Source organism: Cajanus cajan, chromosome 5, assembly GCF_000230855.2.
Source record: "Cajanus cajan strain Asha chromosome 5, NIPB_CcT2T_4, whole genome shotgun sequence".
NCBI lineage: Eukaryota > Viridiplantae > Streptophyta > Magnoliopsida > Fabales > Fabaceae > Cajanus > Cajanus cajan.
Window position 1 is genome coordinate 11,968,424 of NC_138521.1, and position 72,089 is coordinate 12,040,512.

A 72,089-nucleotide genomic window follows, 5' to 3' on the forward strand; every position below is an offset into this window, starting at 1 on the left:
TCCTCTTCCACAATGTTACCAAGGATTTAGCAATCTTGGATAACTAACTATTTGCCCCTTAAACGTTGGAATCACTTATTGACCAAGTCAAAACTAAAACCAAACATTAAAAGACAAAAAAAGCCACATAGTGGAGTCAAAAAGCAAATAATTAACACATATATATTATCAGTAAAGAAAATATTTGATATAATATGTCATGTTGTGAAATCTTTACAGACTCCCATGGTTAGTCGTAATAAGATCAAAAATGGCTAAAGATAGTTTCTAATACAAACAAAGAAAGGAATAAAGGACCTCGTTATCTTAGCCTTCTAGTAGGCAAGAAATTTTGTAGCTTGTTACCATTCCATGTAATGGACAAAGAAGATAAATTAACACAAGGCATATTGAGCCTAATTATCACATTTGTAAAGCCAAAATCTCCGAGACATCTTTACAAGATCAATTATTTAAGCCGCATCACCTTTTGCTTTCTTGGATTTATGCATATTATGCACTATTTTTTACAAGAACAATTGCATTATCATAGATACCTTGCCTAGGAAAAAAACTACTCTTATAAGGACCATTAAGATTGTTCAAGAGAGGCCAGATTTTGTTCTCCCAAACATGGATGATGATCTTATATACACTGCTATACATTTGTTCCTATTTATAAAATTCAAAATGAAAAAATTGTTTATTCTTTTATATAAGACTTAATTTATATTATCTTATATATCAATTATTTTTAAACTAAAATATCTTTAACTAAAGCACGTTCTCTTAATTTAAAAAAAAAATGTATTAATTATAAATATTTTAAAGAACATACACTCTAATCAGTTAGGTGAAAAATGAGTAATAATTAGAAAAGATAAATAGTATATAACATACAATATAATTGGTTAAAAGATATATTAGTTTAATTAGCTAGAAAACAGAACTAGTTTAAGTATAATTTTAGATATATATATATATATATATATATATATATATATATATGAAAAATTTATTGTTATCAATTAAATTAACTATTTTTCTTAATCTTGATGATTTAGGTAATTAGACCTTATATATATATATAGAGGAAGGAAGGTAGTATACAAGCTAATAGAATGAAAATTTTTAAAGATACTTGGGACAATCAACCTTATCAAGGAATAAAGACAATAAGAGTTTATGCCAGAAAAAATTAAAAGGATTTTTAAGTCAATACCTCGAAGAATAATTAGTTTTTTTTATTTATTAAAGTTCTAATAAACTAGTCCAAAGCATTATACATTATGTTAGGATTTATGATAACTAAGAAAAGTTAGTTTACATCATTTAATTTTACCTTCATTTAAAAAATAATTTATTTTTCTAAATTAATCTTTCTTAAAACTTGTTATCAAAAATAAAAAAGAAATACTCATTTTGTCTCATAATAAGTGTTTTCTCAAGTTGTTTTACACATATTAAAAAAAGTTAATAAATAAATTAAATCAAATAGTGATTTTTAAATTAAAAAAAAATTTATAATTATTCTTCTTTGCTGGAAACAATACAATACAATAACCACTTTTTCAAGAATATTATGAGGAATATAAATGAAAAATATATATAATTAATATTACATTAAAAAGTTAATATAATACTTATTTTATAAATTATTTTTACTTCAAATCAACACTTATTATAAAACAATAAAAGGAGTATTAGAAATACAATTTCAATTAAATGAAAAGATATTTTTGAAGATAATAATATTAAATAAAGTAAAATTAGTTAAAATTTATTTTTATTCAAATACAAGGAGTATTAGTTATGCATGGGAATTAAATCTCTTTCATATATTTAAAGGAGCTAAATTACTAGTAAGTTGACCACCCTTTACAAGTATGAGATAAATACATATTATAAACAAAACTCAAGCTTTATTCTTAAATAAGTTGATGTATAAAATTGGGTGAAAATCAACCATTCTTCTTAATAAAAATATATAGCCAGCAAGTTGCAAGGCTTGTATTTATTAGTATTTGTTGCATGGCGACTGTTCATTAATAACAGTATCTTGGAAAGTCAGACATTGTTTCCTTGTGTAGCTGTTCAGCCGACCTATATTAATAATTCAGTAAAAAAAAAAAATATGCGTAGCATACAAACTCTATCCTTTTGATGGGGCAACTTCCTGTGTTTCTTCTCTAGGGAAAAAGAATATTGATGAAGAAGAAAATGCTTTATTATACGAATATTTGATATGAAATCATAGACAAGCTTGATTTTGAGAATTAATTTAAGAGAAATTATTTGGATTTCAACAGGGGTGGCTAGGGGAAGGAGCGATTGAGCGAAAGAAAAATTTAATCAATGGCCCGCAAACATCTAATTGCAAATTATGTATTAATTAAATACATATAAAATAAGATTATTTTTACACATTTTATGAAAAAATGAAAGGGAATTTCTTAAAGGTACAAATTAAGGAACAATAATAATAATAATAATAATAATAATAATAATAATAATAATAATAATAATAATAATAACTACTGTGATATATAGTATAATATCTCATGATTTTCAATGCAACTTTAACACAATCTTTAATATTCTCTTCATTCTATAATATTTTTTAGCTTAATTTTTTATATAAATAAAAAAAACTAATAAATAACGAAAGAGTATTAATTCTCTTTGTTGAAAATATACAACATAATAATTGAAAAGAAACATTATTAGAGATATAAATAAAAATATTTAACATTACATTAAAAAATTAAAATAACATTTATTTTGAAAAAACAAATTTAGCAATTCCTTAGGCATTATCCTAATCAGTAAATAATCAGTGAAAATAATAAATTATCTATGTCTGTATTATGTTCCCCACCCACCCGCCTTAAGCATATATTGACATTTAATATCACATTTATTTGCATCAATTCCTTGTTTATATCAAATGAATTATATGACATGGGACATCAAACCCAAGACCAAACTTATAGGGAAAATATTTCATCATGCATAGCAGACAAAGAGACCAAATTCTCAGGGTTATTCCCATTTTTGCTCCGCATTTCTTGACGTCAAAGGTTGGGGTTTGTTAAGATTTTAGCTCAATTGAAGGCAACAATCAACAATAACTGGTGTTATCATGTCAGCTTTTAACATAATTCACTTGGGGTTCTAGTATCACATTTTTTTATTTATTAAAATAAGTTTTCTTGATAGATATTTATTAACAATAGACATCTCATTTAACATTAGTTTTTAGTAATTCATCTTGTAAATCACTTTTAAATTTATTTCATGTTATTAAATCATAAATATCTAATGAGCTATATTGAATAAATTGTCTAGTGTAGGTATGTTGATTTTTATCATTAAAATATTCAATTTCATCATGATAATCATCTTCATTTTTACTATTTTCAACTAAAATATTATGCCCCTCATTATTCTTATATAGTTCTTCTAAAAAAATTTAACTTCAAAGTCTAGATTATCTATATTTGCATCATTTCAAAGAAAAATTATAGAATGTTTAACAAAAAAATTATTAATTGAAACACTCTGATTTATATACCTTGTTAATTAGTTATATGAAATATATTATTATTAATTGTTGTTTATTATTGATGTTGTTCTACAACTCTAAGGGTCAAGGGATCCTAAAGTTTTAAGTTGTTGGTGAGATAGTTTTAATTAGGATCAAGTTGGTTTAACTTAAGGAAAGGTATATAAGATTTTTCTTAAAATATTAATCTCATAATAAGTTCATATCTTCATAAACCAACTATAGAGAAGTTAGAGAGAGAGTCTGAAACTTGAGAAAGATTCTTCCTTTCTAACTCCATAGAATCCTTCTAAACCCTTCCCTTCCTTAAGTAACAGAGGTAGATTAGAGATTCAAGCTTCAAGAGCTAAGAATCTCAAGTTGAGACGTTGTGCGATGACCCTAAAAAAACTTTGGATTTTTTCCTCTTTAATTTCCCTTGATTTCTAATCATGTAAAGGTAAGGAAAGTTATGATTGATAAATTGTTGAATTGTATTGCTTGTATGTCGATTGAATGCATCATTTGATAGTTGTTTTGAATTGGATTAGGGAAGGTGATGAGTGTCTTGAGTTTTAGTTTACTTGAAAGAGTTTTGAATAGAACTTGGTGATTTTGAATTGTAGTGGTTGCATGTAATATATGGTGCTGAAAATGTGTTGTATATGTTGATTGCATGTTGAAACTCAAATTGCATACTAGATTGGTTTGGATTTCATACAAGTTTAAGTCAAAGGAAGATTCTTCCAAGTGCAAAAATCTTCATCACATCGAGCGTCCCTTTATGGCATTAAACGTGGTTCAAGTTATGAGTTATTTTTCTTGATCATGTCGAACGTGGAATTGGTAGAGCTAGATGTGGGTCGATGAGGATCTTTTTGACTTAGTTATACTGGGCGTGAAAATTAGATCAGATGTCAGCATGATTGTTCGAAGACTTCTCTGACTTTGTGACATTGGATCCAAGATGAGTGACATCAAGCATGATCAAGATGAATAAGCTCTCTACTTGAACGACGTTAGGCACAAGTTTAACGATATTGGGCATGAATCAAGTAGAGGCTTTGTGCCTAAGTGAAGTCGGGTGTGGGTTTAGTCATGTCATGCGTAATTGACTCATAGGCTCTTTGACTCATCCCTGTTGGGCTTAGGTGGATTGACGTCATCTGGCGTGGGCAAGTCAAAGACTTTTTGCCTCAATGACACTAAATGCAAATAGAACAACACTAGTGTGATTTTTTGAATGAAAAACTTGTTTAGAATTTGTCTAACTATTGAGAACATATGAAGTGTAATGTTTTCTTACATACCATGTGATGTTGTGCGACTTTAAGTCGTTATGCATTGATCTAGTATAATGTGTAATGATGTTTTAGCTAGAAACATTATAAATTCATGTATATTGTGACATTTTTTTTAGCAAAACTTATATACAATTGTTATCATAATCTTAATACTAATCTTAATAATACTAAATTCAAGATAGTCTCTCATCCTATTTTCTCAACAAATCTCAAACACATTTTTTCAAACAAAAATGAAGGCAGACATGAAGTAATTACAACTAATTATAAATTCAAATAATTTAGATGTAAATAATATAAATCTATGATGGAAATTATTCATTAGGAATAATTTAGCTCACTACAAGAAAAATGATTATTATCTACGGAATATTATCTACGGAATTTTTTCCGTAGATAATGTTTAGTTATCTATGGAATATTATCTACGGAATTTTTTCCATAGATAATTTTTAGTTATCTACGGAATATTATCTACGGAATTATTTCCGTAGATAATATTTAGTTATCTACGAAAATTTCCGTAGATAACTTATCTACGGATTTTTCCGTAGATAATTTATCTACGAAAATTTTCGTAGATAACTTCACCCATAGATAAATTTCGTAGGTAAAACATTTTATTTGAAATATCAATTAACATATTTATTTATCGTTTCATTTTAATTTATTGTAAAATAATTAAAATATTTAATTTAGCATCATTAAAAAAATAATCATTATAAGATTTAATTTTTTTAAAATTTAATTATTTATTATAATACTTTTAGTCACCGTATCGACCAAAAAATATATATTTTTAATTAAAATATATTTTAAATTTTAGTTAATTCATTATAATAGTTTAAAATAAATATTTTTAAAATTGTTATTAGATAAGTTATCTATGAAAATTTTCGTAGATAAGTTATCTACGGAAAAATCCGTAGGTAACTTATCTACGGATTTTTCCGTAGGTAACTTATCTACGGATTTTTCCGTAGGTAAGTTATCTACAGATCTTTACGTAGATAAGTTATCTACGGAAATTTCCGTAGATAACTTATCTACGGAAATTTTCGTAGATAACTTATCTACGGAAATTTCCGTAGCCGTAGATAAATTCCGTAGGTAATACATTTTATTTGAAACATCAATTAACATATTTTATTATCTATTCATTTTGATTTATTGTAAAATAATTAGAATATTTAATTTAGCATCATTAAAAAAATAATTATTATAATATTTAATTTTTTAATTTAATTATTTATTATAATAATTTTAGTCACTGTATTGACCAATAAATATATTTTAGATTAAAATATATTTTAAAATTAGTTTTGATTAAAATATTTTAAAATTTTAGTTAATTCATTATAATATTTTAAAATAAATATTATTAAAAATTGTCATTAGATAAGTTATCTACGAAAATTTCTGTAGATAAGTTGTCTATGGAAATTTCCATAAATAATTTATCTATGGATTTTTCTGTAGATAAGTTATCTACGGAAATATTCGTAGGTAACTTATCTACGGATTATTCCGTAGATAAGTTATCTACGGAAATTTCCGTAGATAACTTTACCCATAGATAAATTCCGTAGGTAATACATTTTATTTGAAACTTCAATTAACATATTTTATTATCTATTCATTTTGATTTATTGTAAAATAATTAGAATATTTAATTTAGCATCATTAAAAAAATAATTATTATAATATTTAATTTTTTAATTTAATTATTTATTATAATAATTTTAGTCACTGTATTGACCAATAAATATATTTTAGATTAAAATATATTTTAAAATTAGTTTTGATTAAAATATATTTTAAAATTTTAGTTAATTCATTATAATATTTTAAAATAAATATTATTAAAAATTGTCATTAGATAAGTTATCTACGGAAATTTCCGTAGATAAGTTATCTACGGAAATTTCCGTAGATAACTTCACCCGTAAATAACTTTCTTAAGTTACATATTTGAAACATCAATTAACATATTTTATTATCTTTTTGTTTTAATTTATTGTAAAATAATTAGAATATTTAATATAGCATCATTAAAAAAAAGAATCATTATATGATTTAATTTTTTTAATTTAATTATTTATCATAATATGTTTAGTTATCGTATTGACCAAAAAATATATTTTTGATTAAAATATATTTTAAAATTATTTATGATTAAAATATATTTTAAAATTTTATTTAGTTCATTATAATATTTTAAAATAAATATTATTAAAAAATTTCATCTTAAATTTTTTATTTTTATAAATTAATTGATGATAAAAAAATAACATACTAATATATGGTTTTAAATTTGATATGAAAATATTAGGATATAATTAGATAAGATTTTAAATTAGTATTTTATTAATGATTGATAATTAGAAAATAAAACAAGAATAAATACATTTTTTGAATTTTATATCTTAGATTGAAGATGAATAAATATATTAATTTAATTAATAATTTATTTAAAATGTTAAAATTTAATTTATAAAAATAATATTTTAAAAGAGAAGGGTTATAATAATATTAATATAACTTTTATTAAATGTGAATTTTATAAATTCAACCGTTAGATTAAAAGTTTTTTACTCTTAGCTCATATATACAAAATTTTATAGTAATTTAAGATGATTTGATACTTCATTCTTGTAAAATAAAATTTACGTAATATATACATTTCAAAATATACTAAAATATGAACACTTTGATTACCTTCAAGTTGTGTTCAATTTTAACAAAATTTGATATAAACATATAAAGTGATATGAACTTTAAATCTAACGGTTGAATTTACAAAATTCACATTTAATATAACATTATTGAGCGGTGTAATACTTAGTAAAAGTTACATTAGTGTTATTTCAGCCCTTATCATTTTAAAATATATAAATTATTATTTAAACTTTTAAATTTATAATAATTAATTTAAATTGTATCATAATATTAATTTTAAATAGAAATAAGTAGATTGTTAATTATACAAGTAAGTATATTTATAAATAAATATTAATTAAATATAATATAATAATTATTATTATTGGTAATATAATTATTATATATTTTTATATTTTTATAGCAGTCTGAACATACCAAAATGAGAGAGATCCAAAAATAGTATAAGTATGAGATTGTACTTAAATGAATTAATTTGTACTACTTATATTGATAACATGCATTAGCTCTTCTGTAGCTTATCTCATAAGAACTCCACAGTTAAGCGTGCTTGACCTGGAGTAGTATAGGGATGGGTGACCTTCTGGAAAGTTTCCCAGAAAATGTGCAATAAGGACAAAACATGTTGAAAAGTGAAGTGTAATGAAATAGCATCCTTGAGAGGCCAAATATGAGGGTTATTACATTAATAAATTTATTAAAATTAAATAAAAATTTCCTGAAAGTTATCTACGGATAAAATCCGTAGATAACAACTTTTGTGAGTTATCTACGGAAAATTCCGTAGATAACATTATCTACGGAAAATTCCGTAAATAATGTTCCGTAGATAACGTTATCTACGAAAAATTTCGTAGATAACATTATCTACGACCATTTTATCTACGGATTTTTTTCCGTAGATAATTGACATTTATCTACGGATTTTTATGTTTATCTACGAATTTTTCCGTAGATAATCTTGATTTTTCTTGTAGTGGCTATAAATATTATCATTTCACAATTCCTAAATAATTAACATATTAAAGTTATTCACAAAAATTAAGGCATGTGTTAAGTAAGCATAGCCAAAGAAAAATTCAAATCATTTAGCTATAAACATTATAAATTCATGTATGTTGTGGTAGTTTTTCCTAACAAAACTTGTAGCCAATTGTCATTCATCCTCCTAATTCATTTTCTATTTCACCTTCTTGAACTCCAATTTTGAACATATTAAACATAATTATTTAACTTGGCATTATTTTGATTTCACTATTTGACTATTTTACTAATTATAATTAAAATCAATTATAAATTAAATTCATTTAGTTATAAATAATATAAATTCATAATAAAATTTATTCATTAGGAATAGTTTTGCTTTAACATTATAAATTTACAATTCATGAATAATTGACATATTAAAGTTATTTACAAAAGGTAAGACACGCATTAACTAATCACACTAATGATATAAATTCTAACCATTTAACTCTAAACATTATAAATTCATGTATGTTACATAATTTTTTCCTAACAAAACTTTCAAACAATTGTTATCACAATCCTAATATTATCTTAATAATAATAAATCCAAAATAGTCTCTTCTCTTGTTCTCCTAACCAATCTCAAATATATTTTTTTCAAATAAAAATTAAGATATATATTAAGTAATTACAATCAATTATAAATTTAATTTAGGCTAAAATCCTAATTTAGTCCCTTATAATATTAAAAAAAATTAATTTGATCCCACTTTAATTTTTAATTTTAATTTAGTCCTAATTTATTTTACAATTTTCAATGTGAGGTATCCGTTCAAATTTCACAAAAAGCGTTAAAGGTTCGAGAGATTCTCACCATCTCTCATAACAAAAAATAGTAGGGATTTTTTTCTAATGGTTTCAAAGACCCGCCACAAAATATTATATTTCTGGCGGTTATTTTAACCGCCACGAAAGAATCTTCTACAATCCTGTTACGCCCGATGGCTTTTTCCTCATCAGTGCAAGCAAGGGTACACTCTCGCCACCACTTTTACTTTTATGGATCTGAAATTATTTTCAATTTCTGAATCTCAGGGTTCCTTACTTTCACTTTTAGCTCTCCAATTAAGGAATAAACCGTTTTAGGGTATTGTTGCCGCCGTGAGACGCAATTAAATAATGACACTCCATTTTGACGTGCGATTATAATGGAAAATTTCATGTGTTTGAAGGGCACAAAGGGGCTGTGTGGAGTTGCTGCTTGGATATGGTAGTTAGGAATCACATGAGGCACTCAGATTTGAAGGTATCACTCCCTTGCTGTCATTAGTTCATTACTCTACTGATAGCTTATGTAAGAATGCATTGAATGGGTCACTGCCCCATGAAAATGACTATTTTCAAACTCTTCTATAGGACACAGCAGCTGGACCAGCTATACAGGTATATGCCTATTTGTTTATGCTTCTCTAGTGCACTTGTGCTTGTGCTTCTATTTTGATATTGTTGCTTAGGTATAAAATAGGATCATGTATTTGAATAGATAAATTTATAGAAACTGATTCAATGAACTGAGACAAACCCAAATCGCCTAAAAGGTGCTAGAGACTTCATTCCGAAGGAAACACAACTGAGCAATGACAAAAAAACAATTTTGTGGCAATTTAAAACTGTCATAAATGTTAAATCAAGAAAAATTTTGTAGTGTCTTTTCCCACCTTTTAATCTCAGGTGGTTCCAGGTCGTGAGAATCATGGCCTGATTTGGAATCACGTGCGTGATTCTCTCGGACCTTTAACATCGTTTATGAAATTTGGATAAAAATCTCACATTAAAAATTTTAAAATAAATTGGGACTAAATTGAAACAAGTAGGACTAAATTAAAATTTTTTAATATTATAAGAAACCAAATTAGAGTTTTAACCTTTAATTTATTTAATTATAATCTTAATCTTAAGGGAATTGCTACCGCACCCTTAGAAATTAAAAGATTTTTGTATCTTCACTTACACTTGGCCAATAAGCTTAAAAAATAAAAGCCAAAAAGCAGGAAACCTAAAAACAATGTAAAAATTAAGGGCACACGCAGATAATTTTTAAAATATGAATATAATACATGAATTAATGATGAAAAAAATTGATAAAAACATAATATTAGAAATTGTAGATAAAATTGCATATTTTACCTGCAATAAAAGAGAAAAAGAATTAGAAGAAATTAATAATACAAAATCTTAATAATACTAAATTCAAATAGTTTTCCACCCTATTTTCTTGACAAATCTCAAACACATTTGTTCAAATTAACAAAAATTAAGGTATGTGTTAAGTAATTATAACTAATTATAAATTCATACCAGTTAGTTGTAAAAAAAATAAATTTATGATAGAAATTATTCGTTAGAAATAATTTTGCTGTAAACATTATCAATTCACAATTCCTAAATAATTAGCATATTAAAGTCATTTACAAAAATTAAGGTATGTGTTAAGTAATCACACTCAACTATTTAACCATAAGCATTATAAATTAATGTATGTTGCGACAATTTTTCCTAACAAAATTTGCAACTAATTGTTATTTATCCTCCTAATTCATTTCATTTCACCTTTTTGAAATTCACTATCTTCTTTGTCCATATGACCACTTCTATGTGTTTAAAAAATATTTTTTTAACATATTAAACATTATTATTTAAGTTGGTATTATTCTAGTTTTACTATTTGACTATTTCACTTTTTATAATTACACCCAATTATAAATTCAAATAGTAATGTTTTGAATGTGAATAGTTTCTATTAAAAAAATTATAAATTCAAATCATATTAATTGTAATATTAAAGTTAAGGCATGCGTTTAACTAATTACAGCCAATGATAAATTCAAAATTATTTAGCCATAAATATTATAAATTCATGTATATTGTGACATTTTTTTCAAAAAAAACTTGCAACCAATTGTTATCAAAATTGTAATCTTATCTTAATACTAGTAAATCCAAGATAAACCCCCATCCTATTTTTTCTCCAAATTTCATATACATTTTATAAAAAAAAATTAAGACATGCGTTAAATAATTACAACCAATTATAAATTCAAATTATTTTATTATAATCTTAATCTCAATCTTAATAATATTAAAACGGAGGATAGTCTTCCGTCTTGTTTTCTCGCCTCATCTCTAACACATTTTTTCAAACAAATATTAAGGCATATTAATTAACTACAACCAACTTTATATTAAAATCATTTATTTTTAAATAATATAAATTCATGATGAAAATCATTCGTTAGGAATAATTTAGCTTTAAACATTACAAGTTCAAATTTTTGAATAATTTACATAGTAAAATCATTCACAAAAATTAAAGTATGCGTTAAGGAATCACAACTAATAATAAATTCAAACTATTTAACCGTAAACATTATAAATTGATGCTTGTTGCGGCAGTTTTTCTTAACAAAACTTGCATACAACTGTTATTTATTCATCTTCCTAATTCATTGTCCTTTTTCACCTTTGTTAACTTTACTATCTTCTTGTCCATATGATATCTTCTATGTCTTTAATATATAATATTTTGAACATATTAATCATTATTATTTAAGTTGGTATTATTTTGATTTCACTATTTAACCATTTTACAACCTATAATTACAACTAATTATAAATTCAAATCATTTAGTTGTAAATTATATAAAATCATATTTGAAGTTATTCATTAGGAATAATTTAGTTATAACATTATAAATTCACAATTCCTAAATAATTGATATACCGGAAGGGTCCTATCGGCCACGTGGACCAACACGTGACGTCCTATCGGGCATCGGCACAAGGGACATATCGGTCACGCGGACCGACACGTCATGATCTGTCATGATCTATCAGATATTGACACAGCCTGGATACGACTTCGGCTCGGCGAAGGCCCGAGAACTTGGGAGAACCCAACCTATTTCCTATTGGCTCGGCCAGGCCGAGAACGAGGAGGTTGTATCGGCCATTCCCTATCGGCTCGACCACGGGCCGATAGGGTCAAAGCAGTTAGGACAATGATCATGATTAACAAGGGAAAACGCACAATTAAGGCATAATCAGCTGATTAGCATCGTATTACCTAATTTGGTAAATGTTAGAAGAGGCCCACCACACTCAGGGCCCATGACAGGTAGTATAAATAGGTAAATGGAAACGAGGTATGTCACTGTTCATTTATTACTCTCGAGAATTGTGTTTGTCCTGACTTGAGCGTTGGAGTACCTTTTGTAGGTACCTCCCCCCTCCGAAGCATCCACCTGAAGCTCCCGTTCGGCCCTTCTCCCACCAGAAGATTACGAGTGTGCCCTTAGACAGGTACATTTTGGCGCCCACCGTGAGGCCGAACCGATAGCTTTGAAGAAGCGGACTGATTACTATTTTGAAGAGACAAGTATCATGGGAAGACAAGGAGAACAAACACTGAAGACCGCCGATTCGAGGAGGATCACCGATCCGAGGCAGACAACGCCGAGGCGGTTGAAGAGACCAACCTGGCCGAAATGGTTCGACAGTTAAAAGAGTCGATGCCTGCTATGAAGCCACAAAGAGAGAAAGACCGGGGAAGAAAGGAAGAAAGCCATAGAAGGGGAAGTCTTTAAGCTCTTGGATACGGGCTTCATCCGAGTGGTCCACTACACTACGTGGTTGGCCAACGTCATCATGGTGAAAAAGTCAAACAGCAAATGGCGAATGTGCACCGATTACACAGACCTAAACAAGGCATGTCCCAAGGATGCTTACCCGTTGCCGAACATAGACCGATTGGTTGATGGAGCAGCCAACCATAATTTCTTGACCTTTCTTGACGCATACTCCGGATACAATCAAATCCGTATGCACCCCCGTGACGAGGACAAAACGGCATTTGTCACGGAATCTGCCAACTATTGTTATCAAGTGATGCCGTTCGGCCTAAAGAATGCGGGGGCCACCTATCAGCGGCTCATGGACAAAATCTTCCATGAACAGATCGGGAAAACATGGAGATTTATGTGGACGATATGGTGGTTTAATCGGCTGACACACTTTCCCACGTGGCCGACCTAGCCGAAGTTTTCCATGCACTTCGAAGACACCAAATGAGGCTTAATCCCGATAAGTGTGTATTCGGCGTTTCAGGCGGCAAATTCCTTGGTATCATGTTATCGAGCCGAGGCATCGAGGCAAATCTGGACAAGTGTCAGGCCATCATAGACATGAGAAGCCCAATCAACCTAAATGAAGTCAAAAAATTGGCGGGCCGATTGACATCTTTGTCTCGCTTCCTACCATGCATGGTCGAAACCTCCAAGCCGATCGTCGCCCTCTTGAAAAAAAACAAATCGGTTTCAATGGACAGATGAATGCGAAGTGGCTTTCCAACTATTCAAGGAATGACTCGGCACCCCACCTGTGCTGACCAAGCTGATCCCCGAACGGGAAGTAGTTCTGTACTTGGCAGTTTCTAGCGAAGCCATCAATGCCGTCATGATACACGAAGAAGATGGTCAGCAACAACCCATATACTTCATTAGCCAAGTGCTATAAGATGCCAAACGCCGATACCAGCTCTTGGAAAAGGTGGCCCTGGGACTCATATACGCGGCTCGACGTCTTCGACAATATTTCCAAAGCCACATAGTGGTAGTCTGAACCGATTGCCCGATTGCTAAAGTACTCAGAAAACCGGAATTGGCCGGCCGAATGATGGCATGGTCAATCGAACTGTCCGAGTTCGATATACATTTCGAACCTCGGGGCACCATCAAATCACAATGCCTAGCCAATTTCTTGAATGAACTATCCCCACCAAGGCACTTTGAGGATGGCGCCTGGACCATGCGCATGGACGGATCCTCCAACTGCCAAGGCAGCGCCGGCATCATCCTCGAGAGCCCGTCCGGCATTACCTTGGAACAATCTTTGCGCTTCGGCTTCCGAGCATCCAACAATCAGGCCAAGTACGAAGCTTTGTTAGCGGGAATGAGATTGGCAGCCGAGATGGGTGTTAGAAAAATCATCTGCTGGACCGATTCAAAGGTTGTCACGGAACAAGTGAACGACAACTTCCAAGTCAAAGACCCCAACCTGCTCAAATATTACCATCTTTTCCGGGGAATGAGCAATCAATTCAAAGAGATACAAGTCAAGCACACACCGCGTGGGAATAATGAGAGAGCCGACCAGTTGGCACGGCTAGCAAGCAGTCGCAAGCTGGGATAGCTTCGGTCGACGATACACCTGGAGTTGCCCACCCCAAGTGTCATACAAGAATGCATGCCGGTAGACGAAGCTCCAAAATCATGGATGACTGACATTCTGAAATTCATTGGTAACAGCATGGAGCTGACCGATCTGATCGAGTCCAAGAAGCTGAGGACGCAAGCCGCCCGATATTCCATCGTGAGCGGGGAACTATACATAAGGGGATTTTCCACCCCCTTGTTAAGATGCCTTGACCAACAACAAGCCGATTACGTCATCCGGGAGATCCATGAAGGCATTTGCGGGTCCCACTCTGGAGGAAGGACACTCGCCACCAAGGTACTCAGAGCTGGCTACTATTGGCCGACCCTAAGATCCAATTGCACCGAATTTGTCAAAAAGTGTGTTCAATGCCAAAAACACGAAAATCTCATCCATGCCTCGGCCGCCGAATTACATAGTATCAGCTCCCCTTGGCCATTCGCTTTATGGGGCATAGACATACTCGGGCCATTTCCTATGGCAAAAGGGCAAGTCAAGTTATTAATAGTAGTCGTGGATTATTTCACCAAGTGGATAGAGGCCGAGCCGCTTGCCACTATCACTGCCACTAATGTTCAGAAGTTCGTCTGGAAGAACATCATCACCCGGTTCGGCATTCCATACGCGATTATCTCCGACAACGGGCTGCAATTCATGGATAAAAAGTTAACACCTTCATTGAGAACCTCAGCATTCGGCACTGGTTTACATCCGTAGAACACCCGCAGTCCAACAATCAGGTCGAAGCAGCTAACAAAGTTGTCCTCACCGAGTTGAAGAAACGGCTCGGCACAGCCAAAGGAGCCTGGGCCGAAGAGCTCCCTGAAGTCCTTTGGGCGTATAGATGCACGCCCCAATCAAGCACCAAAGAGACTCCGTTCCAATTGGCATACGGCACGGACTCTATGATACTGGTCGAAGTGGGCGAACCTTCATTCCGACGGACGCACTTCCACGAAGAGTCCAATGATGGCGTTATTCGAGCCGAGCTTGACGTCTTGGACAAAGCCCGAGAGAAAGCACAAGTCATCGCTGAGGCATGCAAGCAGAGAATGACTCGACGCTTTAACTCCAATGTTAAGCCATGAAACTTCCAAGAAGGCGATCTTGTTTGGAGGGCAGCCAGATCGGCCCGCCGCAACCCGACCGAAGGCAAGTTGGCGGCGAACTGGATGGTCCGTTCCGGGTACGCCACACTATTCACAACAGCGCATACAAATTGGAAGAACTATCCGGCAAGGCCATCCCACAGACATGGAATTCTACCCATCTGAAGACGTATTACAGTTAGGATTCGATTCATGTATATACACTTGTAAATGTCTTAAGATGCACTCTTTTCCTTGAACCGATCTTTTTTGAAAAGGGGTTTTTGGTTGGCAAGGTTTTTAACGAGGCATCAACTCATCAATGAAAGTATAGTTCAACCATTCATGATTCGATTTAATTATACAAGTCTTCCCTCCCGAGAACCCTCTCGGCCAAGGATGTGGCTTTTGATTTAATTATACAAGTCTTCCCTCCCGAGAACCCTCTCGGCCAAGGATGTGGCTTTCGATTTTATTATACAAGTCTTCCCTCCCGAGAACCCTCTCGGCTAAGGATCTCTCGGCCAAGGATGTGGCTTTCGATTTAATTATACAAGTCTTCCCTCCCGAGAACCCACTCGGCCAAGGATGTGGCTTCCGATTTAATCGTTTATCGGCCACGAATGTAATATGTTTTTAATTACGGTACTTAAGTATTTGAAAAGAACAGATTTCATTACGAAAGAGCTCTATCGGCCCGAAAATACAAAATTTCATTAAAAGGGGCTTTGTCGGCCCTTGCTGACAAACAGTGAAAATAAAAACAAAAAATACTAGGTTTCGGGTTCCCCATGGGCCGGCATTTCCTCCTCAGCAGCTTCTTCCTCAACCACCGTTTCCTCGCCACCAGTCGGTCCGGCCGAGTGAAGAACCAGCGCTTCGGCATCAGGTTTATCATTCGGGGGAATTTGTGTCAAGTTGACATATTTCCCCCAATAGAAATCCATGGAAATATCGAATTGAAAGTCCGAAGGGAAGCTTCCAAAGCACCTGGCCTAGCGTGCCGCTTGTGAGAAACCGGCCTCGTGCTGAGAGAGAATCTTGCTTCTAGCCCTCTCTCGATACGCGTCGTAAGCCTTCTTCTCGACCTCCAGCTCGCCCGCTAGCTTAGCTGACTTCTCGGCCTCGGCCTTTAGAGAATTCTCCAGCCGTTGCACCTTCAAAGTCAGGTCATCGTTCAGACGGCCTCGCCGGTCCATCTCGGCCTCATATTTCTTGTCATTCGCCTGCGCCTCGGACAGAGTAGCCAAAGCCTCCTGCATGGACCTCTCCGACTTAGTAAGCTTTCGACGCAGCTCCTCAGCCTCTACACTCGGCTGCATCATAATGCTATGAGCCAAAGCCAAGGCACGAGCTTGGAATTCGCAGAAAAAGGTCCACTTGTGGGCCGAGCTCATTCCGCTCAGCATCGCCTGCCCCCCCTCCGAGGTCAGGTCTTGGCTCAAATAATCCTGAGCACTAACATTGGAGGCCAAGAAGCTCAGACTCACCAATCCTTGAGGAGCCACGAGCACAGGCAACCTCTGTTGTTTCTACCTCCACGACTCGGCCTCGGCCCTCGCCTCGTCGGCCTTCCTCTTGGCAACCCTCGCCTTGTGCGCCTCTTGAGCATTCTTCCCCTTCGACTTTGGTTGGGGTCGGGCCGTTGCGTGGGCTGGAGCCCGATTCTCCTACTGCCCAGTCGGCACCGGCATAGCAGCTCGGTCCCGGATCAAGTTGCAAATATCCAAGTCATCGCTTCCGCAGCTCGTCATAATACCTGCACAAATATTATTCAAAATCAATGATGACGCATGAATTTAAACATAAGACAGATGCTATACCAATTAAATCGTCAACGGCTATGTTGATTTCATCAGCCGAACGAGTTCTCGGCACAGCAAGGGCCGAGGCAGTTTTTCCAAGACGTTCAAGTCGGCTCGCTCCTCTGAAGACATCTTAGACTTAGACACCACGTCATACTTCCTCGGCGTCCGAGTCCAATACAAAGGGAACAGCGCATTCCCCTCGGCATCAAAGAAGTATTTGTTGTCGGTGCTAGGCCGGATCATCACCTTGAAGAATCCTACTTTAAATCCCTTGTAGGATGTAGTAAACGGCTGAAGCAAACAGTGTTCGCCCCGGAATAAGGAAAGCCATTTCGCTTTCCTCGTTGGCTGAGAGGCGTAATAGTACAAGAACAGGTTGGGCGTCGGCTCGATGCGAAGTGCTATACACAGTTGCCAAAACCCCTGCATCGCGGCCCAACTATTCGGATGAAGCTGCGTCGGCGCTACATTTAACAGACGGAGCACGCCCATAAAAAACTTGTCAAACGGGAGAGTCACCCCCAAATCCCAAAACAAATAGTCATATACAAAAAAATAGTGGTATTTACACTTCTCCCGGCCCAAAAAGACAAAATCAGAATCTGGCGACCCGTCATTTCGGCATGGCTCGAAGAAGAAACCTGACGACACCTCATTCTCCGGAAGTGTAACAAAGTTCTCGGCATCAAACAGCAGAGCAATTGAACTCTTGTCGGTATAACGTGAAAAAATGCTACCCACTTCCCCGTGCACCCATCTATAACTGGGGACTTGTATGGGGCCGAAGCGGCGAGAGGCCGCACCGACTTTGCGTGTACTCGGTCGGCCTTCAAATATAGCAAGCGAGGAGGCTTCTTCCTCACTTACCGTCTGTTCAAACTCCTCAATAATTTCAACACTCACTGACTTGTTCAATGCCGAAGCAGAAACCTCGGGCCGATCCAAAGACTCACGCGAGCCCGTATCGGCAGATCCAGTCCCGGTATCCCCAGAGGAGCTAGCCTGTGAAACCCTATCATCCATACCCCTTTCAAAATCAGCCATGGAAACGTACCTTGAAGTGAAGTCGGTTTGGTCCCCCACCACGCCTATTTATAGCGTTTTCAGGGGACGCACACCAACCGTCACACCCCTATGAACAGTTGGATCAACTTGATCCAACAATCCACAAGCCACAACTTTTCAAATTCCCCATCATTAGTGTCCAACGGTTACCAACCCAATGGTTATAACCCTTCACGTTCCCACAATTAATACCCAATGGTTACAAACCTAACGGTTACAACTCCACATTTCTACCCAACTGCCACAACTGAAACATCACATTTATCCTTTGCGTCGTTCACTCCTCAAGGCTGGGGGGCTTGTGTACCGGAAGGGTCCTATCGACCACGTGGACCGACACGTGACGTCCTATCGGCATCGACACAAGGGACATATCGGTCACGCGGACCGATATGTCATGATCTATCAGATATTGACGCAGCCTGGATACGACTTCGGCTCGGCGAAGGACCGAGAACTTGGGAGAACCCAACCTATTTACTATCGGCTCGGCCAGGCCGAGAACGAGGAGGTTGTATCGGCCATTCCCTATTGGCTCGGCCACGGGCCGATAGGGTCAGAGCAGTTAGGAAAATGATCATGATTAACAAGGGAAAACGCACAATTAAGGCATAATCAGCCAATTAGCATCGTATTACCTAATTTGGTAAATGTCAGAAGAGGCCCACCACACTTAGGGCCCATGACAGGTAGTATAAATAGGTCAATGGAAACGAGGTATGTCACTGTTCATTTATTACTCTCGAGAATTGTGCTTGTCTTGACTTGAGCGTCGAAGTACCTTTTGCAGGTACCTCCCCCCTCCGAAACATCCACCTGAAGCTCCCGTTCGGCCCTTCTCCCACCAGAAGATTACGAGTGTGCCCTTAGACAGGTACAATTGACATAATTAAATTCATTCACAAAAATTAAGATATTTGTTAAGTAATTACAGTCAATAATAAATTCAAACCTTATAAAATCATGTATGTTGTAGCATTATTTTCCTAACAAAGCTTGCAGACAATTGTTATTTTAATCTTAATCTTAATAATATTAAATCTAGGATAGTCTCCCATCTTATTTTCGTGTCTAATCTCAAACACATTTTTTCAAACAAAAATTAAAGCATGAATTAAGTAATTACAATCAATTATAAATTCAAATTATTTAGTTGTAATCTTAATTTTATCTTAACCTTAATAATACTAAATATAGGATAGTCTTTCATCCTATTTTCCTGTCCCATCTTAAAAATATTTTTTTTAAACCAAAAAATAAGACATACGTTAAATAATTACAACTAATTATAAATTCAAATCATTTAATTATATATAATATAAATCCATAATGAAAATGATTCATTAGCAATAATTTTGCTATAAACATTATAAATTCTAATTCTTGAATAATTGACATATTAAAGTCACTCACAAAAATTAAAACATGTGTTAAATAATCACAACCAATGATAAATTTAAATCATTTAGCCATAAACATTATAAATTCATGCATGGGGCAACAATTTTTCCTAACAAAACTTGCACTTAGTTGTTATCCATCCTCCTAATTTATTTTCCTTTTCAACTTTTTGAACTCGGGTATCTTTTTTGTCCATGTGTCATCTTTATGTGTTTAATATGTAATATGTTAAGCATATTAAAGATTATTATTTAAATTGGTATTATTTTAATTTTACTATTTCACTTTGTTATCTAAAATTATCTAACATTTTCATTTAAAACTATCGACATAAAAGAATTATATAGATCTAAGGTGAGGTGGAGGAGAATCTATTTTTTTATTTAAGTTTGCAAATGACTTTTAAATAAACAGTGAATCGAACAGGTAAAACAATTAGTAATTTGTAATAATTTAATATAAAACATAAAACATCAAACCTAAACTATACTAATATTGTATTGTAATCTTGCTAAATAAAAATAGCAACTTATGAAATATTAAGTAAGAACACTAAGAAAATATTTTAAAGGCTTAAACCCACTCTCCTTATAATTTCATGAATGTGCAATTATAGTTGCTCCAAAATTTTTATTGCAAATTTTATCATTTTAGTTCCCAAAATTAAGCAACATCATTCCACGATTAACATACCATCCTAGATCAAATCAAAATTGTTTACGTGTGTAATGATACTACTTGATAGTTATTTGATTACATAGAAAAATAGCAATGTTAAAGATTAAAAATAAAATAATTTTAATTGATTATAAATTGTAATTGAAATTAAAAAAAAAGTAAAGAAAAAGAAACATAACATATATGTAATGAAAAAGCAATAGTGTTTAACATGACTAAATAACCTTCAGACAATGTCACTAATTAATGGATACCTCAATATTATTTATTTAATTTTATATATGTTAAGAATAGACCAACATTACTTAATTTTAAAAACTGAGGGAGACTAAATCTGCAAAAATAATATTTGGAGCATTAAAATTGCAATTCAAGAAATTATAAAAACCAAAAGTGGATTTAAGCCTATTTTAAATTATGCTAAAAAGCAGTCTACACTTTATTTGATATTTTCCATATATTTTCCTGGTAAGAGGCGAACATGAACATGTTCAACAATTCAGAAAAAGGGGAGAAAATATTTTTTGCATCACCCTTTGATGCTAATCACATCACCCTTTCCTTTTTTTTCAAAAATGAAATATTTCAGAATGTATTAAACACTCTTCTGTAACTAAATCTCCAAAAGTGATGAAGAAAACCAAACTGTGTTACTAACTAAAAAAGGTTATACAAAAGGTAATTCCCAAGGGAGACTAGAACAACTTTCGTTAGCTTGGCCCATATAAATTAATGTACATGAAAACCAATAACCAACTGAAATCCCTTTCCGGTCACATCTTTATGAACTAATACTTTCACATCATGGATGGAAAAATGAAACAATGAAAGTACAGATTCTGAAACAATTTCATACGCAAACCAAGTTGGTGGCTCCATCACTTTTGTACATGCAACACAAACTAAGTATTCTAAAGACATACTATTGTGAGCCAACAACATATACTATGAAATTTTTAACAAATCACGGTTGACACAAAGAAAAATACCAATAACAATATGTTCCAGATCGAGGTTGCATTGCATTATTATCAGAAAGAACATGGCTAAGGAAGACTCAGACCATATATGTCATCCCAACTTGAATGATATTGGTGTGAGGCACCCTCATGTTTGCTGTACCTCCTCTGCAGTTCTTTCTGAGAAATGCATAGAAATAATTTATCAGCAATTTCTTAACGAAAAAAGAGTTCTTCTTTGCCCTCACATCCCCATGTCCAAGCAAATAGGTGAATCCTGATTCCATTGCTTCTCTAAGGGCTGAAAGCTCGTATTCAAGACCCGGATCTTCTTCTGATGGCATGTAACTAGATGGCAATGCTGATGCAACTTCTTGAGAGGCAGAAGAAATTCCTGTTTCTTCCAATTTCTGATCATGCATAAGTGGAATCCTAAGCTCCTCAGCCACAGTACCATCAGGAAGATCAGAATCTCTTGTATTCACAGAGACAACATCCACGTCATCAGTTAAGTTGCCCTCCAACTCCAAGGCTGTTTCTAGAGCTTCCCTTCTCAAGAATTTCTCAAGACTCTCAATAAGAAGTTGCTCAAATGCACGGTGATCTTCCTTCCTTACATCTTTGTAACCATATCTCGCCACACAGCGGAAAATATGGTAATCTTTGGGGCAAACTCTTCGGAACATAAATCTTTCCTCTTGAGGAACCACAGGGACAGGGACATATTTAATGCAGACAAAAACAATAGTAGAGTGAAGAGCTGGAAGGTTCAGCAGGAACTGCAAAAAAATGGAGGGAATGCCCTGGACAAGCTCATTATATAGCAATCCTATGCCTGGCACTCTTACTGTTCCAAGATTGGAGCCAAGCTCAAGCATAGAGTCCATTGAAACCTTCTCTCGAACTTCACTTCGGTACTTCAACACACTCCCATAGTTCCACGTGTACATCAAAGAGAGGAAAAAGGTAGCAAAGGCAAGGGGAAGCCAGCCACCCTCAAAGATTTTGGATAGAACAGAAGACATGTAAATTAACTCCACTGAACCAAATACAATAGGGAAACAAAATGCCAAAAACAAGTTGGTCTGCCAAATTAAAAGCATCACAAGGGTCACCAAGGTCGTGCTAACCATCATGACACCAACTTCAGCAATGCCTGCAACAACGATATTGAAATGCATTAGTGCAGATATACTACAAATGCTCTTCAGTAAAAGGCACATGTGATATGTGAACTTTCATAGAAATATAACATAAAACCATTTATGTGTGGTCACCTAAAAACTTAAAAATAATTGGTTCATGACAAGGCAGCAGAACAGAACCTCTATGACTCAGTGATCTAGAGTTTGCTCCTTGTCACCCCCATTTTTCTAACAAAATAGTTTAATTTCAGCACAAGGTAGGTGGGTCTGGCTCCAAGACCGAAGGGATCTCTAATGGGAAGGAACATGTTAGAAATATAATATAAAACCATTCAGGTGTCTTCACTTAACCACTTAAGCTTTTGGAATAGGTGGTTCATAACTTTCAAAACCATTTGGTCCTTGTAATAAATTAGTGGCTTTGGATTACGGCCATCAAAATACTTGTGAAGCACTGGGCCCTATCAATTATATAAAAGTTCACAATACTATGAATCAAAATATTGAGATCAATGTTTTTCAAGGCATAAAACATGTATTTGTCCAGAAAGTAGAAACGGAGTGCAAGTTGGATTTTGATATGCAACAACAGCAACAACCTTATCTTTCCAAAGTACTCGCAATCCTACCATGCATAAGTATTGATGATATTGACAGTCTCCCAAACAATTATTAATGTATAAGATAAAATCTTGACTCCAGTGTTTTTTACATCCACCACATTCTCTTTCTAATTCTTGTCTACAATAATGCTCGCTCCATTCTTTCCTAGAACTTCCTATGTGTATTAAAATTTAAATCCTGTAATGTCTAGCTCATTAGTTTGTTTGTTTTTTTCTAACCCATTTCGTTTCTTGAAGACACATGATGTTAATCCGTCACTGAATCATAGTGTCAATCACCTTCAAAGACTTACCAAATCATTAGTCAAGCACTCAACATTTAATTGATGTTGTTGCAGTTTACAAGTTACGCAATACACGAGGCAAGGCATACACTATCTAATTGGTATTGTTACATAAATTTTTCCGCATTAATCATTGAAATCATGGACACTAAACGAAGATGCAAATCCAGAATATAAAAAATTGAAGAAATCCCGATATAATTGATCATTTCATATTATACTTATGTAGGCATCCCAAATGTCACTCCACAGCCCTAAAAAATAAATAAGTAGAAAAAATAAAAAATAGAGAGATAAATACTCTTAGAAAACTGAGATGAGGGACACTAACCATATGCATTTGCAATATCAGTAGTGCTTTGGAAGACAGAAACCACCACTATGCACATGATCATCAGAAACCAATTAACTACGGGGATGTAAATTTGACCCATGAACCTTTTTGAGGTGTGAATTATCTTGAGCCTGGGGAAGCATCCCAAAGCCATAGATTGCTTTATGCATGAAAACGTAGCCGATATCATTGCTTGGCTGGCAATCATAGCAGCAAGTGTGGCTATCACAAACACTGGCCAGAAGAGAGACTCTGATTCACACATAACACAAACAATAGATACCAACACGATTACTATACATAACAAATACATCTTAATTATAGTTTTATTGACTTGTATGAACAAACACAAGCAGTCATTGTCTCAGCAAATATCACCTGGAACAGACTTGTAGAATACGCTTGAATAAGAACTCGGGTTCTTCGTCAAATAAGCAGCTTGGCCCATATAAGCAAGGAGGAGACAGGGAAATACCACACAAGTGAAGGCAATCTGTACAAACCATTATACAAGTGGTTTAAGTAAGGAAATTTAAATAATCGTAGCAGACTTGGTAACAGTAATTTAATTGTTTGCTTTATAAAAAGAAACAATTTGAGGATTCACAAACCTGTATTGCTGGTACAGAAAAATGACCCAGATCTGCAAACATTGCTTCTGCACCTGCACAGGAATAAACATGCAAGTTATATAATTTTCTGATACCTAAAGGGACAAATTTCTCATTTAGATGGACAAGAATGTCACTTGCAATCTTAATGACTGGAAAAACTCCCAGATGATGTAAATTTGAAATATTTTCCGGATCATGTAGCTTCTGTTGTTCTTGCTGCAAGCAAGATTTGAATTGCAATAACAACAAAATGACTACTTGATTTTGAGTAAAACTATCTTGAAAGAACAAAACCTTCATAAACAATTAGAGAAATGGGAAAATGGTATTAACTTAAATGAAACCAGCTATCATTAATTTCCAGGTCAGGTTTACAACACTCAATAGACATGATACTGTTTGGTGGTACAGCATCTTGACATTGAGTAAGCAAACTTGATATTGAGTATATAATCTTAAAAAAAAATATTCGCCAGTAACTCCTAGAAGTGGCAAAATGTTATAAACAAAATAAACCAACTATTATTAATTTTCTAGTTCAAGTAATCACTGTATTACTCATTAAACATGATAATAATGATATCCATCCTCACCCTTTTTAATCATTTACTTGATATATCTCCACTCAAGTGTTTTACAGAGAAAGTAGGATTTGGGAAAGTGAAGAGGGAGGGTGTACACTGAGTTTTTACTCGTGTCTAGTACACAAGTGCTTGTCCTCATAGCAGTTATACAAAAACATATCCTATCAAGCATGGCCTAAATGAACAACATAAAACTATGATCTCATCCATTGCTGCATAAATCATAATGCTAAACTTCAAGAGAAAACCCAGGATACAAATGAACAATATGGTCATGATTGCAAACACTCTAATGATCAGGGAAGAAGAAAAGGTCATGCTCATATTATCATTCAAGTCTATGTACACAACAAAATATGCCCAAATATTATGCCCATCAAACGCAATACTTACAGTTTGAAGCTATGAAAATGACAAGAAGATATACCTGTAATGCACAGAACACAACCACCAAGAGCTGACCATGCACCTTTGCCATTATTCTTGAAGAAATAATAGATATAAGCCGGATTAAATGCTCTCAGAACAGTGATATCGTATTTAACTATATTATATAGCCCAATAGAACCCAGAGAAAAGAACCACAAGGCAAGTATAGGTGAAAACATGAAACCCACTTTACCGGTACCAAACCGTTGTATGCTGAACAAAACCACCAGGACTACAATAGAAATACCAACCACTTCACCTGCAAGCAAGAATATGAATCATGAAATACAAATATAAGCTTTGCTGTCGGAAAGCAGATTTGTTCATTTCCATTTTCCATAGTTCCATAACATAACTAAATGCCAACGTTCTTGACAAAATCTAAATACAAGTCGTTGATAGTTCAAATTAAACATCCAGAATACCAGACTTAAAAAAAGAGAAGCAAAAAGTGGACTTCTGTTTCAAAATAAAAAAATAAGAGAAAATATGTTAACCGGGTGTTTTATAGGAGAACCACATTTGACCTGCTTAGATCAAAGTACACCAAGCTAGTTAGTTGTACTTGAGAAATTTTGCATTCACTCCAGAATACTGTAAAAGGATTCGTATTTTTCAATTTTTAGATGATTTATTAAAGATGTAGACTGTAAGTAGCTGAACCAACTCTTGTCAAATGTCTCATGTTCGTTTCATTGGAGATGTGTCGAGACGTTGATCATAAAGTTGTAATTTCCTGAAAGAACGCAAGCGGCCACCAAAAGACTATCCATCTAAAGCTAACATGTGAAAGAAGTTTTCGTGTATTTCCAATATTTGAAAGAAACAGATAGTGACATGGAATTTCTTAACAAACCGCCTCCCAAATTTTATGACTTTTCTCATCTTCACTGATATTATGTATCTATTTCTTTTCTTCGTTCCCGAAAAAATCTTTAAAAAAAAAGGAAAACATACTTACCAGTACCAAATCCATTTATTTGATCCTGCAGACCACTTATGGCAGACATCACTGCATCAAAGAAGCACCGTGGTTATACTGAAGTTATACCACAAGAAAATTTTCTTAACATCAGTCCTACTATGACATGAAAAAAGATAAACAAAAAATTAACATTCCAAGGAGGAATGCATGTATGTTATCAAAGAGGGACAGTGAAAGCAAAGGGCCAATTCAACCAGCTCAACAAAATCTAGTTCTAATCCCTATAGGAAACGACAACTGCAGCCCCAACCTCAAAGAGGAGACTAAATATAAACCTTTAATACTGACTACTGAGGGAAGGGAAGGGGGTGTCATAAAAATGCTTATTCTACATGACTTCATTAAGTTATCTTGTTTTTGTAATTTGGATGCCATTAGGATTTAGGATGGCTGTCCATTCACTACAACAAAGTATAATTAATCAATGAGGATTTATATCAAAATTTCTGATAAGAAGGGACTGACAGCAGAGAATTTTGGAAAGCCACTTGACTTATATCAGTGGACTTCTATAGTATATTTGCTCATACAATGCGTATGAAAAATTCACATGAAACAAATGCTAATGATCAAACTTCATTACAGCATGAACATTGATCACATAAAAATAAAAAACTTACAACAGAAGTTCATATCAAAAAGTTGCTTGCTTATGTACCTGATATTGCTGGGGTTAGAATACCATCTCCAATAACCATGGAAGCTCCCAGAAGAACCAACACCAATAATATGTTTTTCAAAAATGATTTCCTCTCCAAAGTCTCCTTTATTTTTAAAGCCCTTTCCAGTTCTGGAGTAGGCAGTTTGAGCTTAAAACTAGAGATATACTCATCAGCTTGTTGACGATTTGGAAGCAGACTCACATTTGCATATCTGCAAATCAGCGAGTATAGTGCAAAGGTTCCTCCTACAGTTGGGCCATAAATGTATGGAAATTGTGAATTACAGTAAATCTGAAATGAACCAAAGCAAATAATTCTGAGGGGAGCGGAGTGAATCTCTTACCTTCTCCATTATCATTTGCTTTGAGGACTATAAAAACATATTTCGCTAATGGAATAAGTGCTATTGTATACATTACTAATGATAATGCCCCCAAGACATCAGCGTCTGACATAATTGGAACCTTGCTGAAGACATCAGCAAAAACATACAGAGGACTTGTTCCCATGTCACCATATACCACGCCAAGAGTATTAAATGCCAAAGCAAGAGTGGGCCAGAGGGAAAGATCCTGATTCACATAAGCACAAAATTAAAAAGAGGGAAGTGGCTCTCTATGTGCACCATTAAATACATGGTGAAGTGGAAGTTAGTCCTGTTGAGTGTCTAGTGAAAGTGGTAAAGTGAGAAAATCTCTGCATTCAAATCCTCCACGATTGTCATGATTAGTAGCGTAGTTACAATGGACTATAGCATGGCATCTTACAAACGTACAATCTTCAAGCGCTTCTACACCCAGAAATTATTTTTAAATGAAAAACATGCACAATTACTTTGGTTTCAACAATTTTCGTTAATATAAAAGACTTTGCATTGTAGCATGCTCATCTTGCATTCAATCTGTCAGTTTCAACTGTTAAATGTTCGCTACTACACCCAGACTCTGAAGACTAGGTTCCTGAAACTTTAGTATGTGTTTGGGTGAGTGCAAAATTGATCGTGGTTAAAATAATTTTGAACTCAATCAATTTTGGACTCAGACTGAATTCTGTAACATGAGACCAAACATGTGAACATGGTGAATCACGTTAGTTAATATTTCAATGTGATTTTCGATGACTAAACCAGAAGCCAAACACGCACTAATGACCTATGTGGTTCTTTTATTTTCAGATTTTCAATTCAACTCTTTGAGACGGTAACTTCACTGCTTCTAGCTCATCATTTTAAATCTCTGACTTTCGTTACTATTGATTCATATCACCTTCCAATGAGCTACCAAACCTTCAACAACCACAGAATCTGACAAAAATCAAAATGGTCTTTTTACTTCAAGCTTTCAGTCCCCTATACATTTCCCTTTAATCACATAATCTAAACTCTCAATCAACATAGCACCAGAATAAGACAGCAAAACCAACAATAAACACAAAACAAAACTCTCAACACCAATTCAATAAAAAAAAACAAAATAATAACATAACAAATGGCACAACACAAGTCATGAATATTTGATAACACATAAAAATTAAGAATTTAAACAAGACCTAGAACATTGAAAGTGTTATCATTCTAGGCAAAAGTGTAACAAGAAATGACAGAAGTTGCTTAACCTTGGAGTGGTGAGCATGAGTTCCAGCAATCTCCATGGCTTCAACATCAAATGAATCAACTCTCTTGGGCTTCTTGGCAAGCCTCCTCCTGATTGACCCATACCCTTCTCTACCATCATGCTTTGACCACATAGGAACCTCATCCCAGTCAACTTCACTGCCATCAACCCACCTTGACTCACTGCTCCCACCACTACTGCTTCTACCCAACAACCTTGTGATCGTGCTGCTCTCTTCAATCCCATCCCGCTTCATTTTTCCTCCACCTACCCCACTTCTCAAATTTGATCAACTTCTGAAAGAGTGATATTTTATGAGCAAATTTTGATGGTTTTTTAGATAAAAGTTCATCCTATTCATTTTCCTGCAAAATCTTGTGCCATAGAAGGAGTGTGAAGTTGAGGGCTTGTAATGGTCACAATTGAAACATTCCAAGAGCCAGTTTAGCCAAAAACATGGATCCAAATACAATCATTAATATTTGGAAAATGTAAACAAAAAGAGTGGGATTTTTGTACTTTCCCTATGCGACCACGTGAAATCTTGACCATTAAAAATAATTAGCATAGGTTAAATAATAAAAAGAAATATAAGTCAATAAAACTGAACCGTTTGATCATTGCACAGATCTGTGTTACTATCAAACTGCAAAGAATTCTGGTCAGAAACGGGACAGAGAATCAGAGACCAATGGGGATTTTTCAAAATAAAAAAAAAAATGTTAATTCGAGTTCTCGAATATTAATAGGTCCTGGGGACAGTGAACTAGAGTACTATCACATGACTCACTGACAACGTGAGACAATTTGTTGTTTGTGAGGAAAATAAATATCCAAATTATTTTTTCTTTTCATAGATAATATATATTACAAGTAATCTACGAAAGTAATCAAGTTTGAATTAGGTAGGCAAACTATTCTCTTTATATAAAATTGATTGTCGACATTAATATGTATAAAATAATATGAAAAGATTACGATTAAAAAATAAGTTATCGGTCTTTTTAATAAATAAAAATATCATATCAAACACGCCGTAAACTATAAGCACATTATGAAACTAGAAATTGTATTTATATTCTAGTCGATTCACTTGTACCCGCACGAAATTTTCTTAATTTTTTTGTGTATGTTGACGATAAAAAATTTGTTCCGTTACATTTGACAAAATATAAAAAATATATATATAATTATTTTAAAATTTATCAGCTTAACCAAAATTGCAAAATATTACGATTGTTTGACTTTCAGTAAATTCAAATTCTAAAGATTCTCCTTATGTCAACATCGTAATCCAACAATAAGATGGGATATCATATTTCCTAGTAAATTTGAAAGCTCATTTGTTGTCATTGCGATCAAATAAGGGAATGATTTTTTTTTCCATGGACTAATAATGAAATAATTTTTAAGCATCTTCGTCCAAGTAAGTTGACAAAATTTCAAAGGCAAATCTATATTAATATATAAATGGATACTATTTTTAATAACTATTTTTTATTTTTATTTTTACATGAACTATTTTATCATTTATTTATTTTTTAATAATTATATTTTTTATGAGTAATTTCTCTTTTTTTTCTTCTTTATTTATTTTTTTATTTTAATACAATGCAGATACGGAATATCTTTTTTCTGCTAATACTACATAAGATAAGACACATTATATGTTAATATTTGAAATTGAAAAAAAAAAGTGATCCAAAAAAATAAATAAACTACTTATTGTTAGATATTAATGTAACCTTCTTCTCCATTCTAAGAAAAAGAATAAGAAAAAACAAAGGATCTTAGTGAAATAATATGTTAACTTTCATTTGCAAAGTTTTAAACAAATAAAAACTACTTACAACAAAAAAACTTTCATCTCCATACGAAATCATAATCACTAAAAAAATTAGATACTATGTTATAAAGTTTTATGGGTAATATATATTTTTTTCATGTTAATTTTTTTTTTTGAAAAGTTTTTTAATCTAATTTTATTATTACCTTATTTTTGGCCTTTTAATTTGACCATAATAAATAAATAAATAAATGTTGAAATAAGACGTTAACTTTTTCTCAAATTTTTTTTTTCTCAATAAGTCACAAGGTGCGTAACATTTTGTGATTCTACTGGCTCGTCCAATGCATGCATGTGTTTATATGGAAGGTGTCATTCTGCATCTCATCATTGTCGATAACGTTTTTTTATGTATCTATGTGTCTAAAATAATTTATTTCGATAATTTATTTTTAAAATAATTTATTTTAGGAAATAGTTTTTTATTTTTTATTTAGGTTAAAAAGCCGTTATTTTTTTTTTTAATATTATGTCAATTTTTAACGTAATAATGAATTTTTTAATATTTAATTTTTTCTGCAAACTTTATAATTATATTTACTTTAAAACTACAATAATTTAATATTGATTAATATTTTATGATGTTGTTGGTATTTTTTATATTTATTACCGTTTCTTATATCAATATGTTATTATATATTAATTTAATATAGGATTTGGTCCATTTGGATCTGCAAAGCATTATATATATGGACTTTATTGTTTTTTATTATTGATAAGAATCCTCTTGTTAGGATCATATTAATCAATTAAACAAATATCATATTCATCCTATAACCATAATGATTAAAAAGAAAATCTTTAATCGAAATTCGAAAATTTCTTAAATATAATTAATTTTAAATTTTATTGGGCGTATATGTGATTTTACAACAATTCTCCATCAATAATTTTTTAATCAAAAATTACTATTACATTTTATCTTTTAAAGTGTACTCTTCAGTTTAAAGAAGTCAAATCCATTAATAAAATAACATATTGTGTCCATGATTATATAATTAATATCGTATCATGTGGTATTTTATATAATTAAGTAACTATTTTTGATTGAGCTTACTAAATTTTCTATATTAATATTATTTTTCGGTTATATTTTCTATAATTATATTTCTAATTGAGTTTCTTACATATTTAATATTAATACTATGACAAAATATTTGCATTGAAAATTATTAATAGTTTTAATGCGATTTATTAAGTACTAATAGAAATACTTTACATGAATTTTTAGCATAATGATCAATATTTACCAAAAATAACATAATAATTAATAACTTTTACAATTAATATTTTTTATGAGAACTTTTTTAATAATTAATATTTATGAAAATTTTATAATTACTTTTACTTTAAAATTACAAAAAATTATAATAAATTAATGTTTTATGTTGTTACCATTTCTTATATTTGTGATCATTTCTTATATATGTATGTTGTTATTTATTAATATTGATATAGGATGTGGATCCTACAAAATATTATATATATTTACTTTATTTTTTTATTGTTAAATTTTGATTATTGTGAGAGAATAGGTGATTTTCATGAAAGATTTGAGCTATCTTTCAAGAGTATTCATGAGCAACTCAAGGTACATATAAAAAGCCTAAATTATTGTGTAAAATTTTAATCGCGGAGCTATCACGATTTAAAGGTAAAAGTGTGGGTTGTAGGATAAGGTATTATTTTATTACAATTTACACCATGTGTTAATTAAATCCTCTAAACATTAATGTTAAAAGCTCAACCTTTCCTTGCCCAAAATTTTGTTTTCCCTCATTCACTTATCTACCATTAGTGGGGGATTGTGAAAATAATGACATATAAATAAAAATTATTTTATTGTTATTGTTGATATATTAATTATTTTATTATCATTGGTAAATTAATTACTTTATTGTTGTTGGTATATTAATTACTTTGTTATTGTTGATACTAAAAGTTTTTCTTAAATATTTGCCAACAAATTGATTTCATTTATATACACTATATGAAGAAAGTCTAGTGAAGAGTGAGTTACAAATCTTTGTTTTCTACATTATTCTTTTAGGCATTATTTGTGTAGCTCCAACATGTTTTGGTCTCGGGTGCATAACTTCATACACAATGTCATGTAAAATTTGGGGAGCAAATCAAATTTTGAATTGCATCAGAGGTCCACCAGAATTTTCTTTCATGGCAATGGATAGTGTCATGACACAATATTATTTTCTTTTATTTTCTACTAATATTTTCTAACACCTTGTTCCTACATGTTGCCTCCTCAATTCATACCACACTTCTATATTCCTCAACCTTATCTTAAAGAATGGACCAACCCATAAAATAATAAAGAATATTGGGCTACTACAATTAAAGCTTGGGTTGATGCCCAAGTTGTAAAGGAAATTAAGCATCCACAATCCCATTTTTCACTTGTTAAAAGATCACAACAATAAAGCAATTATCATAATCATACACTTAAATCTTTAATGGTTAGAAACACCTTCTTATGAACTAACCAAACCCTCCCACAACACTTCCTTAAATCTCACTCCCATATCTTTCAATGCACACATAGTCAAGACAATCCCAAGTTCAAAAAATGCCAACCTTTACACCTCAACTCCACTAATAGGTGCCATCTCACAGCCCAATGGTCATTATGTTTTTTTTTTCAATCATTTGCAACTTTTGTAGACAACCCACAAGTCCATCCCACACCATGTCTAACATCTTTGGATTCCAAACCACTCACCTTTTTTTTGCATCCTAAACAACCAAGAAATTCCAATTACTCCCTTACCACAAATTAGTAAGCACTATTTGTAACATCTTGATTTTAATAAGTAAAATAAAATAAGTGTTTAATAAAAGAATCATACTTTCTAATAATTAATTTAATTAATTAGATTAGTAATATAATTAAATATTTTTATTTAATAAAATAAAAGGCTTGTAGGTGGGGAGAGGAATTTTGGGTTGGACTCTTGAGCCTAACCTAAAGGCTTATTAAAAACAAAAATAAGGGATATGCCATTTTTTTACGTTTCTATTTTGAACCTTAAGCGTACCTGCAAAGGAAAATCTAGAGGAAGCAATGAGAGAGAGTGTGGAGTAGTAGCTAAGGCAATGAAGAGTGTGTTTGTGCTACGAGATCATCACTCGAGGTAAAAAGGAAGTGAGGATGTTGAATTCATGGGCACATATGAAGGGTATGGGTAGCAAGGTGATCCTTGAACCATTTAGGTTTCTTATTGAATTTTGGAGATCTAAGCATTAAATGTATCATTGTATTGTTGAGTTGTCTAGTGAAATTCATGCATGAACCTTGATTAAATTGATTTGGTGATATACTGTAATGTTTGGGGGGCTAGGATTATAAGTTTTGGGGGTTCTTATAAATTTGAATGAATCCAAATGTTTTAATGATTCCTTGTTGTTATATGTTTGTTATATGATTTTGCAAAGTAAAAAAATTGTGACAACACTGAATGTGATGAACATTGTAACGACCCGCAATGGCCGTCACACTATGAAACAACACTACACATTACTGGAATATATATACTAAAATAGTATAATAAAATATTTACAACACAAGTTGCTAATCAAGCAACCAACAGCAACCAGTTATATACAACAAAATATGCTACTATCAGGTAGCCTACAAAAAAAAAATTCATCTCCAGGCACCTCTTGTGGCCTCTAGCAGCTATCTCCCAGCCTATCTCTGCCCTGCTCCCACACAACGTATAATCATTGTAGTCCAAACCACATGGAAATATGCAAGGGTAAGTTAGAGACAATAAACAACTCATAATAATTTAATATGCAATACAACAACTATATAATCATCTTCACATCCGACACATAAGACAAACAACATATATATTATACATCTTAACATCATTTCAACTTGATTCCACATATCAACGTTGTATCAACACTTCAACGCAACTACTGTACAAACCATTGGAATAGTTATCATATTCATCATAACAACAACCAACACATGTATTACAAACCTCTCAACAACACATCTTTAAAACAACTTATAACACAGGTAATCTAACGACACTAGCATCATCATCAACTTGTATATAATTAAGCAACTTACAACATAATAGCACTATCATCATCCTCAACAGGGTCAACATACAACACAATCACAGCTTAACAACACAACAACATATGTACAACTCATATCAACAACTTATGCGTCGTCACGCATTTCAACTCGGAGATCTCCTACAACATGGTGAGTAGTCTAAGTGGCTAGGTCCTACCGAATCGACAACACATAACCTTTTTGAGCTTGCTAGGTAAACAACCAATTTTGGATAGAAATCCATAACACGATAACGATTTCTTAGACTTTGCTACTTAAACAAGGAAGTATAGTACTCGGTTAGGAACTAAGTTTCCGACTTCGAACTTTACTCAAATTGGTCGCTTGTAATCGGTATGGCTCGACCTTGCCCCTATACCGTGGTCGCTTTGTAATCGGTATAGCTCGACCTTGCCCCTATGCCTTGGTCGCTTTGTAATCGGTATACCTCGACCTTGCCCCTATACTCTGGTCGCTTTGTACATGTGTGCCTCGACCTTGCCCACACACGGGATCAACTAAGTCCTAAAGGAGAACAACACAACATCCACTCCAAGGGACAACTTCCCAAGGAGGGTTTTTCAACAAATTGGGTTCTTAGAGCACCACAACTATCTCAATCCACACAATGGGATGAGCCACTTCGAAAACATCTCCCCTAGTCCTAGTGATCAACAACTCATCATCATAGCTTAATCAGCTTACAACTCAACAACATAGCTCAACTCAACAACTTAAACAACGTACAACTTTTCAACTCATCATCTCAATCAACTTTCAACTTAAACAACATGATATATCAGCACAACAACTCATCAACACTGTTTAACAACACATTTTAACAACACAACATCTCATTTCAACTTTAAACAACACAATCAACTCAACAGCTTATTAGCTTAACTCAATCATCATAAAATAATATATTTTCAACACATGGCACAACATACAACTTTATAGCAACATACAACTCTTCTCTAACAACTTAACAACATGGCCTACTAATAAATTTTGTATAAATCTCAACACGTCTACACATTTCACATCATGTTTCTCACAACTCACAACATTATCATTTCGTCATATTTTACAACATATAAATAATCCACAAATAAATATAGCAACTTTAGCAACATACCATGTATTCAATGCATTTTCTATTTGGCACAACTACTCGTTTAGTTTACAACACTATACTCAACATGCATCTCTTCATTTCACTTTCTACTCATCATACATCTCAATGTAATTATACAACTTCATATGAGTTCCTAAACTCACATACAACCAAACAACATACAATCTAACTTCCCTTACCTGAAGATTGGCTCAGAATAGCCAAGAACTGAGAAGAAGTAGAATTTCCTTTCCGAAATTCAACTCGGAACTTCAATCCACCCAAAGCAAGCTTCCTAGTCCAAAGTCCTTCTCTCTAAAACTTCTCTCTAAAACTTCTCTCTAAAAACCTCTCCTTCTCCTCAACTGCACAACCTCTATTTATAGAAGTCTGAAATGGCCAGAATGGCCCGTTTCAAATCCGGAACGGCCCGTTCTAGACTCCTTCATCATGTGTAAAATTCACATGCAGAACGACCCGTTTTGAAACTAGAATGGCCCGTTCTGGCATGTCTAGAATGACCCGTTCTAAAACCAGAACGACCCATTCTGAAGTTGAATTTAACTCACAATGACCATTTTGGAACAGCCCGTTCCAGTCCAAGATTCATAGGCCTATTTAGTAGTTTGGAACGGTCCGTTCCAGTTTGGGAACGGCTCGTTCTGGGCTACTAAATCACTCATGGCCTTCTAAAATACTTACTACGTTACAATACCCCCAAACAAATAGGCATTTTCGTCCCTGAAAATAGATTTTACTTGGAAGTAGGAAAAGATACTACTCTCTACACAATTGCTCAATCTCCCAAGTAGTCTCACCAATAGTTGCATCCCACAAGATCTTCACCAAGCCAATAGACTTGCCTCTCAACCTTTTCAACTTATAATCAACTACAACTACAAGCGTCTTCTCATAAGTTAGGTCCTCCCTAACCTAAAATTCATCCATTTCTACAGCATGACTTGGATTATGAACGTACTTCCTTGACTGGGAAAACATGAAACACATGCCCCCCTAGAAAACTCCAAAGGCCTCTACCATCTATCAACTTATGATTTCTGCCTACTCTAGGAAAACCTCATCCTCTCTTGAATCAACTTCACCTCCTCAATAGTTTATACAACTAACTCTAGCTCCGCAACTACCGACTCACCATCTTTGATACCAACACAGAGGAGTCCTACACTTCCTACCATGCAATGCTTCAAATCCCAATACTAGCATAAAAGTTATTATTGTACATGAACTCCACCAGTAGTAGGACTTCCTCCCAACTCTCCAAGTGGTTTAGCACACAAGCCCTCAGCAAAACCTCCAAAGACTGAATCGTCCTCTCTGATTGACCATCCGATGTGGATGATAAGCAGAATCCAATCTCAACCTCGTACCTAAGGCTTGGTGTAGACTCTGCCAAAACCTAGAAGTGAACCTTGGATCCCTATCTGAAATAACACTAGAAGGCACCCCGTGCAACTGTACTATTTTCTTCACATACAGCTATGTCAACTTCTACAAGGACCACTTGATATTGACAGGTAAGAAAAGTGCACACTTGGTCAATCAGTCAACCACAACTCAAATAACATCATTATTCCTAGTCGACTTAGGCAACCCACCAATGAAATCCATAGTGATACTATCCACTTCTACTACAAAATCTCCATCATCTACAACAAACCACTAAACTTCTAGTGCCCAACCTTAGCCCTCTGACAAGTCAGACAGGCCGCAATATATTCAACAATGTCTCTCTCACTTAGAATTGTGAAGTAGGCAAATTTTGCCCTTAAACCTCAAATCTCATCTTCACCCATCTCAAAGCCAACTGTTTTCTCTATATCCAATAAATTAAGGACCTTCACAATTTTTGAATCTTGCAACTACTTCATGCCAACTTGCTACAAGAACTCACTAGTAATGGTAGTCATGCCATAGCTAATGTGGTCTTGAGCAAACTCCACATACAGATTTAAATCTCTAAATTTCTCAACTAGCTCCAACTACTTTACCATCAGACTAGGCATGTGGATGGACTTCCTACTCAAAGCGTTTGCCACTAGATTGGCCTTCCTAGGGTAATACATCAACTGAAATTCATAGTCTTTTTAAATGTTCCATCCACCGTCTCTGTCTCATGTTTAGCTCTTTCTGATCAAGCAAGTACTTCAGACTCTTGTAATCACCAAAGACGTTAAACCTTGCACTATAAAAATAATGCATCCATACCTTTAAGGCAAAAACAACTGCTACCAACTCTAAGTCATGAGTAGGGTAATTCCTCTCATGATTCTTCAATTGCCTTAAGCATATGCAACTACTCTCTTATTCTACATCAACACACACCCCAAACCTTGGTGAGAAACGTCACAACACACCTCAAATGGCTCATTAGGATTAGGCAACACTAACATAGGAGAAGTAGTCAATCTTTCTCTTCAACTCTTCCACCTGACACTTCAATTCAATCAACTCTGTTGGAGCCATCCTATAGGGAGCAACCGACACTGACCCTACACTAGGGACCAGATCAATGCTAAACACAATCTCCCTAGTAGGAGGTAACCATGCACCTCATCCAAAACACCTTCGGGAATTCCCTCACAACTCCTACCTATTGATTACCTTCTCAGTTTCCACACTCACAGCAGCAAGCAGAATACAACACTCTGCTCTATCTCTCAACATCATTTCAGCTTGGCTGGATGAAATCAACAATTTATCCTCCCCCTAAGGGAAAAACCAACTCCCTATTGGCACAATCTATAAGAATGTGATTGGCAGATAACCAATCCATCCCTGTCAATATCCACTAAAGGCAAACAGATCGAGTTTACCTTATACTTCCTATCACACATTTCCAAGGGACAACCAACACACATCTTAGAGGAAATAATAGAAACAGAAGCGTGCGTAGACACAAGCAATCTCAACCCCAAATTACGTACAGGCAAACCCAACTTTTTAGCACATGCATATAAAATAAATGAATGGGAGGCCCTGAGTCAAACAATATCATCACATCCTTACCAGTATTATCCTTCCCCTTCACTAGATCAGATAAAGCGGAAGCTTCGGCTCCGATCAAGGCAAACACCCTCCCAACTGCAGTAGATCTATCACCCCTCGGAGCACTCCTGGTCTGTCTGGCACCTGCAGGACAACTAGTCGACATGTGACCCATCTGGCCACACCTAAAGAACTTGCTCTCGGTGTGAGGGCAATCACGAATGAAGTGAGGTCCACCACGAATGAAGTGAGGTCCACCACATCTGTAACATCTAAGAGTAGCAGTTCCACTCTGACCCCCACTCCTAGCTATGTCAATAGATTTTCTTATGACAGGACCCCTTTGCTGTGATTGGGGCCTATCATAAGGCTTCCTCTGAGAACCACCACCACTCTTGGACCCAGCTGGCCCACCAATAATCTTCGTCGGCTTGTTGATGCTCTTTAGCCGCTCTACAACCTTCGCCTTCTTTACCAAGGCTAGAAATTCCGTGATGGCCATAGGCACCACCACTCTCCTCAAATCATACTTCAAGCCTTCAACAAACTTCCTACACTTCCAAGCCTTAGAGGTGGCTTGGGTGTAGAAGCGTGCCAAGTGCTCGAATCTCATGGTGTACTTGGTCACCGACATTTAACCCTGCTGTAATCTCATAAACTCTGCCTCCCAAGCATGCTTGACACTCTTTGGGAAGTACTTCTCAAGGAAGGCCCTCTTGAAGCACACCTAGTCGACAACAACTCCAAGGTCAATCAACATCTGACTAGTACCTCCCCACCAATACTCTGCCTCCCCTGTCAACATATACACTACATAGGCGAGCTTCCGCTCCCCTGAACAACCTAGAACTGAGAATATCTTCTCCAACTCGCAAATCCAGTGGTCAGCCACCTCTGGATCTGCATCACCTCTGAACTGAGGAGGACTACACTTCCTGAACCTGTGACTAAATTGGTCTTGCTACACTAGTTGCAGCTCTCTCAGCATTCATCCTAGCAAAGTAGGCATTCTGATGTTGCAGAGCCAGTGCCATCATCTTCATGGCATGGGTTATCTGCTCATTTGCTATAGGCATCTTCTACAAAAATAACAACTCATTCAGCACACTACATCCCAACTACTCAACACAAATCAGCACAACATTCAACACCACATAGAGTTCAACACAACAAAAGCCTAAAGGGACCACGCCTGCCAGAGTATCCACTAAACTCGAACTGCTCTGATACCATAAAAGTGTAACGACCCGCCGTGGCCGTCACACTATGAAACAACACTACACACTACTGGAATATATATACTAAAATAGTATAATAAAATATTTACAACACAAGTTGCTAATCAAGCAACCGACAACAACCAGTTATATACAACAAAATATGCTACTATAAGGTAGCCTATAAAAAAAAATATCCATCTTCAGGCACCTCCTGTGGCCTCTAGCAGCTATCTCCCAGCCTATCCCTGCCCTGCTCCCATACAACGTATGATCATCGCAATCCAAACCACATGAAAACATCCAAGGGTAAGCTAGAGACAATAAAAAACTCATAATAATTTAATATGCAATACAACAATTATATAATCATCTTCACATCCGACACATAAGACAAACAACATATATATTATACATCTTAACATCATTTCAACTTGATTCCACATATCAACGTTGGATCAACACTTCAACGCAACTACTGTACAAACCATTGGAATAGTTATCATATTCATCATAACAACAACCAACACATGTATTACACACCTCTCAACAACACATCTTTAAAACAACTTACAACACAAGTAATCTAGCGACACTAGCATCATCATCAACTTGTATACAATTAAGCAACTTACAACATAACAGCACTATCATCATCCTCAACAGGGTAAACATACAACACAATCACAGCTTAACAACACAATAACATATGTACAACTCATATCAACAACAAATCAACTCATCAACAACTTATGCGTCGTCACGCATTTCAACTCGGAGATCTCCTACAACATGGTGAGTAGTCTAAGTGGCTAGGTCCTACCGAACCAACAACACAACCTTTTTGGGCTTGCTAGGTAAACAACAAATTTGGATAGAAATCCACAACACGATAACGATTTCTCAGACTTTGCCACTTAAACAAGGAAGTATAGTACTCGGTTAGGAACTAAGTTCTCGACTTCGTACTTTACTCAAATTAGTCGCTTGTAATCGGTATAGCTCGACCTTGCCCCTATACCGTGGTCGCTTTGTAATCGGTATAACTCAACCTTGCCCCTATACCGTGGTCGCTTTGTAAACGGTATAGCTCAACCTTGCCCCTATACCGTGGTCACTTTGTAATCGGTATAGCTCGACCTTGCCCCTATACCGTGGTCGCTTTGTACACGTGTGCCTCGACCTTGCCCACACACGAGATCAACTAAGTCCTAGAGGAGAACAACACAATGTCCACTCCAAGGGACAACTTCCCAAGGAGGGTTTTTCAACAAATTAGGCTCTCAAAGCACCACAACTACCTCAATCCACATAATGGGATGAGTCACTTCAAAAAAATCTCCCCTAATCCTAGTGATCAACAACTCATCATCACAGCTTAATCAGCTTACAACTCAATAGCATAGCTCAACTCAACAACTTAATGAAAACATGATATATCAACACAACAACTCATCAACACTGTTTAACAACACATTTTAACAACACAACATCTCATTTCAATTTTAAACAACACAATCAACTCAACAACTTATTAGCTCAACTTAATCATCATAAAATAATATTTTTTCAACACATGGCATAACATACAACTTTATAGCAACATACAACTCTTCTCTAACAACTTAACAACATAGCCTACTAATAAATTTTGTATAAATCTCAACACGTCTACACATTTTACATCATGCTTCTCACAACTCACAACATTATCATTTCGTCATATTTTACAACATATAAATAATCCACACATAAATATAGCAACTTTAGCAACATACCATGTATTCAACGCATTTTCTATTTGGCACAACTACGCATTTAGTTTACAACACTATACTAAACATGCATCTCTTTATTTCACTTTCTACTCACCATACATCTCAATATAATTATACAACTTCATATGAGTTCCTAAACTCACATACAACCAAACAACATACAACCTAGCTTCCCTTACCTGAAGATTGGCTCAGAATAGCCAAGAACTAAGAAGAAGTAGAATTTTCTTTCCGAAGCTCAACCCGAAACTTCAATCCACCCAAAGCAAGCTTCCTAGTTTAGAGTTCTTCTCTCTAAAACTTCTCTCTAAAAACCTCTCCTTCTCCTCAACTGCACATCCTCTATTTATAGAAGTCAGAAGTGGCCAGAACGGCCTGTTTCAAATCCATAATGGCCTGTTCTGGCCTCCTTCATCATGTGTAAAATTCACATGCAGAACGGCCCATTCTGAAACCAGAACGGCCCATTCTGGCACGTCTAGAACGACCCGTTCTAAAACCAGAATGACCCGTTCTGAAGTTGAATTTAACTCACAATGACCATTTTGGAACGGCTCATTCCAGTCCAAGATTCATAGGCCTATTTAGTAGTTTAGAACGGCCCGTTCCAGTTTGGGAACAACTCGTTCTAGGCTACTAAATCTCCCATGGCCTTCTAAAATACTTACTATGTTACAAACATAGTTTTCCATGTTAAGTGTGAAGGGAATCATGTTGAGTGATTTTGTTTTAGAGGGATCTTTGACTCCTCAACATTGGGTGTCGAAGTATCCACGATAAGCATGATTTAGGCAGAGAGACCCCTATCCTATACATGCTAGGAATGAGCACCACCATGGAGGGTGTGAATGTGGTAGAGATATCCCTAATATCTTTGTTTTGGGCATGAGTTCTAGCTTGTTAAGCAGCACACCACAATGAAAATTGGTTTAGTGTATAAGGGTAGCTTAATAGTGGAGAAACGTGTGAAGAGTAATGTTAAATTAAAAGAAAAGAATAATGAAGTCAGTAATCGTGATAAAAAAAAAGATATGAAGAAGAATTATAAGTGTGTCAATTTAAATGTATGATCTGCTATGTTATGAATAAATGAGGATGATATATGGTGATACATGACGAGGATGTATGATGATAAGGTATAGTGATGTTGATGAGATGTGTAAGTCCAAGTTGCAACTAATAATGATGTAATCCAAGTAGGGCTTGGTATATTATGAAGAAGTCCTGACTCCACAGTATGGCAAAATCATCAAGTTGGTCATTACATTTGGTTTATGTGTGTGATGTTGGTTTGGGTGTTGAGTTCATGCATTTCATACTTTATTTGGTGAGGTGATGTGAATATATGCAAGAGGATCTTTATGGTTATCTACCAAACCTTGGAAGTGTTATGGTAGAGAACCTCTAATGGGGTGTGAGGTAACCTTGGTTGGTTGTAATACTTCGATTAGATCTTAGTAGATATCTCTTGGTTGAGAGTGGATTGAGAGAGTCACTTAGTGTGTAGTGATTCGGTCCATAGCTCATAGGTTGCCTTCTAATTGGTGATAATAAGATTGATATCACATGCATGTAGAGTTAAAAAGTATGTATTGCTCGAGTTTTTACTTATAATTGATATTTATTGGGTTGAATATACTACTATCATAGATGTTGGATGTACTTAGAGTGTGTTTTATGTTGATAATGATTATGGATGTATGTGCATTAATGCTATCATTATGCCTTGTATGTGTTATACATGGATGTGATATATTCTCACTCCTTGCATTTTTATTGTTTTTTTTAGGTTGGTCACCATTGCAGAAGTAGAACGAGTACAATAAAGGAGAAGTCTAATGCTTCATTGGCTATTTTGGGTCCTTAATCTAATAGTGTGACATTGGGGCTTGAAATTTTTATGATTCTTAGTTAGAGGCATTTTATATTATGGTGTTTTATGTTGAAAGTTTTGTATAAAAGGCGATTTGTGCCTTTGTTTTGGATTTATGTTGTTATTTAGTTAACTTTTTTTTATTAAAGATTTTTTTACTAAGAGGATTGTGAATTTTTTACTTATAGAGTTACATTGAAGTATATATGAAGTCTTTAATTATATTGCTGCTTATTTTAGAAATGTCTATTTATATTATTTGAGGATAGAAATGTGTCACATTTAATAGTATCAGGATATATCTTCTCTCTTAGTATGGTGTAGTTTAGGGATGCATTAGGTGGAAGCTGGTGGGCTTGTAATAGCCCAAACGCAACAAAATGAGAGAGATCCATAGATTTGTACAAATATGATATTATGTAGTTGAGGATGACTTAAATAAATTAATTAGTACTTCCTATAATAACAAGATGAATATACTTTTTGATGGCTTATCATTTAAGTACTTTACAATTAAGTGCACTTGACTTTAAGTAATTGGGACAAAAAGTGTGCAAGTGGGACAAAACACACCGAAAAGTTTTATGTTGCTTTGTGAGGTCAATTATTGATCCTAAAGGCAGATAAACATATAAGAAAGAGTTACTCATAAAAGATTTTGATTGGAGAAAGGTTTTAACCAATAAAAGATTATGTGAAGTGTAATAAAATAATATCGATGAGATATCAAATATGAGATATGTTACATTATCTTTTCCTAAGTCAACTAGTTGTAAGTTCATTTCCCAATCGTTGGATTTGCAATGTACACATGACCAAAAATCTTAGCCATCACCTAAAAGTACAATATGTGTGCATAGAAGTCCATAATAAATGTAAAAAAAAAAATGAATTGGGTGAACGGAGTTCTCCATATTATTTTATTTCCAGCCTTTTTTTTTTTTTTTTTTTTCAATTGAAGCTCCACGTTCCATTGTTTACAATGTATATGAGTTTTTATTTTATTTTATTTTAATTTTTTTTAATTTTTTTTATATTTCTCTTAGAACCTTAAAGACAAAGATCTATTTGGATTTCTATGTAATGATAGGATGGTTCAATGAAGTTCTAAAAGAGGTAAAATTAAGTAGTTAAAAGATTTTATATAATAAAATTAAATTATTATTGTATTTATCTTTTAATATTATTTTATTTTAATTCTCCCAAATTAGAAAGTGACACTTATAGAATTATCTTTAGTAGTTATTAGGTTATAAATTTTTATTTCCTTTACTCTATGAGACATTAACAAGAAATATTACTGTTTATGTTCATCTTTCCTACAACTTTTTGTTGTACTTCTCTAATAGTAGAATTTAGGAGTGGTAACAAAATAAATATTTTCTTTCTATCAGAATCTTTATGCCTTTCATGTCATTTATTTCACATTTCATTTACTTCCTGCATGTCACCTGTTTTCTTCAACTCATTTTTATATCACTTGCCTATAAAAATTTTCTTGTTTGATTGAAAGAAAAAAACAAATGAAAGATAGTTTAACTTTTGATAATAAAAATTGTTTGTTTTTTGGAAAGCTAATATTTTAACTTAGATAACTAAAATTTATAATAAATGTCTTCTTTTAAATATATAAATTATGATATAATTATTTTTTTTAATAAATGAATAGTTTAAAACAAAATTATATTTTAGATTTATGAAAAAATAGTTATGTTATGATATAATATTACTTTTAATTATTAGTTTCTTTTAAATATACTAAAATTAAATTTATAAATAAAGAGAAAAGAATAAATTTAAAATAATAGAAAAAATTTAAAAATTCCCTCGTAGAGAAATAGTTCCTAAAATTATTTTTGTTCATATATATATATATATATATATAATTTGATTTTTAAAAAAAAATTCATTTGTCCTTATTTTATTACCTATGAAACAAATACAGGTTAAATTTTTGTTTTGGTCAATGAGCCTCACTTCATATATCATTGATTTAATTGTACTTTTGATTATTTACTTTCTAATTTTTCAAATTTAATTTCTTTGTTTTTTTTAATAAGATCTTTCATTATTATTATAATTATAATTATGTAACTTTTTTATTAATTAATTTAACAGATAATATTTAATAGAAATGCTACAGTGACACTATAATAGAGTTTGGTAAACATCGATGATGTGGTAGCACAGTAAAATGACAAGTTAGCACTTCCATTGAATATTAAATATTAAGTTAACAAATTTATCAAGTTATCTATAACTATTATAAAGAGATATATTTTAATAATCATTCTTTTAATTTTCATATTTTAGTGAATTTTTATATCCTTAAATATAAAAAAATTTCTTATATTTTTTACAATTTCTAATATTTATTTGTACATAATTATTATAGGTATGAAGTACCTCGACTTCTCTAGTACAACTAAAAGAGTAGAATCAAATTAACAACTAAAAAAAATAGAGAACAATATTTACAAAATTAAAATGGTAAAAATATAATAAAACCTTTTATTTTTCCTCGTGGAAGCCTGATAAAAAGAAGCATCAAGAAAGAAACCCAAAGTTAGGCCCAACAAACCCAATACAACAATATACACAAAAGGATGAGACACTTAAATAAAATAAAAAAAAGGATGAGACACGTGTTCGTTCAAAAGTGCGTGGGTTGATCAGCCCAAAACGCAAGCGTTGAAGAGTAAGAGCAAATTATAAAATCAAAATTTCTAGGGTTTTAGAGCACTGCGATTTCTCTTCAGAATTCCTACCATTCTTAATTCTGAATCCTCGAGATTTCTTTCTCTTCATTTCATCTTTCTCTTCTTCGCCACGCACTCTTGTCTCTCTAACTGTAAGTATCCAGACTCTCTCTATCACGCAATTTTTTTTTTCCTTCCGAATTTTATTCTCAAGAAGTTTTTCACGCTAAGTTTTCATTTGTGTTCATTTTCACATTCATTTTTTAAGATTTTTTTTTTGGTCTCTTAAATTTGTATAGGGTGATTCTGGTTGTGGACAATGTCTCGTGTTTACGTTGGGAATTTGGATCCTCGAGTCTCTGAGAGGGATCTCGAAGATGAATTTCGTATATACGGTGTTCTTCGGAGGTAAATATCTTCACCTCTCTCTCTATTCCGAGAGAAAATATTGAAATCGATAAACCAATTTAGGAATAATTAAAATCACTGTTAAAATATTGGTTAATGAGTTGCAAGTTGCTGAATTTAATTAAGTGATGAATTATTCGTAAATTGGACTTTTATAACCAATAGCTCCTTTCTAGAAAAAAAAAAATTCTTCATATAAGCTTGATTAATTCTCATCGTAAATTTTCTATTTTTTTTTCTACTTAATTCTGATTTCGAGATCTCTCTGTAAAACTTCCCGTGCTTTCTTTCACAGACATGAATTTGAGGTATGGAGTTCATACACTTCTGTGGGTTGGAAATAATGATATTTTCTGTAGGTGTCAAGGTCATGACCTGTGTTCTATGTACGGTTTGTTGTTTACACGTTTTATTTTAATGTTTGGTTGTGAATGCAGTGTCTGGGTTGCTCGTAGACCACCAGGATATGCATTTATTGAGTTTGATGATCGGAGGGATGCAGTTGATGCAATTCATGAATTGGATGGTCAGTATGCATTAATGTATTATCAATTTTCTGTATGCTGTCCATGTTAAGCAGTTATCCTTGTGCCTTTTATTTTTTTGGTTTGCATTATCTAGATTTTGGATTGGCATTAATGTTTGACTGTCATCATATAGGAAAAAATGGTTGGCGTGTGGAGCTTTCTCATAATTCCAAGGGTGGTGGTCGAGGAGTGCGTGGGCGTGGAGGTGAGGATATGAAATGCTATGAATGTGGTGAACCTGGACACTTTGCTCGGGAGTGTCGCCTGCGCATTGGATCACGTGGTCTGGGAAGTGGAAGGAGGCGAAGTCCAAGTCCTTATCAGCGTCGTAGAAGTCCAAGTTATGGATATGATCGCAGGTGTGTTTGAAATATGCACATGCTGTACATGAACTTAAGAAAATATGCTTTCAAATATCTAGGCCTTTCCATTTTTCCCTTTGTTTATTGTTTGGATTGAATGCCAGAATATAGAGATGTACTTGATGCATTGATTACAGAGAATGAAATGAGTCAAAACTATTATTAGTTTGAACTATTTTCACATGCTTAGTTTTTGTTATATAATTTGTTTTTTTTTGTGGGATGGGTGCATTTGCACATTATGTGGACAATCACCCTCTATTGTAGTGTCTCTGCTTAAATGTGGATTGATGCTTTCTCTCTTTGTAGTTATACTGCATTGGTCAAATTGTTTGGTTTACTTAAAATTCTTAGAGTTATCTAACTGGCTTCCATCTGCTGTATATTACTGTTAGTTTGTCATGACATTCAGACAGAAAAAGAATATTCATATGCTAAAATTATATCAAACTACCTATTTTGAGTGACTAGAGGTCTCAATCTGAATATGGGTGACCGCTGGATAAACTGACTTTCATAGCTTATGAAATTTCAGATTACATTTTTTAAAATGCATGCAAAGTGTCTTGGATAGATGTCACTCTCTTAGTAATTCCTTTGCTAGTCTATTTGTCTTCTCATGATTTCTTTTGGATTTGCTTTATTTGTCAGGAGTTTTAGCCCTCGGGGCAGAAGATCTCCAAGACGTCATAGCATATCACCTCCCCGGGGCCGCAGTTACAGCAGGTCCCCTCCATATCGTTATTCTCGCCGTGATTCACCTTATGCCAATGGGTATGTTTATGTTCAACTAAGTTCTGTATGATGTGAATTAGAAGAATGACATAACTTATTACCCATGTTAATTCAAATCTTGTATATTTTTTTTTGCAGAGATTAAAATCAAAATGTGATCGGAGCAAGTGCTGAATACTTATTATGGAATCCTCTCTGCTATAGTGTAGTTCCTCTAGGATTGGTTGAGCATACCACAGACATGTTAGTTATGTTGATGTCATGACAATGAGTATTGTTTAGAACTTGGCTTCTGACGAAACTTACAAAGTGTTGTAGCCGCCAAAAGGGTGCATTGTACACTGTTTTGCATCCACTGTCTCTGTTCAGCTTATTGAAAACTGAAGGTTGCTTCAGTCTACCCTACTTTACATATAGAAAGTTATGTTAATTGTTTGCTCTTAATCTTACTATTCCATTGTGATAATTTTGATATATTTGCATTGAATGTGCCTAAAATGTTTATGTTTCTTTGTTTTGAGGTGTTATCGGCCAAAAGAGCATCGTTTCGCCACTTACTAGATCTTCTTGTCTGCTTCTCTGCTGCATTGCCCCACAATCGTCTAATCTTGTTGCTTCTGCATATAAGTTGACTAAAAGTACAATGTCAGCTAGTTGGTTACGTATGACCTTTTGTTAACTGGTTCAGAAAAGGAATGCTACAGATGCATCTTCCTTATGAATTGGAGAAGTCTAAAGGTGGATGGGTAGAATGTAGCCAATGACTGCTGCATCTTCATGAAATTAAGTAACTTTGGGATTTCTCAGGATTTCTCTAGTATCTGACTAGTGTCTGCTTATCACCATTATACGACTAAGTAGGTATATTGATGGTTGCATCATTTTGCCACTTGATCTTGTCTGCTTCTCTGCTGCATGCCTCGACAATCTTCTCATCTTCTGCATATATGTTGACTAAAAGTTTGATGTCAGCAAGTTGGTTGCGTGTGACCTTTTTGTTAACCAGTTCAGAAAATGAATGCATCCTCCTTATAAATTGGAGGAGTCTAAAGGTGAATGGGTAAATTGTGATCATTGACTAGCTGCATCTTCACGAAATTAAGTAACTTTGGGATTTCTCGGGATTTATCTTATATCTGTGTATAGTGTCTGCCTCTCACCGTTCTACGTAGTTATATTGATGGTTGCTGTTTCTAACGTCTGCATTGACTAGAATGTTTCTTGTTTCATCCCTGGTCCGTGTGGTATGTGCTTTTCTGTTTGAGACTGCAATGGATATCATCTTGGTTGTGTAGGATACCATTTTGTGCATTCTCCTTCGGCGATATATACACAAGAACATTCATGATCCACGAAGAATGGGATTATATTGATGGTTGCATCGTTTTGCTTCTTACTAGATCTTCTTGTCTGCTTCTCTGCTGCATACCTCCACAATTGTCTTGCTTCTGCATATCAGTTGACAAAAGTCTGATGTCAGCAAGTTGGTTGTGTATGACTTTTTTGTTAACCAGTTCAGAAAAGGAATGCCACAGATGCATCCTCTTTATGAGTAGGACGAGTCTAAAGGTGGATGGGTAGATTGTAATCGCTGGCTTGCTGCATATTCATTAAATTAAGTGCCTTTGCGATTTCTCTAGTATCTGCGAATAGTGTCTACTTCTCACCATTCTTCCTTAGTTATATTGATTGTTGCTGTTTCTAACGTCTGCATTGATTATAATGTTTCTTGTTTCATCCCTGGCATGTTGTACATGCTTGCTGTTTGAGACTGCAATGGTTATCATTCTGGTTGTGTAGGATACCATTTTGTGCACTCTCCTTCGGCAACGTATATATATATACACATATATATATATATGCATATATGTATATATGTATATATATGTATATATATATATACACACACACAAGAACTTTCATGACCTATGAGGAATGCGATTAGAAAGAGTGATTCCATTTAACCAAGTGAGCATTCGCCTAACGTCTTCCATTCTTCACTTTCTGCTCTTTGATCCGTGTCAGCTTCCTCACTTGGGTGATTAGCTTTTTTATGCTTCATGGAATTTTGTGACATCTTCGGCTACTGGGATTTTGTCACTTGTTTCCCACATGCAGTTTTGCTTTGCCAAATACCTCCTCTCTAATCAAGTGTATTAACTCTGGTTGAGTGGCAGCATTGATTGCGCTAGATGTTTGATTTTGAGGAATTCATTGCCTCTTGCCATTGTTTTAGAATGTTGGTGTTTGGTGTTGTTGTAATTGTCATTTAGAGCCATGTGTCATTCTATTTTTTCTGGTATTAGTGATCCTTTTACATCATCTATTGCTATTAAGATTAGTTGATTTTGATATGGGTTTGTCTTCTAAGAATCGGATAATTGAGTAGTTTTTTTTTTCATGTAGAAAAAAAATAGTGACTTGTGAATCAACTATGAATATTAAAATGTCACAAGTATTTTTGATTTTGCTCTTAAATCTTGATTTATTAAAATGTGAAGGTCTTGGCCCTGTGGCTCTATGTAGTGAGAAAGCTACCATGAGCTATTTGTTTCTTTATTGAGGAAAACCATGAGGGATTTTTCTATCTTATAGGTAAAAATGATATAGTTGTAAAATTACTGTTGTCAAGACTCTTAATTCTTAATGAGTATCAATAGATTTTTTTATTTTCAGCATTCTCGTTGTGACAAAAGGTTTTATTGAAATGAAATGTTGTGTACTTGTCTTAGATCCATATATGTGTAAATTTCTTAACTTCACTCAGAAGTTCTTTCAAATTAGTGTCAACATGGGCTAAAACTCGGTCCAACTTAATTTCTTGTGGGGATTTATGGCTGACCCCACTGTATTCCCTACTTTAAATCACATGATACATGTTATAAATTTTTTACTCACATGGCACTTAGATACCTTTGGTGTGTGTGTATATATATATATATATATGTATATATATATATATATATGTATATATATATATATATATATATATTTCAAGTTATTGTAAATATAGCTGTCTGTTTTAGTTTTCGTAAAAAAAATTGTTATTTTTAGTTTCCTGTATTTTTTAGTGTTCTTTTTTGATATATTATAAGTAGTAATTTTGTCTCAAAAGATAAAAGTGATTGTTAAAAATAAATTAGAATTATTTAAGTAAATTATAATTTATTAAAGAAGTGTTAAAAATAATTTAGTAGATAAAAAGTAAGAACAATAATAAAATAATAAAAAATAATGTTCATAATATATTAAAAATAGAAATAAATTATAAATAAAATTATGTGTAATTATCTTATCTATATTAATATATAAAAGGGATACTTTTTTCGATAACTATTTTACTTTTTTTTTTATCATTATACCTTCTTATTTTAAAAATTAAAAAAAATATTTTTTAATCAAATTTAAGAACTTAAAATTAATAAATTAATCATAATATTAATTAGATCAATATATTTTTATAATTTTATTTTTATTTTTATTTCATTTTTAATAAAGAACGAAGTGTCTAACCTCACTAATTTATATAAAATATAAATGTACTAATTAAATTATGTGAAAGTAATTTAATTATCTTAATTTAAAATATTTGTTACATTAATTATCTTAATTACTATTCTATATTTTGTTAATCATTTTAATATTAAGAGAGTGTTTGGTATAAATTTTTTTTTCATATATAGGAATCATGATTTATGGGAATAATTAAAATATACTTAGTTATTTATAAATTTTTTGAAAATATTTATATAAAATTCTTGAGAATTAAAAATTTTTATATTTAATTACAAGTATATTTTTGGATATATAAATATTTATTATAAAAATATATTTTATTAAAATAAATTCTTTAGATATATTTATTTAATCAAATTTTATTATAAATATAATATTAAAGAATCTTTTATATGTATGTCTTAGTTCTTAAAATTAATGTTTAAAATGCTCCTCCTTCCACATTATTTATCACAATACCTCCCTTTGATAGTGCATTTAGAAGTCAAGTACATGGTCGACTTCTCAATGCTCTTTTTTGTTATTTTTAATTTTTAATTTATAAAAGTATATTTTTAATATAATAAGTATATTCTTTTTAAAATTTAAAATATAAATTAAAATTTAAAATAAATTAATATAGTAATTAAATTATTTAAATAAATAATACATTTTAGAAAATATAAAAAATAAGTAATCAGTTTTCTTATTTGGATTAATTTTTTTAGTTATTATCAAAGTTAATTTTTTGTGCAATTTTATTAATGTGTATGATTTTTTTTAAAGAATGATTAATACTCATGTGTATATATATATATGAGGAGGGTTATAATAATATCGGTGTAATTTTTACTAAGTATTACACTGTTGAATAACTTTATATTAAATATGAATTTTGAAAATTCAACCGTTAGATTGAAAGTTCTTTACTTTTAGATCATATGTATTAAATTTTATATTAATCCAAGATGATTTGATACTTCATTCTTATCAAATAAAATTGACATAATATATTCATTTTAAAATATACTAAAATATAAATACTTTGATTACCTTCAAATTGTTGTTCAGTTTTAACAAAATTTGATATACACATATAAAGTAATATGAACTTTCAATCTAACGGTTAAATTTTCAAAATTCATATATAATATAAAGTTATTAAGCGGTGTAATACTTAGTAAAAGTTACACCGGTATAATTATAACTCTCCTATATATATATATATATAGGAGAAATTCGTTTACTCTAGGAGTAAGTTTACTTAGATTTATTATGTTCAATAACTCATGTTCTACATTAAATTTCAACGATCCAATTGTTAAATTTAAAGTTTTTATTGCATAGATCATGTATGCAAATTTTTTAAAAAATTAAAAATTGTTTACTTCATTTCATTAATTCAAATTGAAATTGAATTAATGAAGTGAAGTATCAAATGATTTTAAATTTTTTAAAAATTTGTAAATTTGATTTATGCATTAAGAAGTTTAAATTCAATGGTTAGATCATTAAAATTTGATAAAAAAATATGAGTTATTGAACGAAATAAGTCTAGATAGAGTAAACGGATCCCTCCTTATATATATATAAGTTTTGTGTTAGTGAATATAATAGTATCATTTTTAAGTCTTGAATTGATTTTGAAAAAAATCTTCAAAATGACTCTAAAAAATTATAATTTTTTTATTAACTCTTTAAACATTATATTAAGATATCATTAATTTTCATTGACTCATATTTTTATCTTTAAGTTATTCAAGCATAAATTATATTAAAAATGAAATACAAAAAGTAATTCAAAAAATATCAATTCAAAGATGACCACCAATTCCACAAAGTGACAGTTTTCTATTTCATGGAGGATTGCGATGAGGACGAGTTTGTCTTGGATATCATGTATGGTTGTCTTCATCATCAATTATCTGTTGATCTTGTAACACAGGTTCATGGCAATCATCGACATAAGCATAATACATATTTGTCTCTTGTTGAAAATAAGATTCATGTTGGTTAAAAAATGAAATGTTGTTAGGATACAAACTTTGCAAATATGTTGCAACTAATTATGACGAACCAACATTTGCACCAAATAGATTATTAACAAATTCTTCTATTGTTGATGTGAAAGAGTGTTGATAATTTTCATAATAATGATCGAGATGTTGTGATGAAAGAGTTACAACAAATGAATTACATTGTGATTTCAAACCATACATTTTCCATATCATCAGTAATAATAGGGTGGTGATTTGGATTTGTATTTTGTTGTAGATACTCTCATAGTGTTGACATTTTTATTGATGCTTGTGACATTTTGTTAGTATCAATGTTCTCTACAACTTGTGGGTCTTGTAATTGTTGGGGCACAAACAAATAAAGAATTGTATTTTGTTTATATCATACCATATATTCTTCTGTGTGGCATAAGTGACCATTGACAGGTTGCCCTACTATAACATTTTGTCGATGTTCCATCCATTTTTGGATCTAGTGGGCATATTCTTTTGCCCAATTATTATAAGCATTTTCCCTCATGGATGTCTCGTGTTGTTGATCGAAATTTATAGGCAGTTGGGGTATATCCTGACATAAACCAAATTGGAGTTTTACCTTATCCACTTATTGTCATTCAACCACTACGAAACAAATTAAAGAGGTACAAGAGTTCCACATTGTTGATTTTTTAAATGCATTTTTTGGCAGCAATGCTCATAACCTTTATAAGGCATCCAAAAGAATTGTAAAATTAAGAATGAATATTATTATATTAATAGTGACAACTAACAAATTAAAACAAATATATATACCTCTGTAATTTACATGTGACAATTCTTGACCTATACCTGACTATGTCACCTTTTGGTGTCCCTGAATGCTATGAACCCCCACCACTCTATCTGGTACAACACACATGACATGAGTAAATAAGCAATAGTAACTACAATAAGAACAAAAATGTGTTTAAATTTTATTTACCTAATTGTAAGAGGATATAATTCTTGTGGATGATTGACTTATGGTGCCATGAAAGACATGCAATACCATGCCCAAGATTTCAATAACAATGCACACCCACCCATAATTCGTTCACTTGTAAGACTTCCTAGACAAATTTGTCTATATAATGTTGCCAAACATGCTAATCCCCAACTATAGTGTCTAATATTGTTAAAATCTATTAATAAGTTTAAATATATAAGGTGGACTCTATTGGCTGATTTTTCTAGCAATATGACACCCCCAATTAGGTACATTATGTAGGCTTTACAATGGACTTGTAACTGAAATTAGGTTGGTTCATTTGGAATTTCTTCTTTTAAAATTTCTATCATTCACACTAGTTTGATTGTGGACCCTTTTTGGACTCCTTTTGGAGGAATCACACCTAAAATCCTTTCACACAACTCATCCCAATCTAGATAACTAGGTCTAGTAATTGGTCTTCCCTCCGCCCTAAGTCCTAGTTGTAGTGCCATATCTTTTAATGTCATAGTGCATTCATCGCATGGTAGATGGAATGTGTGTGTCTCGAGTCTCCATCTCTCTACTAGAGTTGTGATTAATGAATGATCTATCTTACATTGTCTTATAAGTGAGATTTGTCTAAATCCAGCTTATTCCAATAATGGTATAATTAGCAAATTTGGAGGGGGATCGTATGGTAGTATGCCTACAAGACATCATTTGTTGGACTCTACAAATTAAAATAAAAGCCATTATTATAAAATTTACATGATTGAATGTAACATGAGTTACCATAGAGGCTTTGTGACCATCCTTGTGAACATATTGTTTCCTCAACAACTGGGGTAACCATTGATGTTACCGTGAAGTTAAATAATGTTATGCATTGTAAAGGGAAAAATGTGAACTTGATTACGATTGTTTGTTTATGTGTCTAAGTAGAAAAAGGATACTTATTTATAGAAATGTTTGTGCAATCTTGATCATTCAAATCGTCGGTCCAATCTTAATTACTCCTTTTGTTGCCACTAAGGACAATAGCATGTAGGATTCCTGACTCTTGAACAGTAATGAAGTCTGTACATTTATGATCAAATTCATTTAAATTGTCAGTACAATCTTAGTTGCTCCTTTTTCTACCACTAAAGACAAAAGCCTGTAGGATTGTTGACATTGCTTTAAAGAATTTTGTCTTTTGTTGCAGAAAAAGATGGCCAAGATCACTCCATACAAATCAATGCCTAAGATCACACCGATTCAAATGCAAATACTATTCAACCATCACACTACTTTAAAGAATTTCATTTTTTGTGATAGACAAATGGATGGCCAATATTGCTCTATATAAATCAATGATTGAAATCACATCGATTCAAACACAAACACTTTTTAGAGTTTTAAATAATTTTTTCTTTTGTGATAGACAAATCGAAAATAGAGATTGTTTTGTATAAATTGATGATTGAGATTGCATCAATTCAAATGCAAACACTATTCAGGTGTCAGATTGCTTTAAAGAATTTTGTCTTTTGTGACAAGCAAATGGATGATCGAGATCGCTCTGTACAAATTGATGGTTGTGATCGCATTAATTCAAATATAAACATTGTTTAGACATCAAACTACTTTAAAGAATTTTGTCTTTTGTGGCAAAAAAATGGACAGTTGAGATCGCTCTGTATAAATAAACGACTAAGATCGTATCGATTCAAATGCAAACATTGTTTAGGCATTAGACTACTTTAAAGAATTTCATCTTTTGAGACAAACAAATTGGTGGCTGAAACCGCTACATACAAATTGATGGCTAAGATCGCACCAATTCAAATGCAAACACTTTTGTTTTAAAGAATTTCATTTTTTTTGTGGTAGAGAAATGGATAAACGAGATTGCTCTATGCAAATCAACAATTGAGATTGCACTGATTCAAATGTAAACATTGTTTAGGTGTTAGATCATTTTAAAGAATTTTTTCTTTTGTGATAGAAAAATGGATGCCGAGATCGCTTTATACAAATTGAGAATAGAGATTGCACTAATTCAAATGCAAACATTATTAAGGTGTTAAACTACTTTAAAGAATTTTGTCTTTTATGACAAACAAATGGATAGTTGAGATCGTTTAGTACAAATTGATGATAGAGATCACATGGATTGTAACGCAAACACTATCCAAGTGTCATACTATTTTTAGGAATTTTTTCTTTTGTGATAGACAAATGGGTGGCCAAGATCATTCTATACAAATCGACAACTGAAATCATACCGATTAAAATGCAAACACTGTTTAGGCGCTAAATTTCTTTAAAGAATTTCGTCTATTATGACAGACAAATGAACAATTGAGATTACTCTATATAAATCGACAACTAAGATCGCACTGATTCAAATGTAAACACTATTTAGGCGACAAAGTGCTTTAAAGGATTTCATTTTTTGTGACAAACAAATAAATGACTAAGATCACTCCATACAAGTCAACGATTGAGATCACATGCATTCAAATGCAAACACTATTTAGGTGTCAAATTGCTTTAAAGAATTTCATTTTTTTGTGATAGACAAATGGATGGTCGAGATCGTTGCATACAAATTGACAACTAAAATCGCACCGAGTCCAACGCAAATATTGTGGCGTCAGATTGCTTTAAAGAATTTCATCTTTTGTGAAGATAAATGGACGACCAGATCGTTCCTTACAAATAGATGATTGAGACCGCCTTGATTCAAACACAAACATTGTTTAAGCGTTATACTATTTTAAAGAATTTCATCTTTTGTGACAAACAAATGGATGATTAAGATTGTTCCGTACAAATCAATGATTGAGACCGCACCAATTCAAATGCAAACACTATTCATTCTTCTTTAAATAAGACTACTTTTTGATTTTTTTTATATACAAAATACTTACTCACCATCAACCTTCAATATAGTCAAACACAACCCTTTATCCCTCTACTCAAAAAGACTTTCAATAATATGGCTAATTTTAGGAGAGAAGATATATATGTTTACTAGAATAGTGAAATGATTTGACGAGAAAGTAGGGGCATTGTATAGATGCCCTCACCCAACTGGGATAGTAGTGAGGTGAGACTTGTCGTTAGAATAGTTGAAATGTAAGTTTAAACAACGAATCCAAATTGTCCCTACCCAAATGGTTGCTGATGTTTATTTTCACCACTCTTTATCTATTGGAGCTTCTTATGTTAACTATGGATTGACACTCATTAGAAATGAGAAAGACATCGAAATGATGTGCTTTGCTAAAGACAATTACAATAGTCTTGGGTGCGTTGAGGTATAAGCAACATTGGAGGATATTCTTGAGCCTCCAAGTTCTCAACCCAATTTTGATTTAAATGCACCTTACACTCACAAAGTTTGCCCCCTCTTACACCGAACCTGAACCTATAAACTTGTCCTTTGAATGGGAAGGAGCTATATCTTCATATAGCCAACTCCTAACTGATGAAAAATTTTCTACCCAATTATTTGCATCCCAATCACTTAATTTTCATGAAAGTCAACCACATCTACATCATGTCATTCACCATGATTGGGAGGCAACCATAACAACCCCAACAATTCTACACCAGTGACTTCAAGTAAGTGGAATACATGAAGAATATGTTGGTCCCTTTAGCGAACATGAAGACGAGCTTGCACGCAATGCTAATGACGATGATGATGATGAAGAAGAAAATGACAACAATGTTGCAGGCCCATCATTCACTCCAAGTACTTACAATCCCCTTCCACACATGCTTCAATTGAATTTGGATCAGTTAGATGTTGATGATGCATAATTCAAACACTTCTTGGACCGTTAAAGCATTCCACCTAAGGTGGGAACTCTATCTATTGGGCAATGATTTCCAAACAAATAAGTCATGGATTTTGCAATCAAAAAATTTAACATCAAGAATCATGTTGAATACAAAATAATCTGATACAGGATGAATAGTTACATATTGTCCCAAATAGGGATGTAGTTGGTATTGTAGAGCATACCTTCGCAAAAATAGAATGTGGGAGATTTGTTCACTACTTCATCCACATACATGTGTAGTAGAGGTGCTTTCTCAAGGTCATACAAAGTTGGATTCAAAAAAGATTGTTGAATACATCATGCCGGTAGTTAAAATGGATCTAACATCTACAGTGCTACTATTGATTGAAGTAGTCAAAGATAAAGTAGGATACATCGTCTCCTACACAAAGCTTGGAAGGCTAAGCAAAAGACATTAGAACAAACATTTGAAAACTGGTAAGAATCGTACAAGTTGTTGTCAAGATGCCTTTAAGCCTTACAAGTTTATGTTCCTGAAACCATCATCCAAGTTCAAATACGCTCAATCCTTGAAAATGATGTCTTGGTTCTTGGCAAAAGAAGATTCCATCAAATTTTTTGGACATTTAAACCATGTATTAACGGGTTTGCATATTGTAAGCCAATTGTTCAAGTTGATGAAACATGGCAATACGAAAAATACACAAGGACTCTATTGCTAGTTGTGGCTCAAGATAAGAATAACCACATATTACCAATAACATTTGCCATCATCAAGGGTGAGACAACAAATACATGGTTCTTCTTCTTGAAAAATTTAAGAAGGCATGTCACACCCCAAAGTGGACTTTGTTTGATCTCAGACAAACATGAATCTATTAAAAGTGCTTACAACCGAGAGAACAATGGATAGGGGGCGAGATCAAACGTTGTATGTGTTTAGTATTCGGCATATTGGGCAAAAATTCATGAGAAAATACAAGAATGTTAATCTATGTAAATCTGTTGTCAACATGGATAAGTAACTAGTTCATCTAAATTATATTTTTTCGTATGATTAGTTCTAGTGTTGACAAATATTACATTATATGTTGTTTAACTTCTCAAGATATGCATTAACGAGAAGCATGTTCCACCATTATTATAATAATCTTCAACTTGAAAATCTAGATGCTGCTAATTGACTTGATTGCATACCTAAGGAAAAATGGATTCAAGCATTTGACGGAGGTTGATGGTGAGGATACATGACAATTAACCTTGTAGAGTTTATCAATTTAGTACTTAAGGACACTCAAAATTTACCAACAATACCATTGCTCCTAAAATGCACTTCAAGCTAGCTAAATTATTCGCTATGAGAGGCAAGGAAGCAAATGCAATATTGTTAGTTGATCACAAATATCGAGAAATTGCCAAAAAAAAAATTATGTATGACGTGGTAGAAAAATCTACCTCTCACAAAGTTGAAACATTTGATTGACAAAATCAATTATTCATTGTGTCTGAAACAATAAACCCACAAGAGGGTGGACGACCAGCAATGAGATTCAAAGTAGTTTTCCAAATACAAAAGTGTGATTGTGGTAAATTTCAAGCTATACACATACCTTATTCACATGTCATAGCTGCATATGCACATGTTCACTTGAATCACATGTCATTTCTTTCTTCGGTTTACAAATTACAAAATGTTTTTAATATGTATAATACTTCATTCAGATTATTGTCTAACAAAAATGAGTGGCCAAAATATAACAAAGATGCATGGTATCATGATCCAAAAATGCAAAGACATCCCAAAAGTCGCCCTAAATCTACTCGTAAACACATTGAGATGGACCTTAGAGAAAATAGCTTGTCCAAAAGATGTGATTATTATAAAACTATTGTACACTCAAGGAAAAAATATCCACAACTTCAAAAATTACAATCTACATTTCTTTAATATATTTTATGTTTGAATAATTAGAAATTAAAAAAAAAACATGTATATTTTTGTTATTTATAATATTTAATTTAAATTTATGATTTAATTTTTTTTATAACATTATACTTTATTCATTAAAATATCATTAACATTAATAAAATTCCAAAAAGAAATTAAATAATCATAAAAAATTATCTACATAAAAACTAAATATTTATTTATTTTATTTTTAAAATTTATTATTTATTTAAATAATATAATTACTATAATAATTTATTTTATTTTAATTTATATTTTCATATTTTAAAAAATATATTTATTATATTAAAAAATATTTTTATTAATTAAAAATAAAAAATAACAAAAATAAGCATTGAGCAGCACCAAAGGGGGGCATTGTGATAAATAATGCGAGAGAAGGGATATTTTGAACATTAATTTTGGAAACTAGGACATACATATAAAAGATTATAAGAATCAAACATATACAAGATTCTGATATTAAATTATTTTAAAAAGTTATTAAAATTATTTAAATATAGAATTTAATAAAAATAAAAAAAAATAAAAAAAATACTTTATTATAATTAAAAAAAATAAAAAAATATTATTTCATTTCATTAAATAAAAAATATAAAAGTAAAAAATTGTTAACAAATATCATTGAAATGTATAAAGAAAATAGACTTCAATAATATTATTAAAATTGACAAGGTTAAGAAATAATGAGATACAAGAAAGAGAAAACAAAATAAAGATATGGGAGGGAGAGACAGGAGAGTGATAAAGAGAAATAAAAGGAGAGAGAGAGAGAAAAAAAAAGGAGGGGGAGGGAGAGTGGGAGACAGAGCGAGAAAGAGAAATAGAAATAGAAAGAGAAAAAAATATATTTTTGTTTTAAAAAGGGATACTATTATCTTTTTATATACATAAAACTTTTCCCCTAATTTGGAAAAGTTGGATTCCGACCTCTCCCATGGAATTTTTGTGTGGAAAAGTGAGATAAAAGTTATTGGAAAACCATAATTTTGGAATTTTTTTAAATAACAACCAAACTTAAAAAATCAAGATTCTCGATTTAAGATTTTCAGAAAAGTAAAAATATTCTACGTACCAAACGCTTCCTAAAAGATTTAAAGTTAGTGACAAGGACTAAAAGAAAACACTAAGAAAATGCTAAGAATCTAAAATTAACAAAAAAAAAATATGTAAATTTAAATAAGACAGAATTATAAGTGATAAAAAGGGTCGATTTGACCTGTTTTGGGTCGTCCTACCACTGGTCCACAAATAATGGAGCAGACTTACTCGCTTATTGAAAATAACCTACAAATATTGGCTCTCCTTGTTTAGGAGTGGAGTGGTAGATTGACGAGTTTGACTATCAAAAAAATATTTTTTAATTTATAATTAATTCAAATTTATAAAATTAATTTTTTAAATAACAATTGACAAATTTAATTAAAGGGCTTATGACATTACTTTGTCCTTTAACTTCAAGACTACAAAACAAAAAGAATAAATTAAAAATTATTAAAAGTCTTTCTTTTTCAATTAAAGTTACTACCAATAATCTTTCAACTATAAAAAAAATTGTAATAACTCTTAAGAATTATAAAAAAAGTATTAATAGTCTTTCAATAATAAAAATTGTGAGACCCCTTCCCTCTTCTTTTCCTTCCCCAAACTTCAAAACCATCACTCTCAAATCCTCTCTTCTCCTTTCTATTTCTACTGATTTCGGATTTCCTTTTCTCTTCTCCAAGCTGAAGCTGTGAGTGAACAAGGAGGTTCATTCTCTTCAACTTGAAGCCGTTCAGAGCTAGCTGTGTGCAGATTTTCTTCTTCTTCCCTGTTTCTTTTCCCGGAAGCTCGGATTCTTTCCCCGAGGTAAGGGAAGCTAGTTCTTGCGGATTTTGGTTGTGAGCGAGTTCTAGAAACTCCATTGCTTGTTGATGATTGATAATTCTTAGTTGAGATAGCTGGAAAATGAAGTTTGGGGGTTTTTGAGAAATTTTGAGAAATTCTTGATTTGTGGTTGCATGTACAAACAGATTGTATTTTTGAACTATTTGATGAAAATGTGGTAATTTGAACCGATTGCATGTTGAATTTCCTGATTATTTTGCAGGTTTTTGAAGAGTTTTCGAAAGTATTAGGTTTGCTGCTGAACTCGCGCTGAGCCCAGTTCTTCGCACCGGGCGCGTGGCCATCTGAGGGCAGCATTTAGGCAAGCCCGCTGGGCGCAAAGATGTGTGCGCCGGGCGTGCTTGAAGATGTTAGCCTCTAGATGGCCCACGCCGGGCGAGGGTTGAACCGCGCTGGGCGTGATGTCGGTTGTGACTTGTTTTTGGGCTTCTGGCATGGCGCTGAGCGCGATCTTGGTCGCGCTGCGCGCGGGGACTCCTTGGAGTCTCTGCCATGGGGGCGCCGGGCGCAATTCAAATTTGCGCTGAGCGCGAGACCAAGGGAGGTCTCTGCCTTCCCCCCGCTGGGCGCGGGTTTGGGCACGTCGGGCGCGTGAGACTCCTTGGAGTCTCTACCTGGCATGCGCTGGGCGCAATTGGTTATTGCGCCAGGCGCGTGAGAGCCTTGGGCTCTCTGGTTGAGTCCCGCTGGGCGCGGGCACGCTTGCGCCGGGCGCGCTGGCCCCCTGGTGCTCTCTGGTTGTACTGCGCTAGGCGCAACCACGAGTGCGCCGGGCACATAGATGATAATTCACTATATGCTGTACAATGTTGTTTTGTGCTGAGATAAGTTGAAGTTAATGATTATGATGTGATGACTAGTAGATAAAGCTGTTTGATGATGTTGAGTTGTATCAGATGAATATTGTTGTAAGATGTCTTGATGTGCTGTAAGATGATATGTTCTGCTATAAAGTTGTGATGTGTTGTATGATGATATGAGTTGTTGTAGGCCATAATGGCTGAGTTGTTGTAGGAGATCTCCGAGATGATGTGCGTGACGACGCATTATTTGCCATTTGCTGGTTTGTTGTACAATCGATGAGATGTAGGCTGACGATGTGTTGATAGTTGTAGTTGTTAATATTACTTAAATCTTGTTATACGTTGTTCTTTTATACTAGCTTACCCTTTGTGTTTCCATGTGGTTGGACTGCTATGATCGTACTATGTGCGGGAGCAGAGCAAGGATAAGTGGTGGCTAGTGGTGAGTCTGCAGCTGGCAGGCAGAGCTGATCCTAGTAGATGTTTTGTTATTTTCAGCTACTTGGTGTAGCAGCTTGGGTGTATTTTTTTTTGTACATCTTGAATCTAGTGAGACTTGGACCATGTATATATGTATATTCTAGACACTATATGTATGTACTTGTTCCTTTCTGTCCGATTTTCAGGTGTACTGTGTAGTGTGTAGTGACCAGCCGAGTCGTTACAAAAATCATAACACAAAATAAAGTGACATACCATAAGTTGCTAAGTAAATGAAAAATAATATTTGATTAAAAGGATTATTGGTCGATCCACTCCAATTTGTCATTTAGCTTTGTCATTTAGCTTGATGGGTCGGTAAGTTAGGGGAGACAAGCTAACATATTAAAGTGTCCAACCCTCCTACTAATTTATAACTGTTGGTTGTGATCCACTTTCATTCTCAAATAAAAATCATTTACAAAATTGAAAACATATTCAAGTATTTTTTTTAATATATCAAAGTCACAATTTTTAGTCATTATAATTATAAGAAACTATGATTTCTAGCATAAAAAAAATCTATTTAATTGGATATAAATATTTAGTATATTTATGTTATGTGATAATTAAATATTTTTATTGTATTAATTAAGTAAATGAATATAATGTTTAACTCAAAAATATTAAAAAAAATACATAAAACAATGTTTCGTGATATTTTTTAAATAATAAATTAAATATGAGAACTAATATTTTGACTTTTAAATTCATGAAAAAATAAAAATAAAAGTCGTGTATCAAAACGCCCCCATACAAAAAGTACAATAATCTAATTTATTAAGTCTCCTAAATTAGATGGCACAAGGTCCAGGAAGGGTCAGCCAATTGTTCTTGATGGGATGATATGAAGCTCACATTATAGAGAAAAGATTGAAAATAATCTATTTTATTAATAAAGACCATAAACTTTTGGTGTAAATATTTTGTTAATCGTTATTTGTTATCTCGCTTAACTTTTAAAATATATATTCTCTCTTATATATATATATTATATATTATTTAATTATTTATTTATTATTTTTACTTTTTTATAAATTTGATTTAAATTTTTTTACACCTTCTAAATAATTACTCAAAATCGTTTATTTTTAATTATAAATTACTAATGCGTATTTAATTTTAATTATTTTTTATATATTTTAAAAATATATATACGATGTATGAAGTGTCTCATTTACAACATAATAAAAAAGCTTCCAACAGTGTAAAAGTGACTATTTAATTTTTGGGTCAGCGCATAAAAATTTTAACAAGAAGCATTTCATTTCAATTTTTTTTTTTTGTAAATAAAGGCTTGGTTCATCGGTCTTTAATTCTTTATCTTATCAAATAACTGTGTACAAATTTTTCTAGGTGTATAATGTTTCTCTTTATCTTCCTTAGTAGCGTGTGTTTAACAACATGATTTTGTATTCTCAGAAATTATATTCTTAAAAATAATATAACTTGAAATGTCATTCCTATAAATATAAGAAAACATATTTGGTTTATTTTAATAGTTCTAAGAATATTTTCTAAATTTTAAAATAATTTAAATAAAAAATGAAATTTACAAGGGTTATTAAAAATAACTTTCAATATTTTTATAGGAATATCAATTACCCATCCCTCCATATAAAAATAAGACTTTTCTATTATTGAGAATATCACTTTTCTAGAATATAAAAGATAACACTTTTATATTCTAATAATTCCATCCTTCCTGTTCAAAAAGTAATCAGAATAAGGTTGAAACAATTTTATTTTTGGTTACAAGTTGATATTTTCTAATTATTGCACTTAAATATTTTAAAGTTTTTATAATTTAACATTTTACTTATTTATGTTCAGAAAAAAATAATAGTTGGAAGCAAATGATCATTGTTTTTTTTTTTTTTTTCATTTTTATCTTAGTCACTAATGCTTTTTGTTTTGCCTAATGAGGAGCTGCATATCTTTTCTATTTAATCTTCCATTTTGTAATGTGCAAAACTGTGTTTGACATATATCATATCAAATTTTCTCCTTATTGTAAGTGCCATGCATATATGTTCTGTTTTCAACCCTTTGTCTTCACCGCCAGTATCCCCCTCACTATCGCTAGGGTACGATTCTCTTCGGTTTTAACTTCTTTTTATCATTTAATGAACGGCTTACATATAAAGAAAATTATTAACTACATTAATTACTATGCTGTCTATAAAAATTACATTAATTATTTTTACAAAATTAACTTCTTTCTTCTTTTCTTTTTCCCCACCTTAATTCCCTTATAAAAAGAGTTAAAAGTGGAATAGTAAATTATAATGGTGTGAGTTAGATTAAGTTAGATTTAGATGGATTTGTTATCTAGTTTGATCAAAATTTACCAGTTTGATCAAAATAGATTTGTGCATTTTTAATGTGACATTCAATTCAAACAATCCAATTTGACATAATCCAATCCAATTAGCATAGATTGAATTGGGTTGAGTTAGATCAATCTAATCAACTAATTAAATTTATTTTTTTGCTAAATATTTCATAATACATGTGAATCATTTGACATCTCGTTGCAAATGTAACGTTATCTTCATAAAGAAAATAATAATATAAATTAAATTCTAAAATAAATATGTTGATTTGCTATATTATTATTAACCTAAACAACTAACATTAATATAACATAAAATAATTTAAAATAAATATATTATATTTTTACAATGTTATCAACCCAAACAACAAATACAAATACAATCTAAAATTCAAAATAGATTTGTAATTTATTGTGACAGTTGCAGAGTTACTCAAGCACCGAAAGCAAAAGAGTAAGTTCTATTACTGCCCACTTTGTTCTCTACTATAAGTAAAAATGATTAGTTTTACACATTAAAAAAGTCAGTTATTTGTATTAAATTTTACTATTTTCATAAGATTCTTTCTCAATTGTCCTTATTATAAATGTCATAAGAAGTAATGCAACTAAAAGGTCATGCATTAAATGAGATATTTTAGAGAAAATATCATTAAATGATGCAAAAGTGGTTAAATTTGCTTATATTTAAGAATAAAAATGTATGTTTTTTTTCTTCTTCTTATAATAGATAATAGAGGAAATATATTATACTAGAAATGTTGACAACACACTCTTTTAAACATACTCTTTCATTAGTTGAAATTTAATGAGAAACATAAAATTTGTTGGTCTTATATCCTATTTAATGACTTTTTATGTTGATTTTATAGTTTTCAGTAAAGAGTGTGTTAAAAGAGTATGTTAGAGAGTGAGTTTCTGACATTTTTCTTTAGGAAATCCACTAAGATTAAGCGTGTTAAAAGAAGTGTGTTGCTAACACTCCTCATGTTAGAAATATGACTAAAAAACTAAGAAAAAATTATTATTATTATTATTATTATTATATAATCGGGTTGGATTGGTTTATAGGTCAAAAATACACAATCTATTATTCAACTCATAATGCTGAGTTTTGATTGAGTTGGGTTAGACATGACCAGAACTCTAAAAAAATCTTATCTTAAATTATTGAATCTATTTGAGTTAGTTCAAGTTTGTAGGTTACATGTAACTGCTTATACCCCTAATAATTTAATGTCATAAGATACCGATAAATGAGAATATTATCAAAAAAATGATAAATATTTTAAAATAAATTAAAATTATGACAAATAATTTTGAATTTGGATATTTTACATAATAGAATGGTCATATTAGAGATAGAGAATTGAAGTAGTATAGATAAAGTTTTAGCTTTAAATCCTAGTGATGTAATTGTAATTAGAAAAAAGTTTAAATATATTTTTAGTCATCATGATTAATTTATTTTTGTCTCTCAAATTTAAAATTGTTGTTTTTAATATTTTTAATTTTAAAAATAAGTTTTAACATTATCTTTATTTTTAACATAAATTAAAATATTATACATAATTTTTAAATTTTATATATAATTATAATATTAATTATTTCAAAATATATATATATATATATATATAATTTAATTATAATAACCGATTTCTCACCTAGAAGTGAAAATGGATCATTTACGTAAATAAAAACTGGACCAAGTTATTAAAATAAATTTAAAAAAAAATTAAAAAGTCCCGTCCGGGAGGTGTATATCTTATTATTGAAGAATAAGAGAAAAATAAAATCCAATAATTTTACTGAAAGTGAATTTATTCTTTATTTTGTTTTTATCGGTGGAAGTACATTTCCAGTTTCTTGACATAGTCAACATTCATATTAACAAAAAATGTCTTGTAGGGTAACTACATTGAACCAGTCACCGTTTGTAACGCCAATCTTCTATTGTCGCAAGTCAAGTCTTCTCCCTACTCTGTCTCTCCAATAGAGGAGAAACAAAAGAAAACGCTGGATTCCATAGATCTTTACTTTACCTTGTAAACGTCACAATTGTTCTTGGAAGTGAAGAGATATGGAGAGTGAAAGCAACAAGTATAAGCAGAAGCAGAAGCTAGAGGTATCTGATATCCTCAAGGAATCTGTTATGATCTATTTCAGAAACCTCAACTTCATCATCTACACCCTTCTCACCTCTCTTCCTCTCTTCTGTATCATGGTTTACTTTGAAATTTACCTCCAAGAAATCCTTGTTGAAACCTCCAATATTGTTAACCTGCCACATGATCACTTCACTCGCTATGGCTACAGAAACTGGCCAGATCTTACTATCACAAGATTCAACAAGGATTATTTCCTCAAGTTGATTCTACTTGGATTCATTTACATGGTGCCTCTCTATGTCCTGGAGTTTGTCTCTGCACTTGTGACTATAGATTTGGCTTCAAAGCTACGTTCAAAAGAGAACAAAATGACTCTTAAGGAGATGTTTGAGACACCCTTTGACCTATCAAGGTTGAGAGGCTCATTTGTAACTTCTATTTATGTTCTCTTCTTAACAACTACTCATCAGCTTGGATTACTGTGGATAGTCCTAAATTACCATGTTTTCTTGAAGGGCTTGAGATTTAACGTGTTGTTTGCAGTAATTTGCAGCATGGCATTTGCAAAGGTTTTAAGGATGTATTTGGAATGGAGTGCAATGTGGAATATGAGTCTTGTGATCTCAGTGTTGGAGAGGATATATGGTATTGATGCATTAGCAGTTTCGGCTTATTTCAGCAGAGGCAGTCACAGGAGGGGGCTCTTTTTGATGCTGATTTTCTTTGCTTTAGGACATCTTTTGAGGCTTTCATGCTACCATGTTGGAGGCTATGAGCAAGAGAATGGATTTTTTGTACAAGTTGGCTTGTTCTGCGTGGTGAATCCGCTGAAGTGGGTGGTCTGTGTGATCTACTTCCATGATTGCAAGGAGAGGAAGTTGGAAATGAAAACTGATGAGGAATCAGGGAAAGATGTTAAGAATGGTTCGTGAATGAGAAGTGGTTTGCGTACACAAAAATAAGGGAGTCAATTTGATTTCAGAAGTCAGAACTAAGGTTAAGATAGCTAGCTGGTTAAGCAGCCTTTTAAGATGATTAATCAATGTTGTATTATCCTGACTGTAATATATTAATCAACTTGGTTATTGAAAATATTTTCTGTTCCATTGCTCAGTTACGAAGATATAACAGCCTCTATTAGTGCTTCCCCGGTGAATGAATGTATGGATTATCCATCAATATGAAGAAACTAGCATTATTCCATCAAAAAAATTGATTTTCTAGGTATCCACTAAATTTACAAGAGTCTATTTACTAATAGAAAGGGTTAATAATGTGATTTTAAAGATCCCACATTCTCATACCAGAGTCCATTTACAAGAGTCCATTGCTCAGTTACGAAGATATAACAGCCTCTATTGTTGATTTTTTTATACCAGAGTTTTTTTGTTAAGTGGAAAAAGGTTTCAATTGAATAATGAATACTTCTGAATTTTGAAATACTTTTAAAATAAATTCTAGTTATCTTAAATTAAATACTACAAAAAAAAATTATATTGAAAAAAAAATTTAATTGAATACAAAAAGACTTTATAAGAAAAAAAAAATCTTTTAAAATCGTAATCTAATCTTTAGAGTGTATTTGCATAATCGCTTGAGCTTCTGTTCTAATTCTACACATTCATGGACACCAAATGTGAGAGCAAGAATTTGTAGGATTCACTTGGATGGGGTTTCAACATGGTTAGAAGCACAAACTTAATCATGACAATGGATTGGTCCCGTCTCCAAGTTATAAGAGAATAAAAAGATAGATTATAAAGCAGATAATTTTTGGCTTGATGGCAACGACTACCATCACGTTTAAGCCATATTTAGGATTTCCTAGACACTTAATCCCATTGCTAATTTTAATCAATCGAAGACACCAGTCAGTTGGTTTTCCATATTGATAAAAGTAATCACGCCAATTGTATTAAAGACACAAGGCAGATCATAATAATGCATGTAAATTTCAAAACTGATAAGATGCAATAACTTGCATTAAACAAAATTTTTCTTAACAGAGCTAAGCAAGGTTCCACATTGTCAATTGTTTTTTGGGGAAAGTTGCTGACAACTGAATCCATCAACTATGTCATTATCACCTAAAACTCATTTCCAGAAATAAATGTTACTCTTCAATGCCAAATTTAATATCTGACTTATTCCAAGGTTCATTGATAGATGGACCAATGCAGAAAATATGAATAATGGACTTCTACAACAGCCACATGAGCTCCTTCATGCTTTTGAAAATCTTAATTAGCTTTAGAACCAATCTTCCTCTTTGCAAATGATGGCAAACAGAAAGCTGCTGTATGAATCTGAAATTGAAGGCCAAGATGCATATTCAGATAAGAATTAGCAGTCCTGCAAAGAAAGGGAAGAATGCAAAATCTCAAAATAGAAGATGGTATGAGTGGGGCAACACACCTCAGAGTTGTAAAATTTCAGTGGTCTTACTGACTTCTGACACTCATTTTCATCTATGGGATTCACTGGATGCTTGAAATCAACAGCTGGTCCCTCGGTTGAGCAAAGCATAAAACCAATCATCCCACTGAAATGAAAAATAAAAGCCACATAAATATGAATAATTATATACATAGTCTCCATCCCTACACAAAATTCACATTATACAATACTGTCATATAGCCCACAAACTCTGGAGAATGTAAAGTGAAAAGGTTCAATGGCCTTGTTTATGAGGGGATTTCAATTTCAAATGATCATTTTCTGGCAGAATTAATATAAACCTATATAGCATGTAATGAATTTGTAGAAGAAAATAGATTTAAAATAAATTGAAAAAAACATACCTTGGGTATGTAGGAACAGTAGTCCAAGCATAGTTGACAGAGCCTTTAAAAATATGGCGACAATTGGCCACAATGTCCTCAATTATATCCATATGAAGCCATATGCTTTCTGCCTGAGTACAAACCACTCCTCCTGGACGAAGAGCCTTTGCAACCGATTGAAAGAAGGGCTTTTCAAAAAGCTCCTGAGCAGGACCTTAGGATACCAAATGTAACATCTTTTTATCAAACAGTTTTATTTTTATATCACATAGAAGAGCAGGAAGCTATAATATGGTATACCAATAGGGTCGGATGAATCCACTATAACAGCATCATAAGTTCCTTCTGGAACTGCCTTCAGAAATGCAACTCCTAGACCATTGTTAGAAAACCCATCATGAGATAACTTCTCCTAAAAGAGTAAAATATTCAAGGGAAAAAATTTTGAAAAGTTGATCATACCATCACCGATATGAAGTGTCACACGAGGATCCTCATACCCTACAGCTACATCAGGGAAATATTGTTTGGAGACCTGCAAGACAATTTTGACTTTGAGCATACACTGTGCTACTTGAAATCTCTGAGCACTAGTGAGTAGACTCTTTAGGCAAACTAAAAAGGAATAGAACAACTATAACCAATTTCCTAATGTAGATAAATAGAAGTGATTATATGCGAATAACATAATAGCCCCAGCAACATAATTTAGCTTCTGTTAGAGACAGGAAAGAGTGTAAAATTTGGCGTCCCTTACATCAACAACCATATTGTCAATTTCACAAAT

At 32.7% G+C, this 72,089-nt stretch overlaps 5 protein-coding genes across 6 annotated transcripts in view; 3 read left to right on the top strand and 2 right to left on the bottom strand.

Annotated features, from left to right (window-relative positions):
* The first annotated feature begins 14,337 nt into the window (after positions 1-14,337).
* LOC145957839 (uncharacterized) lies at positions 14,338-14,721 on the top strand. The gene has a single exon (XM_083074249.1). The coding sequence runs from the start codon at positions 14,338-14,340 to the stop codon at positions 14,719-14,721; it is 384 nt and encodes a 127-aa protein (XP_082930375.1).
* Positions 14,722-21,565: 6,844 nt separating this feature from the next.
* Positions 21,566-29,501, bottom strand: LOC109807845 (Potassium transporter family protein). Its single transcript, XM_020370513.3, has 9 exons — positions 29,019-29,501; positions 27,748-27,976; positions 27,401-27,649; positions 26,719-26,769; positions 25,756-26,016; positions 24,742-24,794; positions 24,509-24,623; positions 24,128-24,382; positions 21,566-22,900 (listed from the first exon to the last, which is right to left on the bottom strand). Exons 1-9 carry the CDS (start codon positions 29,271-29,273, stop codon positions 21,843-21,845), a joined length of 2,526 nt encoding a protein of 841 aa, XP_020226102.1. The 5' UTR covers positions 29,274-29,501; the 3' UTR covers positions 21,566-21,842.
* A 17,135-nt stretch (positions 29,502-46,636) lies between these two features.
* Positions 46,637-50,317, top strand: LOC109808664 (serine/arginine-rich splicing factor RSZ21). The gene is made up of 6 exons (XM_020371748.3): positions 46,637-46,795; positions 46,943-47,051; positions 47,489-47,577; positions 47,712-47,937; positions 48,592-48,714; positions 48,814-50,317. The coding sequence occupies exons 2-6, from the start codon at positions 46,963-46,965 to the stop codon at positions 48,818-48,820; spliced, it is 534 nt and encodes a 177-aa protein (XP_020227337.1). The 5' UTR covers positions 46,637-46,795; positions 46,943-46,962; the 3' UTR covers positions 48,821-50,317.
* A 17,999-nt stretch (positions 50,318-68,316) lies between these two features.
* LOC109808896 (uncharacterized) lies at positions 68,317-69,611 on the top strand. Its single transcript, XM_020372072.3, has one exon. The coding sequence runs from the start codon at positions 68,492-68,494 to the stop codon at positions 69,449-69,451; it is 960 nt and encodes a 319-aa protein (XP_020227661.1). The 5' UTR covers positions 68,317-68,491; the 3' UTR covers positions 69,452-69,611.
* Positions 69,612-70,450: 839 nt separating this feature from the next.
* LOC109808954 (spermidine synthase 2) overlaps positions 70,451-72,089 on the bottom strand; it is a 4,210-nt gene continuing 2,571 nt past the window's right edge. For both annotated transcript variants that reach the window (XM_020372155.3, XM_083074936.1), the window contains exons 4-9: positions 72,060-72,089; positions 71,765-71,837; positions 71,603-71,674; positions 71,321-71,516; positions 70,935-71,061; positions 70,451-70,825 (exon numbers count right to left, since the gene is read on the bottom strand). The exon at positions 72,060-72,089 is cut by the window's right edge and continues 75 nt beyond it. In XM_020372155.3, the coding sequence (XP_020227744.1) occupies positions 70,760-70,825; positions 70,935-71,061; positions 71,321-71,516; positions 71,603-71,674; positions 71,765-71,837; positions 72,060-72,089 (564 nt within the window). In that variant the 3' untranslated portion in view covers positions 70,451-70,759. The remainder of the gene's footprint in view (positions 70,826-70,934; positions 71,062-71,320; positions 71,517-71,602; positions 71,675-71,764; positions 71,838-72,059) is intronic.

What these genes read in the sequence shown, in the direction of transcription:
- LOC145957839 (XM_083074249.1), top strand. Translation starts at nt 14,338, where the DNA reads ATGCGCATGGACGGATCCTCCAACTGCCAAGGCAGCGCCGGCATCATC.
- LOC109807845 (XM_020370513.3), bottom strand. Translation starts at nt 29,273, where the DNA reads ATGAAGCGGGATGGGATTGAAGAGAGCAGCACGATCACAAGGTTGTTG. An exon ending in TTGTGTTCTGTGCATTACAG is followed by an intron (nt 24,795 to 25,755) that starts GTATATCTTCTT and finishes ATTCCTGTGCAG; the next exon opens with GTGCAGAAGCAATGTTTGCA. An exon ending in TGATATTGCAAATGCATATG is followed by an intron (nt 22,901 to 24,127) that starts GTTAGTGTCCCT and finishes TCGTTGTTGCAG; the next exon opens with GCATTGCTGAAGTTGGTGTC.
- LOC109808664 (XM_020371748.3), top strand. Translation starts at nt 46,963, where the DNA reads ATGTCTCGTGTTTACGTTGGGAATTTGGATCCTCGAGTCTCTGAGAGG. An exon ending in TGCAATTCATGAATTGGATG is followed by an intron (nt 47,578 to 47,711) that starts GTCAGTATGCAT and finishes GTCATCATATAG; the next exon opens with GAAAAAATGGTTGGCGTGTG. An exon ending in AGTTATGGATATGATCGCAG is followed by an intron (nt 47,938 to 48,591) that starts GTGTGTTTGAAA and finishes TTTATTTGTCAG; the next exon opens with GAGTTTTAGCCCTCGGGGCA.
- LOC109808896 (XM_020372072.3), top strand. Translation starts at nt 68,492, where the DNA reads ATGGAGAGTGAAAGCAACAAGTATAAGCAGAAGCAGAAGCTAGAGGTA.